General features: G+C 44.1%; 2 protein-coding genes and 1 long non-coding RNA gene across 10 annotated transcripts in view; 1 reads left to right on the top strand and 2 right to left on the bottom strand.

The window, feature by feature from the left end:
• Positions 1–27,394: 27,394 nt before the first annotated feature.
• On the bottom strand, positions 27,395–50,485 carry tp53bp2a (tumor protein p53 binding protein, 2a). 8 transcript variants are annotated; one of them, XM_077011546.1, is made up of 22 exons: positions 49,938–50,485; positions 44,215–44,362; positions 42,235–42,351; positions 41,307–41,377; positions 40,805–40,906; positions 40,526–40,700; positions 40,186–40,367; positions 39,918–40,082; positions 38,900–38,938; positions 37,467–37,514; positions 36,671–36,869; positions 36,383–36,454; positions 35,322–35,372; positions 34,791–34,892; positions 34,537–34,673; positions 33,972–34,374; positions 32,692–33,446; positions 31,890–32,027; positions 31,629–31,762; positions 31,222–31,388; positions 29,279–29,478; positions 27,395–28,947 (listed from the first exon to the last, which is right to left on the bottom strand). In XM_077011546.1, the coding sequence occupies exons 1-22, from the start codon at positions 49,962–49,964 to the stop codon at positions 28,906–28,908; spliced, it is 3,474 nt and encodes a 1,157-aa protein (XP_076867661.1). In that variant the 5' UTR covers positions 49,965–50,485; the 3' UTR covers positions 27,395–28,905. The 8 variants fall into 8 exon arrangements, with proteins under 8 accessions (XP_076867661.1, XP_076867668.1, XP_076867676.1 ...); XM_077011553.1 differs by having other exon boundaries at positions 38,900–38,932; XM_077011561.1 differs by lacking the exon at positions 49,938–50,485 and adding an exon at positions 49,190–49,523.
• Positions 50,486–51,591: 1,106 nt separating this feature from the next.
• On the top strand, positions 51,592–68,995 carry xpo5 (exportin 5). The gene is made up of 33 exons (XM_077011533.1): positions 51,592–51,818; positions 52,150–52,271; positions 52,368–52,440; positions 52,532–52,669; positions 52,838–53,020; positions 53,396–53,422; positions 53,541–53,726; positions 55,803–55,879; positions 55,970–56,002; positions 56,135–56,231; positions 56,319–56,402; positions 56,511–56,636; positions 56,724–56,814; positions 56,903–57,031; positions 58,263–58,378; positions 58,615–58,770; positions 58,959–59,000; positions 59,119–59,208; positions 59,668–59,867; positions 60,300–60,399; positions 60,481–60,662; positions 60,972–61,072; positions 61,183–61,279; positions 61,364–61,500; positions 61,663–61,760; positions 61,884–61,930; positions 62,142–62,245; positions 62,323–62,382; positions 62,636–62,733; positions 62,887–62,994; positions 63,122–63,259; positions 66,288–66,452; positions 68,348–68,995. The coding sequence occupies exons 1-33, from the start codon at positions 51,717–51,719 to the stop codon at positions 68,495–68,497; spliced, it is 3,657 nt and encodes a 1,218-aa protein (XP_076867648.1). The 5' UTR covers positions 51,592–51,716; the 3' UTR covers positions 68,498–68,995.
• A 2,213-nt stretch (positions 68,996–71,208) lies between these two features.
• The window catches only part of LOC143527244 (uncharacterized), a 1,055-nt gene continuing 651 nt past the window's right edge, over positions 71,209–71,612 (bottom strand). The window contains exons 2-3 of the long non-coding RNA XR_013134063.1: positions 71,490–71,603; positions 71,209–71,376 (exon numbers count right to left, since the gene is read on the bottom strand). This is a non-coding gene — a long non-coding RNA (uncharacterized LOC143527244). The remainder of the gene's footprint in view (positions 71,377–71,489; positions 71,604–71,612) is intronic.

Below are 71,612 nucleotides of genomic sequence, written 5' to 3'. Positions count from 1 at the left end.
CCCCTTTGTTGCTGAAATATTAATCACTGAGAGCTGACACACACAGCGGGATAGAAGGAGAGAGAGAAGAGAGAGAGAAGAGATACAGTGGAAGAAGCAGAGGCTTTGAAATGAGTGAAAGAGATTTAGGCCATAACTTTTTTTTTGTAGATGGTATTTCATCACTGGCAGAACAACTGAGAGAGGTAGACAACTTATGACGAGGTGTGAATACCCCCTCTGTATATCTGTCTGTCTTTGGGGTTTTGTGGCTGATGAGTCAGTAGCCGTGTGCCTAATGCCCATCGACAAGAACAAAGCACATGGGTGGGAGGTGGGGGGGTCAGAGAGCCAAGATTGGAAGATTGGGAGGAGACCAGCTTTCCCAGTTCATTAGAAGTGAGACTTTAGGAAACACAGAGTCCCTCCAAAGGCAGGGAGAGACAGGTGACAAAACTGAAGCTCTGGGAGACGTTGCCCGTCACTTTGTCAACATGCTAGAAGTGAAGAACAAAAAGATGCTGATCTGATAAAGCGGATGAGCCAACGGCCACATTTTTTGTTGGGTTTTTCATTTTATTGCACAGAACTGAGAATGTGCTTCCAGATGTGTCTGGCCCCATCTCCGTTCTCCTCTGAGTGGGAGAGGAGATCAGCTAAGCCGTCACGCTGGTGAGAATGCGTGTGGGTACAGCAGAGCACACGTCCGCACTATGACTGCAGGAGGTCAAGGGTCAAATGGCCTCTTTTCAATTCATCAATGGAGATGTGTGCATGCACATTCCAAACACATGGATTCTTGTCATTTCTGTCATCTTCTGAAAGTCATCCAATGTCTGAGTTTATTGCAAATAAAAACAGAGTGCAGAATATATCAGACCTCACCAAAACTGAGGTGGGTGGGAATGAGGATGAACAGGAATTCTCATGGGAGGAAATACCCCTGTGTGGAATGTCCCACTGGCAAATAGTGGAAGTGGCTGATATGGAGAATTCCTAACAATGGCTGGAAAAGGCTGGATTGAAAAACAGCACACAAGCACTAATCATGGCATCCCAGGAACAGGCTCTGAATACAATCTCAATAGAGGCTGGGATCCACCACACCAAGCAGGACCCCAGATGCAGGCTGTGCAAAGATGCCCCTGAGACAATCCAGCACATAATAGCGTAATGCAAGATGTTAGCAGACCAGAGGTACACCTGTCCAACTGCTCATTAACGCAAATGTTGAATCAGCCAATCACATGGCAGCAACTTAATGCATTTAGGCACATAAACATGGCCAAGATGATCGGCTGCAGTTCAAACCTAGCATCAGAATGGGGAAAAAGGTGATTTAAGTGACTTTGAACATGGCGTGGCTGTTGGTGCCAGATGGACTGGTCTGAGTATTTCAGAAACTGCTGATCTACTGAGATTTTCACGCACAACCATCTTTAGGGTTTACAGAGAATGTTCAGAAAAAGAGAAAATATCCAGTGAGCGGCAGTTCTTTGGACGCAAATGCCTTGTTGACGCCAGAGGTCAGAGGAGAATGGCCAGACTGATTCGAGCTGATAGATCAACAACAGTAACTCAAATATGTTACAACCGAGGCATGCAGAATAGCATCTCTGAACGCACAACACATCGAACCTTGAGGCGGATGGGCTACAGCAGCAGAAGACCACACTGGGTGCCACTCCTGTCAGCTAAGAACAGAAAACTGAGGCTACAATTCACACAGGCGCACCAAAATTGGACAATAGAAGATTTGAAAAACGTTGCCTGGTCTGGTGAGTCTTGATTTCTGCTGCGACATTCGGATGGTAGGGTCAGAATTTGGTGTCAACAACATGAAAGCGTGGATCCATCCTGCCTTGTATCAACGGTTTAGGCTGCTGGTGGTGGTGGTGCAATGGTGTATGGGATATTTTCCTGGCACATTTGGACCCATTAGTACCAATTGAGCATCATGTATTGTTGCTGACCATGTTCATCCCTTTATGACCACAGTGTACCCATCTTCTGATGGCTTCCAGCAGTATGTCAAAGCGTGAGTCATCTCAGATTGGTTTCTTGAAAACGACACTGTTCTCAATGGCCTCCATGTTCACCAGATCTCAATCCAATAGAGCACCTTTGGGATGTGGTGGAACGGGAGATTTGCATCATGGATGTGCAGCCAACAAATCTGCAGCAACTGTGTGATGCTATCATGTCAATATGCACCAGACTCTCTGAGGAATGTTTACAGTATCTTGTTGAATCTATGCCACAAAGTATTAAGACAGTTCTGAAGGCAAAGGGGAGCCCAACACGGTACTAGCAAGGTGTACCTAATAAAGTTTACCATATATATATATATATATATATATATATATATATATATATATATATATATATATATATATATATATATATATATATATATATGGTTCCTTATATATAAGGAACATTAAGGATGAAGGTCCTTCATCAGCTGTGACAAGAGGAACTGGTTTATAGAAAATATGCAACTTTTTCTAATATAAACTGCATCCTCCTCCTACAAATTCAGAAGCACTCACTTGCACAGCTGATGAAGGACTTCTGTCCTTCCTGATACTTTCGTATATTTTGTTGGTGGTATTCGTTCTGTTTGAACTGTATTCTTAGAAACCAGCCAAGGAATACATCCTTATTTATAAAACAATGAATAAAACAAATTCCGGACAACCTAAAATACTGCTATGCAAATGTTCGTCCACTGTATATTACTCTACTGATCTACACCGCACATAGAACTGAATCCAACATACTCCAAATGACCGTAACTGTAATCCATTAATGGTTAATAATGTAGCAGAAATAAACTACAGACTAACACGTGAGAAAACCCAGTGTTTAAGTCATTTCATTGCACATAATCTATCGCCTACTTAATTTTCCAGGACAAGAGAACAGGTTGAGAAAGCTTTTTAAAATGTTCCTCAAAAATACACAATAGGGTAACTCGCATTCAAAGAGAGGCTCTATGCAGCGCGAGAGACAGAGCCACTTTAGCTGTCGAGTCAGCGCGCGGCGCAGGAAACGCGCTATTTAAGGCTCAGGGCTTATAACGGCGCGTGATCCTGACACCTGTGTAGGTTGGAATCGGCTGGTGTGGCAAACTGCAGTTATCACAGAACCGAAAAAGGTGTAGGGAGCCCAGCTGAGGTAATGTGCTGTGGCTTAGAAGGGGGTAGTGCAGGATACATTATCAAGTCAAATGTGTGATTTATAGGGATGCCAGTGGAAAATGTTTGTCAGTTGGGCAAAATATACATTTGAAGTTCCTGCGGTGTTATATAATTAGCCAAACGCAGGGAAAGCCAGATACATAGAGAGACATTATTCCCATTTACACTGGCTGTCTGTCTTTACTGACTCCTTTATTTTTACTTTATGATTAAGATAATAAACAAGAACATTACATTCGGACTATAGCGAAGCACTTAATGGAAGGAGAGACACAGAGAAAGCTTTAGCGGGCTGTTTCTGTGGCGTTTTTGAACCTCTGGTTTGTCGTCCGCCGCTCGTTGTCTTGATCGGTGTGGCCAGAGAGAATCGTGTTTACCGCCACCCTGAAGCTCGCCTCCCGCCGTCTGTCAGGCGCTCCTTCTACAGAAATGATGCCTCTTAACGCCCACCAACATTTTCCCCAAATGTCTCAACCGAAATGAAAAAATTTAACAGCAACATGTCTAAAGGTTCATTTTAAAGTACGGACAGCTTTTTTATTTAGGTCAGATTTTACACTGTAAGTAGTTTACGTTTTCGATTATTATGTTGGATTGACAAAACGTATTATTATTATTATTATTATTAGTATTATTATTATTATTAGTATTATTATTATTATTCCACCCTACATTTCGAACCACTATATTTTTGACAGCTTTTCATATTTTGCAGGAACCTCTGCTCATATACCCGAATGGTCTGCTTTTCCTTTATAGAAATAAGACATGATCCGAGGATGGAAATGACTCATTCACTGGAATGCACTGATTTTATAATTCCATCAGATTGAACAACTAAACATGCTGTACTGACTGAACTTTTAGGCCCAGTCATTATAGTGCTCTCCATTCTGACGTAACCAGTCTATCCACCCCTTCTATCTTTCTATCCCTCCATCCTCTTATAGGAAATCCTTGATTTGATCAGTTACAGTGATAATATGGGAGACATGACTCAATAGCTGATCCATAACACTAAACTGCATTTCACTTTGACTGGACTCTTCCAACTACATTTTCTATCCTTTCATTCATCCATTCATTTAATTAAGTCCTTTCATCATTATGACTGCTTGAGTTGTGACGGCATATCTATATTTACTGTACTTTGTGAACTACTGGGAACTGCTAGCTGATGATCAGTTAACACAGCTAACCGTTTTCCTTCTGTTGCAGCGGGCTTTGTCGAGCCAACTTAAAATTTGCTCAAGCTTTACTGTCTAGTTTATATGTTTAATGTAGTTGCCTGCATTATGAACACAACTCTGGTAGGCTAGAGAAATGTAATCAGCATCAACAGGACTGCAGTCGTTAAGATGAAACAAGATCTTTCAGGACAAATTACTTTCGTTAACTCAGCACAGTTAATTATGCAATAGTAGCCCACTAAATGTTATAAAATAATTTAAAACCTCCAAACAAATCGCAGAACTGAATCATTCCCTATCCTTGATCACTGAACCATTTTTTCTCTATGTCTTGCTATAGGCTATGTACTACATGTATAAATCACGATTATTGTGAACCTTCGCCCACTTGGTGGTCTCTTTCGAACTTTCCACCGCCCACACACAGCAGTGCCGACTGGGGCTAACATTAATCTGCCAACCGCGAACACCTTTGCATTCGGCTTTATGATGAAAGGAACGATAATGGCACACTGCTTTGTCAAAATGCTCGTCAACGTTAACCGGAATAATCAATGAGACGGTCTTAAATAACCGTTAAATAACTGCTCTTTTGCCAGGCTTTCTAAAACATAGCGGTACCAGCTCTTGAGAGAGGTTTCTCAACCTACAGATGGCATTGGAGATAAAGGATCTACTGTAGGTGTGTATCCATGGCAACTTTTACACTTTAAGTAATTAGAAAACCTCAAGTAGGCCAACGTGCAAAAATCTTAAAGGTATGACACGAAAAAACAAACCGAAGCCCAAGACATATTTTAGCAGTTTGAAATATTTAATGTTCTTGTCTTTGCAGGAATGACTCTTACAATCACTCTTCATTAACACCAAAATTATACGTCTGGTCATATTGTGACACATTTACAATGGTATTGTATTACAATGGTAACATTTACACATTTCTCAACGGTTTGGCCACCTTGCAATTATAGTATTGTTTTGAATTGTGCTAAATTGTTAGCCCCAGTTTCGTCTGTAGGCCTATATACATTATATGCCCTTATATGGCAAGTCTGATATAGTTGAGCCCGAGGCAGGGGGACTTAAACACTAAATCCGCTCATTAAGGAATGAATAATTATAGTCGTAACCAGAAACAAGAGTCAATAGGATGATGCACAGACTGGCATGGTTAGCCTATAGGCCAATCTAGGCTCATAAAAGTGTAAGTACACATGCCGAGTTCTATAATATACTACAATACTCTGAACAGTGGAAACAAGGAGCTTGTTTTTTTAAAGGCTTTGAGTTACATAAACACAAGACAGTGGTCGTGGGAAGGAACGGTGACAAGAGTGTTTCAGGAAACGTGTCGTGCAAGGACTCTCAGCAGTGGACAACCAAAGTACTCTCGGCAGAGGATAACCAAAGTACTCTCGGCAGTGGACAACCAAAGGCTATGGCATCCATTGGACCACAATGGTTTCACCTCCCTGCCCTATCAATGAAGACACATGCTGTGCCTCTTGTCAGAACAAACATTGCCTTAAATAATCCACGTCCTCTTTGTGCAGCAACCACCACACGTCGCCAACATCCCAGTGTGCAGCCCAGAGCTTTCTGTAATTAAGACGACCCCAAAAACCACACCAGCGATTTCATCGACGTTAGGGTTCCAAACAGCTAAGCGACCTAATTGGGCAATTAACTGGTAATGGATTGCGTGTTTTAAAGATACCTGCCGAAATGTAGCATGTGGTAAAAAGAAGTTTTGTGGGTAGGGACTGTTCCCAATCGATGTCCCTCACCCAAACCTCTCCGTTGACAGTCCCTTGTACCACATGCACGGATATTGGGACTGACTACCACATGCTGCATCTTAAAATGTTATGGCAAGGGATGATATTGAACCCAAGTGCCAGAGGAGAAGGAAACAGTGGAGTAAGGACGGTGTGGAGGGCTGCTTCTCATAGCATAAGACAAATTGGCTCCTGTGGGGGTGGATGTGTGAGTAGTAGCCACACACAGGGCAATTCAGAGCACAGCGTGTGGACTGGGCAGCTCCTGGTACAGCATTCATAAAGAAAGATTAGTGGCTTGTTTTGGGAGGATGGCTGCACGCACGCACACACACACACACACACACACATGCACACACAAACAAACACACACACACACGCGCCCGCTCGTGCGCACACACACAAACATGCACAGACTGATTGCTTTCCCTATTAATATTAATCTTCATGCTGACCAGATTATACTTATAATCCCCATCTTGACTCACAGTCTAGGAGAGAGGACAAAATGAGTTGCTGGAGGAATTAAGTCGTTGTTGGTCTTTTTTTTATTTCACTCTCTTGATATTTTCAGATTGGTGTGTGTTTCAGAGACAGCAAAAATGCGACCAATTTAATGAGGCTCACAATAATTGTGAATAATGGTCATCAACTATCAATACATCAGTGCTCTTCAGTTCAGATGGCAGCAGAGACCAAAAGAAATACGTTAAGGTAAAGTAATTGGCCGGCTCCGACCAGGAAAGAATCAGCAGATTACTCTGCAGACAGATCAATAAAGATCTATTAATCAAACATGAGTCCTTCCCCATAGTGGTAAATCACAAGTCTTCTTTTCAGCATCTTTGTCTAGCTTACACTAATCATTGTCCAACGCAGCGATTAGTTCTCTCCCACAAGGTTTTAATTCAGCAAAAGATGAAATAGATCAATAAGGTCATATCATAGATGTTGTTGAAATATATATATGTATATATACATACATGAAAACACATGCACACAAAATGGCTGGCGAACTCCAAACTGTGTTCATGGCTTCATTGCAGTTAATGGCCTTGCTTTGGCCTGGTACCATCGCATGTAGTAAGTCATTTGTCAGCTTTAGTAGTCTTGACAGGGACCCGAGATTGCGCCAGTCCCGGTGACTCAGAGAAGCATGTTGGAGGGAAAAACACGGGCGCATGCAGCACACAGGTGCTGGGGCTCTGGATGCCGGGGAACCATAAGGGATGTTCAGGTCTTAAATAGCATGAATCCCTTTAAGAAAATGTGGACAGTGCGAAACGAAACTGGACTTTAAACGACACCTCCCTCGTCGACACAACGGTGAGGTGAGCAGAATCCGTTTCCTTGGCTGAGTGTGGGAGAGAGGAACGCCAACGATTTCTCCGAAGACCACGAGGTGGAGAGCTGAGGGGAGCAGCCACGTGAATCCGTGGAAAAGATTGCGAGTGATGAGATCCGTATATCTCGTGATTGAAGCCCAGAGGAGGAATTTGCTGGCAGCGATCTCAGAGCAACAACTGCTTCATCACACCCCAGGACACGCTTATAAATCCCAGTATGCTCTCAGTGCACTTGGCCTGGTGAAATAATCATTTTCTTGGCAAAATGTGGCCTACCGTCTTGAGTTAGCCCTGTGGGGGCTTTTGTGAATACTTTAGTATTCGTTGTAATGAAACTTTCAGTATTGTTCTAGACATTAAATGTCGTGTAATCTACAAATGTATTCATTTTCCTTTAGTTTGCTTTGATTTCCACATTGTGAAAAAGACACATCATCTCAAAGGAAACAAAAATGAATTTAACATTAATTGGACTGTTGTATCATTTAATATTATCGAACAATTAATAAAAGCAATCTGAATAAGAGTCTGTCACAGCAACAAATGCAGCATGCATGTGAATTAGCAGAGTGAAATTATAGGGCTGTCACCTGGGAGGGACACACCCACTCCACACACACACCTTCACCCTCACAGCCACACCCTCGTTTAGATTCTCCCTATTACTAATTATCTGTTCCACCTGTTGCTCACTCATTATGACACCCTCTCACACAGTATTTAAAGCCAACGGGTACGCGCCATCTTTGTTGCGCATTCGACCAGCAGAGCTTGACTGTGCTGTGGTTCCCAGCATCTTGGACGCATCTCTGCATCAAACTTCTGCGCATTACTGCTGTTTGTTGACCTTTTTGAGCATTGAGCTTCTTGATGCCTCAAGAGCCTTTTTCTTTGTATAGTGTGGCTACTATGGCATGGTACTGAAACGTGGGGCGTTATGGATTCTACTTAAAATTGTACCCTACACCCTCGGTAGTGCCCTTGTCTCAGAAGTGGTGGTTCGGGGGTCAGTGCCCCTGTCACAACATCCTTGGGCCCCGCTAAATGAGACGTGGCGTGAGACACATCATTTTTGTGAATGACGATAAAGCAGCAGCAGCAGCAGTACTGCCAATTTCGCTTGAGTTCAGATGGTCTAGAACCTCCACTGTGTCTCAGTAGTGCCCTTGATTTCAAAGTGAGGTCAGTGAAGATTGCAGTAAAAGCTGGACGTTATCTTTGTTGCTCTGCTTCGTTCTGGAGAGTTCAGTATTTTGGATGGGTAGTGAAGGACCGTGGAATGACCCTGCCGGTTCACCCGCGGCCGCCCGTGTGTCATCTTTTTTCCAAAGTGATTATGACGGCAGGAAATCTCAAGGGCTGACAACCAATATACGCCACACTAATCATACTGGGTTGTCAGTCAAACATAAATGGTACACAAACAAGGAGTGAGGGTATGAGATGCTACCTCACCTATGCGCATGCTCAAAATGAAACTTTACAGCACCTCTTTCCATATAATACATGAGTAAGATATGTAAGTGCAGTACATGCTTATAGATACATAGAAGAATTATAAAGATGAGTGCATCTGCTCCGATGTACAAATAACTCTTCTCTAGACAAACCAAGCTGTTCATATCTGAGTGAATTAACATAAAGGTAATAAAAAATAAGAGCTCTGTGGAAGCAGCTACCGTTATAAAAATAAGGCTGTGTTAACTGCTCTCTGCTGGCTCGCCACACTATTTGCATGAAGTCTGCTAAATGCCGTAAATGTAAATGTAAGTATGTTTTTTTCCTAAAGATTTGTACATAAAACCCAGTGAGTCAAAACATAAGAATATTAAAGGACTGACGCACATGCCCCTTTCGTCTCTCCTGACTCTCAGGTCACATGGTCTTTTCATGATTTTGTTTGTTTGCACTTAGCGAAGGGATCTTGAGGATTTAGCGAGATTAAGTAACCCACTCTTACACGCAGCTAAGGCCGACTTTAGCCTACTGCATACATGGTAATTGTATCCTCACGGGAGCCCTGTCACTTTATATAATGAGAGAGGCTTTTGCAAGTGCCATTTCCAAGGTAATGTTGCCCCCGCATCAAAGGAGGTCTTTCACTCTATGAATTGGTCCCTCAAAGTAAGAGCTAAATTGTAAGAACATAAAGAGACCCATGGATATGCATTGCCAAAATCATATGCGTTTCCATAGCACTATTGCTGATCTAATCCCCTTATGATCAACATAAAACATTACATTGCTCCTAACACAAATTTGTTCAGCTACCCAGCGTCCCTCTCCCTGTGCTGTCCTTATTTAATGAAAATAACTCATAGACACCGCAGTTGGTATGTGCGATCTGCAGGCCTCCTGAAAGTCTGTAATGCTAGACTACAAAAATAAACTTTTGGTGGCAATCACCTGACTCACACTGATCTAATCATTCCATTAAAACTTTGGAAAACTTCACATGTCTTTGTGAGTTGTTTATAATTGAGTCAGCAGTAGAAGGGTCTGATTTTCACATTCAAATTAAAATGATCTCATTATGAGATCACAATCACCTGAATCATCATACGTCATTTCATTAGAATGATAGTTTGTTCATCATCTAGATTACGCCGACATTTTCTTTTGTACGGGCAGTGGGAAAATAGACTGCTGAGATCTGTCTTTTGTGACGGGCAGGGAGTGCAAAATAAAATGGAGGCAATCACACCAAGTCTCAGGGAAAAAAGATGGGTTAATGAGAAAAGTGTACAAACCCGAAAACCTGTGACGCAATCCAAATAAAGGATATAATGACCAGCGGTCAACTGGTACAAAGACAAGACAAACAAAACGACCCTCAGGTGAGACGGATCACAGGCTCCACCCACCTGAGGGGCGAACACAACTCAACAACAACAGGACAACTGCCGCTGTAGATGGAGGCGACCAGTAGGGGGCCACCGTACCGTGACAGCTTTACCACGATTGGCATCGGCATTGCAGATGTTCCATAATCTTTTTGTATTCTTAATTCACGGAAACAAAGTCACAATATGGAACATCATTCTGCTGAGCTTTCAGACCATTTCTTTCTTTCATTCCTCTTTTCTTTTTCTTTTTTTCCAGCCTTGCCTACAAACCACTTCCCCATGCACCTGGCCACACGCAGACACTTTTAGAACCACAGTCGTTGTGGTTCAAGCGTAACTCCATGTGCCTTGCCAGCTGATGTTCACCAGGACCTCCTCTGACTCTTCATGGAGCCAGAAGCTCTCACACAATCCTTGCGGCAGTAGCGTCAGCCAGCAGCTAACTATACGATTTCTGAGCCTGTATTTCATATTTATTGTTGTATGCACTTGCATCCTTTTGTGTTGCACCACAGTCCTGGAGGGATTGTACTTCATTTTACTGTATACTTGAGTAAAAATGGTACAATGATTAAAAAAAAAAAAAAAAAACGTTGTCTTGATACACACCACTAAGTGAGAGAGGGGGAGGTGTGTCCATTTAGAAAGAAATTTAGTAGAATATACTGCCCGACGCCCTTTACTGAATTTCATTGTGAACACTGTCAATTCATTACTGTCAGTAAAACTATACCTGATCCAATCACCAAGGTAGAAACTCCAGCAGTCCCTGACTGACAGCAGTACAGCGCCACAAAAAGCCCTGTTGCCTGTCCGTCAAAGTAAAAGCCTGTCACTCACATTAAAGAGACACTGCTCAAGTTCTACCTGAGAGTTGGCACTGACATTTATGGGAATTAAACCTGAATACATAAAAGTCCTCTGGAAGCCTTCAGAGTGAACAAGTAGCAAACTCATTATCCTTTTGGTTGAATATTTAATAATATGAACATTACTGTGTGGCATGTGTGATTTTTTTTCTTCTTCTTTTATGTTGGTTGGAGTTTTTATTTAGTCATTGACATTAAAATGTTTGTCTGTTTGTGTTCTGACTCCATAGTTTCAAATGGCCATGTACATCCTTCTCACTAGCTGCTGTTCTACTGCTGAGCTGTGGGCTTTTTACATTCAACATCAGGCTGTTGGCAGTAATGCTCCACTTTTGTACTAACACAACGTCCCATTCAAACCATCAATCATCAGCATTTTAATGAGCCGAGTCATTGCGGGTTGGAGTGGGTGCTGATTGGTTACTTTGTTAAGGCATCAACTTTCTGAAAAGCCAAACTGACACGTTCAGATAGGCTAGATTAATATAATACATTTCTATCATTTTGTTCCCCTAGCACACGCAATGCTGGTAATAAGAAACCTGCTTCTTAAAACCTTGGCAGAACGCCAGATTCTGGTCTGCTCGTGCATGGCGTTGGAGAACCCAACATCATCTGATCCTCCTTTGTTTTCTTCTTCAGACCACAACCACAAGAGTGTGGGGCTGTGTTCATGTATTTATTGATTGAAAAAAGCAATAATGTGCTCTTTAATTTGTTACTCAAATGGAGTAGGAAATCCTCCCTTCAACTAATCTATACACGTAGCACCAAAAATAAACCCTATTCCTCATGATCAGAAGGGTCCCTCGATCCCCTTAAACACTCTTATCTTGCGAGCAGCTTCAGTGACCTCCATCAACTCCCCAGGCAACTCACCACGAGGTTCGTGTTGCTCATTACAGCCTATTATAGTCCAAACGTCAGGTCACTGTCGTCATATTAATACCACTTTTTGACAGTGGGCTACAAGTTGCGTTTTCCGGAGGGGGGGGGGGGGGGGTTGGCGGAAGCTAGCGTTGTGCCGAAGATGAGGTAACAAACACAGGATGCTCTGATGATCCCGGCGAGGTCAATAAATAAGCAGGAGGGGAACTGGTAACATAATAATTAGGCACATCAGTGAGGCACGCCAACAGAGGAGGGAGGGAGGGAAAGCTATTTTGGCATCTTTTTGGGAAAATATAGAGAGAAATGCATGTAGGATGATGCCTGACACCAGTTAGAGCATTATATATGGATACATTACACAGTATAATTCTAACCAAGTCGATTTATCATTCATTTAAAAGGAAGCTCCATAGCGGTGGTAGGGATTATTGTACTGTGATTGATATGTCTGCCTAATCAAAAGCATTGATGAGTCATTGGAGTTTGTCCAATACTGTTTCGGAATATTATGTAAACATGTTCCTGACCTGTATACATAAGTGAGCATATCAAATGTTCTGAATGTCCAAAAGCCGGTTGAAGCGTGTTCTGCACCTGGGCTCTCCCACTCCTGCCCAGGTTTATTTTTGGGTCGTGCAGATTCACATTTACCTGTCACTCTCGTGGATTGGCGGCGGTGCTGCACAGTCCTTTCGACAGGCACCGCCTCCCACGCGCGCACAAACGCCGGCATTCGCCAGTTAATCCGCACGCAGAGGGAGCCCCGAGGCGCTTCATCCGCCCCTCTCCTCGCCCGCGCTCCTCCCGTCCCCTTCAGCTGGTGAGCAGGAACATGTTCCTGTTCCTGTCCGCCACGGCAGAGGCCACGAGGCTCGGCGAGCTCAGCCGCCAGCGCAGGGAAACAGAAAAGCACAACAGGGGTCATGCAGACGTGACCCGGGGCCCGGCATACCGCTGCGGGATTATGGAGAGGCTCTTGGAGGAGCTATTGAACCAGTACGTCCCGCAGTTTGTGTTTGTGCGTATGTGTGTGTGTGTGTGTGTGTGTGTGGGGGGGGGGTTCTGAAGGTCATGTTTAAGAGAACAAGTGGGATGGTAGGTACGGTTCTGCAAAGCTGCTTTGCAAAGTTCAAAAGAATAAAAGAATCCCTGGGGGGAAAGAGGGAGAAAAAAGAAGAGGGAAAGCAATTGAGAGGGAGAGGGGGAGAGAGAGAGAGAGAGAGAGAGAGAGAGAGAGAGAGAGAGAGAGAGAGAGAGAGAGAGAGAGAAAGAGGCTACTACCACACTCAAATGTACAGAAGATCACTTCAGTCCTCATTAGACTGTATTTAGCAGCCCACAGTGTGTCCTTAGATGACACTAACAGAGTGCTGGAGAGAAGCTGACAGGGCTGCTCTCAGACAACAAACCAGGAGAGGACCAGGAACAGCCCAAACAACCAGGGAAGGCAGGTGGAGATATAAATGGACGGTTTTATGGCTCATGAAAAGGCTTCATCCTGGGGACGTCTCCAAGCTCTTGGTTCAACCACTGTAATTTAATTCAACTTGCAAAATAATTAGACAGCCCCTTAACCTCCTAAATTACCTCAGGTAGTCCATCAGAACAGTACAGTATGTGTTCTGATGGATACTACAGAAGGAATCATCTATCTCATATAAAAAAGTTCAGGGTTCCCTTTAAAAATAAACTATGATTTTATGAAAGATCCTAAATAAAGGGCAAAAAGTAATTAATGGTGAACCCCCATAATGCCCAGAAGCTGAAGTAACTTTTTCGGAATGGCAATTGGAGGTACCACCATAGTGGCAAATATTGTTCTCTTTCCCTGATGCCACTGTACGGACTGACCCAGAGAAGCTGAATGAATATGCAGGTCATTTTTCAGAGCTATGACAGTCCACGAGCACTCAGTGCTCAGTAACTTAATACGTTACTACACATACCATTAATACCACGTAAAACATCTACCAATTATGAAAGATTAAATAAAATACAATATAATTTTTTAAGTATCTATATGGCAGCTCTTTTACAGCAGGCATTCCTAATATTGTCCTCTGTCTGCAGCGGCAAAAGTTTTTGTTGTCCTGTTGTTGTTGTGTTGTGTTTGTCCCTCAGGTGGGTGGGGCCTATTGAGAGCCCTGACACCTGAGGGTCGTTTGTCTGTCTAAATATATCTTATCTTTGTACCAGTTCACTGCTGGTTATTATATCCTTCATTTGACTTGTGTCACGGGTTTTCCGTTGGTGCACATTATTCATTAAATCCTTTTTTCCTGAGACTGACATGATCACTTTTTATTTTTGCACTCCTTGCCCATCACACCAGCTGAGCTGCAAGTGGCTCAAGGAATTATGGGTAAGTTTATTATCGGTTTCCTTTGTCTCTCCTTTCCCTGCCCTGCATCAAGTGGTTTGACCCTCTGTCACTCACTTGGCTAAAAAGAGTTCTGATGTCGGTGAAATCAATCCAAACCAGGAAATGAGAAAGTGAGAAGGGAGGAAACTACTAGGCAACTTCTGACCTTCTGAAAATATGGGAGCTTAAAGTATCTAAACTGTGCTGTAGAAGTGTAAGCTAGATAGTAAACTAGCAATTAGATACATTTGTAACAAGAACAGACTGATAAAATATCACAGAATGAAGTTAATGTTAATGTTAATGAATACATTGATGAAAATATGGGTTCAGTGCCTATGTGTTGAATTGTATGGCACAAGTAACCATCTGGTTCTTGATTCTATTCATTTATGCATACTTGATTGAGGTTAATCATTTATGCATACTTATGCAACCTGTAGGTAATGACGTCTATTTACACAAACCAATCAGGTCTAGAGACAAACTGGCCAGCAAGAAGGTAAAGGCCACTCAGGGATCCATGTCAATAAAACGGTGTAGAAATGTAGAGGCACCAGGAGTGGTTGCACTTGAGGAGACTACAACAACAACAGAGCCCGGCAAAATTAGACATACAGGTACCGTGACAATGGTCTAAGGAGGAACACAAATGTAATCAATGCATACAGGGTCACCCACCATGGGGCTGTTTTGCACTTAGCTGGGCCCAGTGCAGAAAATGGGGGAAGAGGGAACATTTTTTGCCGTAAAATGGTGTTGGCGAGCGAACTCCAGCACCGCGGTGTGACCAGACAGACACTCCACTTCTTGGGAGGAGTCAAGACCACCAGTGTAGCTGATTCAAATAAGCCATGTAATGTGAAATCAAAAATGAATGGCACATTTGTAAAATTTAAGATAGCAAAGGTCAGCCTGATTTCCTCAGAGACATGTCACAGACTGAAATAGCTAGTAAGTACCTCGGCAGCCATGAAAAGCAATGGGGATAAACTATACAAGACGATTTATAGCTGCAGCATAGCTCAGAGGCCAGCAGGTCCAACATGCATGTAATAACTGGACCACAAGCTCATTACCTGCTATGCAAGCTGAAGCTACACGGCTGCTGCAGAGATTACAAGCAGTGCAAAGTAAGATTGCATCCAGGATGGACTTGGGCCTTTTGAAGATCAAACCCACAAAGGCATCGCGGAGAGATGATGCCACAGGGTACATTGTTCCTGCAGCTTGATGAGTGCCACACCTCCATGCTCCCAAAGGTTAAAGCTGAACCAGAGAGAAGAGTGGGATTGTGGAGGAAATAAAGAGGGCTGTGCCAAATGGTGCACACCCGTGGAGCCACTACCTACAAAGAATAGACAGGTCAGGATTTGAGTCACACTAAAGCAAATTGAATGAAGTTGTAAGAAAAGAGAGATTTGTGCTGCTTAGCATCGGTGATATCTTTCCCAAGCTGGCAAATGCTCAAGTGTTCTGACTGCTGGATATGGCCAGTGGTTCTGGCAGAATCTACTAGAGAACGAGACAGCCAAGCTAACCACCTTCATAAAACTCTTTGGACAATATATCTTCTACAGGCTTCCTTTCGGTATTACAAGTGCTCGCCAAAGGGAAAACTCTTTGCCAGTCAGAGCTATATATATATATATTTTTTTTTTTCTACCATTTCTGTTGTAACCAAGCTCAGCAAAGAGAGTTAATAGGAGTTTTTCCAAGCAATTATTTGTTGATAAGTTTAATTGGAAGTGACAGTAAATATATCGCCTTGATTGTCAGTGGCTGGGCTTCTGTGGCTCCTGCGGACTACTGAAAGCGATCGCACGGAGCAGAGCAGGTCATTAGGGTATGTGCAGTAGGCCTGGTGAGTGGCAGGTATAATCTTAGCATTTATGTGTTGCAGACTTTATATTTGTCTTTCCCACATCTCATCGTATGTACGAACATTCTGGTAGGTTCATGTTTTCGAACATGCCTTCGATAAAACGATGAGTCTGCCAGGCACTGTTGAGTGGCTCGCTGTGCTAGCTGTTTGCTAGCAATGCAGCTGCTTGCGTATGCCCGGGATGGTATGAAGGAAGAGGAAGAATCTTTTCTTCTTTCCTCCCTTTGTGACTGTGGCGTTGTGCTTGCGAGCTGGTTTTTTTTTTTCGAGGAGTTCCCCTACACTCGGCTAAGTGTGTCAGAGGCCCACAGCGGTTCTCCCCTCTGAAGCCAGAAGCACTGAGGTGTATGTTTGGCAGCACAGTTGGCATTCCTAGCAGATGAAAATACCGGGGAACTCAGGGGTGACGGGCGGTCACGCCCTGGGAGAACACAAAGCTGGGAGTCCGACTTCTCATGCTGTTCACCCTGCTTCGTGTTAGTGTGTTTGACAGCTATGAGGCAAATGCTTCAGATCTTCAACCCAACAATTCCTTTATGAATGTATGGCACCAAGTTGTTGAAACAATGTAAATGTAGGAGGCCCCATTAAAATGGACAATAGGACCAAAGGTAAATCCAATCCAAACAACAGCAAGAAGAACTGTTTGGAACTTCATAGTAGAGAATCAAATGTGCAAAATGATATCCTTCGGGATGACAATCTCTTTTAAGTTTAAGTGAAGGTACACTTTAATCACAGCATCTGCCACTGTTATTAGTCAAGAATATAAATATCATTAATCATCAGAGCTTTTCCACCTGACTGTGCTCAAAAAATTACCTTCAAATTTGTTGTCATTTCTTGAGTTAGGAAGAACTGCTAAAAAGAGGCACATGTATTGACTCTCCGTAGGCAGTTCATTAAACTCACATGAACACACACACACACACACACACACACACACACACAGGTGATTAAGGTGAAATGAATTTATTTTGTATCCAATTCAAGCTGTTTATACTCTAATAATATGAAGCAGCGTTGGATGCGAGGCACTGATATTCAGTCCCATTACTCTTGATTCCTGGATGAATTTTTCATCACATAAAAACATAAGCATCTTCTGCAGGATATTTACTCAACCTAAATAGAATTTTTGTATATTTTAAAGTAATAGAGATATAGGAATTTTTTTCTAGTTATCTGGGTGTTTTGTTCTTCGAACCCTGCCCCTAGCTTGGCGCAAACTCCGCCTTCAGGTTAATTTCTTTTCCGTTCGTCCATTGGTCCACTTTATAAATCCAGCAGGACTGAAATATTAGATAGTTTCCCTGCATAAATTCCACCTCGGACAGCACTGGGCAAGAAAGGCATTTAGTGTCCTTGGGGGAGGGAGGGTGGGGGGCACTACTGCATGTTTAACTCTTCCCTCAGGATTCAGGATTGACAGTGAGAAAAGTAACCCACAGACAGCGAGCATGTGAGAGATTTCACTGTCGTGGGGGAGCCCAGAGCAGGTCTACTAAACAATGACAGAGCTGAGGGAGGCATCGAGCTTTGTTTTCAATCTGTTCATCATTTTTATGGAAGCTAACCTTCAGACCCCATGTATCGATCTGTGCAGGCATGAGTCTGCAGGCACGATAAAGACAAAATCAGGAAAGAGATGAGGTGTGAGCAATGTGTGCGCGACAGAGAAGTCTTTTTTGCCTACGGAAAAGACAAAAAATGCTCATACCAGATCTGTCAACCAAGGGGAAAAAACAGTAAGTCACCTAGCTGTTGCTGTCTCTAAAGGCCAGGTGCTTGCTAGCTCTCGCTGGGCAAAACCTTTGGCACTGTGGTGATGTAGTGGTATCAGATGTTCAGTCCCATTAAACTTACAGTGACGGTGACAAAGTGACAGTGAAGCCCTTGGCACTTGGGTCTTTACAGCCAAGCTGGACCATCTGGTCAGACCAGCTGCATTAAAGACTCATATTGGGCCCAACATTAAAAATAGGCCACCTGGAAAATCCACTAAAAATGTTGATGCATTTGACCAATCAGAGGGGCTCTGTGAGTTCAGAGTGCAGTTTAATCAGGTGGTGAAAAACACTGACATTTTGTTGCAACAAAGCTACTGAGGACAAGCAGATTGTGAGAGAGACACCATCTGAAGAATGAATATAACATATATAACATACAATCGACAGCTGATAACATTAGAATGAGAATTAGCAGTGTTTTATTAACTTCTCTTTTGATTAAATGTTATTTTCTTGACCCATTAATTATATTTCTGTTCAGTGGAAGTCCACTGTCTTTATTCTAAACAGTCATGCTTTTAGGAATCCTGAGGATGGATCTCAGGAGTTACTTTGTGATCTCAGAAAACAAATGGCTAAGGGAGCTCTGGTGTACCTTCCCTTATTTATTAATATTTTTTCTTAAGGGTGCATATAATCATTTGTGTTTAGTTGACTTGAATGTATACAGTCCTTGTACCAGCCATCATGAACTCTGCAATGTGATAATTGGGTTCATACCATTCCACTGTGCTATCAAGCTGGGGACGTTTGATATAGTTTGTAGAACCAGCACCCACATTGCCAATGAGCTAAGAGACACCGTAACGATGGCTAGAATTGGCTATTGGCTAGAATCGCCACCAATTAATGTAATCACAATACAGCACGCCGGCCATTTTCACACTTGAAAAGCACCAAAGCACCAAAGATATGGTGCTGCACACAAGTCTCATATCCTCTAAATCTGTAATCACAGCTCAGACAGATGGCAATGGAGTTATCTTTTTTTCATCATCGTTCATATGGGTGCTTTTAAAGTGAGAAGCGCTTCAAATCTAAAGGCCTGTCACAGTATGAAGTCCAGAACAAGCAAATGTAACTCTGTAAGTGGTGATCCAGCCATGTCACTAAAAAAACATTAGTTCCGCTTGTGATGCAGCTGTATCATCACTTCCAGCTAATGAGACAAGCTTCCTGAGCACCTCACAACCAGATCCCTCCCCTTCCTGAGCACCTCACAACCAGATCCCTCCCCTTCCTGAGCACCTCACAACCAGATCTCTCCCCTTCCTGAGCACCTCACAACCAGATCTCTCCCCTTCCTGAACACCTCACAACCAGATCTCTCCCCTTCCTGAACACCTCACAACCAGATCTCTCCCCTTCGTAATCCATTTGGAAATGTGATCTCCTCCATGGATCAGGAGGAGGAGATCCTGGGCTTTGTCCAGCCTTCTTGCCAGGGCCATGTTTGAGATCACAACACTTTAAGGTTGCTGACGTCGGAGCAGCAGAGCATGTCATTTTTTCTGAAATGTCATTTTTCGAGCTGGGAGGAAGAAGTGAGAGTTGGCTGTAACCAAGTTGGGGTCAGGGGTCACCACGCATGGGAGGTGACATGAAAAAAAAAGACATGAAAAGGTGACATGAAAGAGAAAGGCACTAGGCATTCGTTCGCCATGCCACTGGCTTTTTAGGCCCAAAACTAGCAATTTTTGTGTTGGCATTCTCAATTGGAGTAATATTCTGAAACTTTTCCATAATAAGGCTACCAGACTCCAATCTTGGTGGCAGCCTGTAGATGCAGACAGCTCCATCAGTGCTCTGTAAGCAACTCATGCTACGCCTCCAGGGTTTCGGTGTGGAGAAATAGAAAATAAACGCACTTCACACCTCAGACTCCAGACCTTGCGCTACATATAATCATGAGACGCAAACAGCTGAACCTGACCATCTCACAACCTGCAGACATATTTGAGGTCTCTTGACCATTGGATGTACTGTACTGCTGACCACTCACAGATGGCTTCTGGGTAGAAAAAAAAAACCTGTGTGTGTGGGTGAAAATACTGTGTGTTCACCCTAGTACCTGAGCATTCTATTTTATACTTATATAATGTATTTGCAGTTACATAGACACAATGGCACATTTGGAAGTGAAAAAGTGCTCACACTTGAGATCTCAGTTAGTGCTTCTATATGATTGGCTGTATTAAGTTACGTTACCACGATAATGTACTACAGGCAGAAAAAAGCAGACAAACTGCATTGTTACATTAATACAGTAGTAATTCAAGCAAGTATAATTCAACATGGCTGCTATTCTACTGGCAACGCAACTCTCTCTTATTTCAGTACAGTAATGTTGCCTTTAATGTAGAAGCAGAACATACTTGGGTCTTTTTTGTGCAACACACAGTGAGTGCATTTATTTGCCTTAAAGGCAGGAAGCTCTTTGAATCCTTTCTTGTGTAACCTTTACAGGCTTGACTTTGTTTTTCTATAAATACCTCTGAGACTTAAAAATGACTCTGCCAAGGAAAAGAATGAAATATACATGGCATATAAAACATTCTGGAAACTTCTTTGGAAATACTGGCATGCATAACTTTTTGATTTCAACCTGTTCATTTAAGGTGTTATGCATAGAAAATCAATTATATTCATGGCTATTCTTATATTCATCACACATAGTGCTGTCCATATTATCAAAGTCCAGGCCTGGATAAATCAGAAATCCGGTTCATCTTATAGCTGAAAATACTCATTAAACATGAACAGAGATGGTAAACAACACTAATAAGGCTGAATTGTCAGATGCTAGCATGTAGCTTTTCCCCAGGTTGTACACCCCCAGATCTCTAAAGTGCAGGAACCACTGGGTTCAATTCCTGCTCTGGGGGATGCACATCTGCTGATGCCTATCAGCTCTGACAGTAGGAAAGTCATGGGAAGGAGAAGGCGGCAAGCCGGCTAGCGAAGAGAAGCACGAGGGCTTCTGAAAGCAGGGGAAGAGCCACTGAGTTCTTCAGCTCAGTGGCACAGCAGTCCAGGTTCTGGCAAACTTCTAAGAAGCCTCCACAAATGACTTGACCTGGTGTCACCTCATGCAGTAGCTGATATAATCCCAAGGTGCACCAGTGAATATACTTACTCAGCACTGGGAAGTTGGCCAGCTGGCCTGGACAAACCCCCACCAGAATCTTTAGAAAGCTCTCCGCCCAGGGCATCAAAAAAGCCGTCGGAGGAAGCTTGGTGTAACCATCCTGCTTACACTTACAGACAGGCAGCTCATCTCTGACCTTCACACAGTAACACAAAAGTCAGCTTCTTTCCACAAACTCATTTTTTATTGTCTACATTTAGAAAACCTTTAGAAAACCCACCCGCAGGGAGCGAGACAAGAGAAATAAGTTCTAATTTGAAAGTGCGATGCTATGAGATTTCACCTTCTTAAAAGCCAAATGCAATTTGAGGTATAAGGTCTTTACTTTTCAAGGAGGTGAAGGTGATGGTGGTAATACCAGCAGATCTGGACTCGGCTCGTCTTGTCTTGGCATGGCTGGCAGAAGGCAGGCATGAATCAGACTGCAGATCCACACGGCCTTTGGCTGATTGGACAGGGGCCGATTAACTGATTCTATCAGCTTACCGTGCGGATGGGACGTGGACTGGGAGCACTCACTGTCTGAAAACTCAGCCAGCAAACTCTTTATGAGTAGCAGCTGTGTTTGCAACAACTTTGTCCTTTTATCAGCTGTCACTACACCTACAAAGCATTAAAACAGAGACTGTTAGATTGCTGCATGCAGCAAACAATGCAAAATCCCTGAACGTCCCCCCCACAGTCCACATTAAAGAAGATGAAATAAACAAGGAGAGAACAATCTTATTCATGATGAGGTTTTTGTTGAAAGTGCAGTGTATACATGGAGTTGGAACGAATTGTCTGTCTCTGTCTACCTGATCAAAATGGAAGGTTATTATTGCTAATGTGACTTTTTGACATGTAAGCTGTGTTTTTCACACCGTGCTTCTTTTTTGCAGTGTTCTATGCTAGGAATAACTGAGGAAGCTATTATTTTGGCATTACTATGCAATGTATGAAATGGTCACATGGCCTAACAATTGCAGAACTGAGACATTTGTTGTGTTAGTGCTTGTGTGACTGTGTTCTAAATGTTAACGTGGAAGCAATTGGTTCAAGTCAGTGTCCAATACAAGAATACTTACATCCCTTAGAACAGACAAAAACAGCAAAACAAGGTCTAAAAACTGGCCCATGCAGGAAAAACATCAGACTGATTTTCTTGACCCACCTCTCCTCAATCCAAGCCTGAAGCGTCATGTGTCACGAGTCCCCTGTGCATTCAGCACACAAGATGAAAAACAGGGATGGTTGGTTGGTGTCAGCTTGACCAAATGAGAGGGAAATTGAAACACTGTGGAAGGAGACAAGAACAGCAATGGCATGAAGCTATGAAAAACAGTATCATTTTGATTCTGTACTTTGATATATTCTAGGTTAATGTACCTGTAGGTTCCTAGCCTACACCTGACCATGTTTTTGTTCTGTTCAAATCCACAATACACGTCAGCCCTCTGGGTTTTAATCTAGTCCTCAGGAACATTCATCAGGTCCATATTTCCATGTTTTCTCAACTTCCAACACACCTCAGCCTCAGGTACTCAGGGGCAGTAGAATGTGTAATGCCTGGAGGAGGTGTTAGAAGAGAGATCCCAAAGAACATGATTAAAAATCCCTTTTCCTCAGGCAGGGATTCAAAAGCACCTCACCTTTTGATTACCTGGATCGTGTGTATGGAGCTGGCAAACACCTGTGCAGAGATCCATAAGGTCCTGACTGACAACCCCTCATGCAAGCAGGGTTTTTGTTGTTGTTGTTTTTAAGACACATTTCCCTCCAGAGAGAGCCCTTTTTACGATCCAATTCATATCAGAGAACATTTTGATGGAAAGGAAAATGTTGAGTCCTCTTTTCCACGCTCTGAACTATGAATAAATAAACACACGAAGTTTAGTCAGTGCTTATTTGATTTTCTGGACCCTTTGATTGTATCCTGTCTTCATGTACCTACAAAACCTTTCTACGTATGAAATAAAACCACACTGCCTACCAGTGGAAAAAATCAGTACTGCAGTTCTTTTCTCATCAACTAAAACGCTTCCAAAAAGCAGCACACCAAAACCTGTGCTAGGGGCAATGAATTCAGTTAATAATGTCTTATGAAAAGCCGTTTAATTTATTCGCCAGAAAGCCATTGCTGAATTGTGGGTTATTGAGAGAAACATTAATTGCAAATTAAGAAAGAGCAACAGTTAGTGAAATATCAAAGATTTATTTAAGCTTCATACTGTTACAGATATTGCTGATATTCTGGAAAGAACAATGCATTTATAATACAGTAAATCAGTCATTTTATAAGAAAGATTTTGGTTGCTGTCCTGCGTTAGGCGATAACAGCTGAAAAGATAATGTAATGTATACTTTATGATCATAATTTCCTTAAATTGCTCTCATACTCATCCTATGGACAGATGACTCTCATTCAACAGACCATTAGCTGCAAACAACACAATATAAGAAGATTGTTTGGCTGCACAGTGAGGGTAACAAATGTCTTTTATAAAGCACTTGTTAAATAAATAATGTGTCTTGGGTCCATTTTTTGTGGTTTTGTTTTACATCCCACAAGCTCTTTGTGTCTTTCAGAATGGCTGTCTATGGAGACACCATTCTTTACCCACCCCTTCTAAATCTCACCACTGGGGCAACCGTGCTCCAAAACCCCATATTCAACTATCTTATCAACAGATCACTGTTGAAGTCTTCCGGCAAAGATTTATTGCATCTTCTGAAATTTTGTCCTTGAGACAAAGGTGTTCCTACCTCCTAAACAATGTGTCTACCCATCATTATACGCACTAGTGTAACAAACATATAGTTAAAGGTTACAATAAAAAGTTTTAAAAGTTAAAGGTTAAGTATGTTTCTGTGCTGTCTTAAGTAATCAATGTGGCAGCATTCTAATGCAAGAGCACCCTGGTCCTCCTAAATTATTGCAGGCAAAAAAATAATAATGTGAAACTTATCTGACTGAATAATTTTTTAAAATAAATAAATAAACTTTGAAAACTCAGTTTGATAATTCAGTGAGGAGACAGCTAACGTGTCTCCTACACAAAACACTGATTTAATTTAATGCTGTTATTTATTTAACTCTTTTACATTTGCACATTTATTTCAAACGGTTTCGTGTGCTGCGTTGGACAGTTGTCTTCCAGGTGTGAAGAACAGATGGGTATTGTGTCGTTCACACAAACCACAAAAGAAGCTGCAAAGCAGAGAACAGGATGAGATCCCATACCATCTAAAACCCCACGGTGGCGTGACACGCCGAATACAAATACGTCACTCGTGTACCTCACGTAAAACATGTTCTTACTTCTTCTCACAGAGACGCGGGTCGATCATTCAGACGGTCTGCGAGGTTGCCCCTCATGCAGCTAAATGATAAACTGCCCGCTGAACCCACACTCGTGCCCTTGTGTGGTTACGTGGTCACGCGTGGCTCCTTGGTGTTCACTTGCTCCGGAGCTAACTTTGACTTTTCCGTTTGTTTTTACATTGCTGTTCATTTCTAGAGTTGCTGATTCTTTTACCAAGTACTGGCTTCTTTTTTGTAGCTCTTTTGGACGAGTGACCGTCCTGGCTTGTGGTTCGTCCTTGTCTAATAAACTAAATTTATCCCCGACATGTATAATGTAATGAGATGAGAAGTCGCGTGTCCCTGAAACAAGTACGCTCTCACGTCTGTCATTGGTACTGAAGGTCATTACAGGCCCTACAAATAACAAATGACAAGCACTGAAATAGCATTTCATCATTTTTAAATGTCACCAGTGACCCCAAGCACCATAACTTCAGTACTGAAATACAGAGGTATGTACATTAACATTTGTAATTTTTTAAATTATATCTTTTTTGATATGGTGAAACACATTGCACCACATATACACTGAAGGCATCAGTAGAACGTCATCCATTACAAGAGTATAGCAACAGTGTACAGAATAGATCCAGTGGAAACCTGCGGGTTGGGGACAGACTGGTGGAGAGAAGGATCTAAACTCATCCACTGCAGTCAGCCAGCCTTAGGAAGCTGGAAAGCAACATATCTATATTGAATGTCATTAAAGAAATATTTGGCAAAATCCTTAAAGAAAAAGTAATTGCATTTTAAGTGAGGATAGCAGATGAATTCTCTTTGAAGTCTGAGCAATTTTAGGGTCAGACATTTGTAAATGTATTTGCTGTGCCCCCCACCCACAATGGTGCTGGAGTTGTGGAACAGTACCATCTACAGGCAAAACGCTGCCAGCAATTTCCTGTATAGCAGGTTTGGTCTAGCAATCCAAACACATATTTACAAACATCATTAGTCCTAATAACATTGCCTATTTTAGTTCACATGTTCACCGCCTACTTGTGTGACTGTAGAGCAGGGATGTCAAAGTCAAATACACCGAGGGCCAAAAAAACAAATTTGCTACAAGCCGAGGGCCGGACTGGTTCAATGTTTATTAAAGGATATTAAAATGATTGCACATAGCCTATTGAACCAAGACCTAACACAGTGTATATTATTTAATGCTTAAATGAATAAAGCAATATTTTCTTATTTTCAAGTGAAAATATTTTTCAACAAGCAAACATGAATAAAGTAAAGGTTTGAAAAGTGCTGGAATTTAAGTTAAAGTACTTGAAAATGCTTGAAATTGTAACTACTTCGTTTCACAACAAATAACTATCTGACTGAACAGTTCTCTTGTATCTTGTAATTCCAGGACGAAACATGAGAGAACGTGAAGACGTTAATATTGGGCGTTTTGAAAATAAACAACCATTAAATAATGTGAATAAAAAGCGAATTATTTCGAATCATTTCGAATATATGTATAAATATTTAACTTAATTAAGTTTAACGTGCTGGGAAATATTGAAATGAACCTTGAAAGTGACGTACAAGTGCTTTAATTCCACCTTATAAAGATGTATGAACCCTGCAAACATGACTGTTCATTGCGCTGAGGCGCGGCGCGCGCAAAGTACAAAATTCGAGAGATTCACGACCTCGCGAATCGACAGCGCGCGAGACGCTCGCGCACGAGCTGAGCCACTGCGATTACGTTATTTTCGCCGCGCTGACCGCTTGTGCGCGCTGCAGTGACTTCGCGGGCTACCGTTGCATTGTGGGGAATGTAGTGTTTGTGCGTGCAAAACACCAGCGGGTGGCTGTGGCCTGCGGGCCGGTTCTAATAGTAATTAAATATCGTCCAGGGGGCCATAGATAATCAATTCGCGGGCCGGATCTGGCCCGCGGGCCTTGGCTTTGACATATGTGCTGTAGAGGATGGTGTGCATGACATCAGGGATGTTTGGCAAACTCAAAGCAACCTCTAGGGTACTGGGGCTGATCTACTTTACTGTCCAACAGTTTAAAATGTTCAAATGTTCTAAACGAACATCAAACTAGTGAAATGAAACGTCAATGTACCTTTTCTGCTGAGAAACAGTAAGAACTACGCCTGCATTATTAGCCTGCGTTACGCCACTCAACACATTCCAATAATCTCTAGTTTACAAAAGTGAATGACAACACAAGGCAAAATAAATCATTTTTATGGTAGAGTGATTTGAGTTGGCTCTGTTTGTAGCTGAGCCAGGAATAATATTTTATCATCATTTGTTCTTCACACTTGTCTAATCTCATACTTCCAGCAAAGCACTGTCAAACCCGAGAGCATGGTAAAATAGTCACCTCAAGCACAGTCATGAAATACATCACAGGTTGTAAATACTTGTAGTACATCATATGAATGCTTGCAATAATAAACAAGAGTACCTTGACCAGTATTGTGAGATGGTATGGTGACAACGCTGTGTGTGTGTTCGTTCTGGTGGGCCCTATATGGGAAAAGGTTGGAGTTGGGGGTTTTTTTTTTTTGGTCAGTCTGTTCCTGCCTGGATAGGACATAAAGCAGATAACTTCAAGCTTATCTGTCTATCTATCTAAATGATTATGGTTTGCAATCAGGTTGGCTTGTTATTTTATTGTGTTTTCTTGCCCGACCTCACATTATTTACCCACAAGGTCATGCATTCATCTCACGACCATTTAAAATACTGCAGATTTCCTTGAAATCTTTAAGTATAAAAAAGTACTCATCGACCAAGAGAACACAAAGATGTAGCGTGTAGTGTTTTATGATGGAGTGAGGTTACAGATCACAACAGTAAAATAACATAATAAATACATTTTCTTTGACAGTGGCAGATGCTAAAAATGTGTTAAACAAAACCGTGGAACAAGATATACTAAAAATATTAATTAGAAAAATGTGTGGAAAAATTCAGACATACTGTATCACTTCTATGATGTCACCATCAATTGCTTGATAAAATGGTGACCCCAAACACTTGCCTATACTACAGAGCAAAGCTCTTTAAAGGTATTGAAAAATGAGCAGGTCTTTGCTGAACTGGCCTGGTAGAACGGCAAATACAAGGAAGATCATTTTATTTGGTCACCTGAGAGCAGAGAGGGAAACAGATTCACTTCATCTGACACTCCAGCAATTCAGATGCTCTAAAGATCACATTCCTCAAGGCAGTCTTAGTGTTAAAACAGTGAGTCGCAGAGACTCTGTGGCAAACGAATACTGACCAAAGGTAACAGCAGTTGTTTTAGATCACTAATGACCAAAATAAGAGTCTACAGTGTGAGGATTTCTCTGAATTCACCTTCGAGCATATATCTTGATAGAGCACAATCACTGACTTGATGTTATACTTATTACCAAATTGAGGTGTGGTGTCTTACATATAAAACAGTGTGGCTAAGTTCTAAAATGTGATTTGAAGTATTCCAATGCATCAGATTGGCATAATGTTAGGGATTTAAAGGTAGAGAAAAAAAACTTGTGGCATGTACACTGCTCTAACAAGTTTTGTATTCTCAAAGATTCTACTTTCATTAGCTAAACAGTTAATTTTTTACGGCTCATGGTTTACATTAAGACATTACAGTAAAGTAAAAAAAAAAAAGTCCAAAGAACAGACCGCCTGTCCATACTACAATGTATTTAACAGGCTCAATCGTTCCACGTTGATTTGACAGCCAAGAGGATACATAGATAAAGGAAACCTCTGTATATAAAATCCGTATAACAAATCCCCCCCAAGAAATGTAGAGAAAGAGTAGCTGGAGATAATCTCGTCCTCCGCAAATATCAGACTCACTCACACACACAAAAAAAACTCTTCCCGTCAGAGTACTACTCAGTTGTATTCTAGAGGCAAATCTCACTAGATGACTAAGGTAGTTAGTGTAACGCTGAGAGAGTAGGAAACAGACAGGGGAGGGATGTTTTAGGCAGGGGAAGAAGTAAAATAAAAAAAATAAAAAAAACAAAAAATAGGCTTAGAAAAAAAGTGCTTCAGACAAGCTAGAAGAGTCAGCGTTCCTAAACCCATCTGAAGCGTGGAGTGTGGCTTGCAAGTTGTTTCCTTTTTGTTCTTCTGGGGGAAGAAAAAAAAATCCTTCATGTTTTGGTCTCTTCATGTGACTGGGAGTCCTCTGGGACTAGTCCTTAGTGTGGTTGTGGAGGACGGGAGGTGTGTCCGCCCGTCTCTGAGCAGCACAGAAACGTCCTACTGCGTGATGTCCCATGGCATGGCGCGCCCTTGGGCTCAGGCACGCTTAAGCCAGGCTCCGTTGCCTGGGTTTTATTCTTGGATACAGCTGTTTAGAGAAACATGGATAAGCAGACAGATGTACTGAGTAAAAGAAATATTGATATGATTACATAGTACTAATATTTAGTTATTCCACTAGATTTACCTTCAGATATGAGCTTGAATCAATATTCACAGACAGAACAGCATATTGTAATTTGGAACAGAAAACAAGTTGTAAGGTTTTATTTTTATTTATTTTAGCTCAGTAGGGGTTAGATGACACCATAATAAGTCAGTTATATAGTTGACAAGACGCTTCGTTTGCAAATAAAAATGATTCACTATTAAGGAGCCATGGTAAGCTCCACCCCTCATGTGTGGCCCCTCCCACTCACCCCGAGCAGGTTCCTAGGGACGTAGCCCTCTCGGTCTCCCATGCGCGCCCACCACCATTCGACCTCGTCCTCGTCCTCCCTGCGCAGCACGGTCATGCAGTCGCCCTCGCCGAACTGGAGCTCGTCGCCTTCCTCGCTGCCGTAGTCCCACAGAGCGTACACCACGCCTCGGTTCATGATGCCCATCTTCTCCTGGACTCCTGGAGGGGCAGACACGAAGATACAGGTCAACGCGAGGTCAGAGGGACACGTCGCGCACCCCAGGATACGGGCCAAGCACGGTGCATTTTACGGCGCGTGAATGGGCGTGGGAATTACTGCATCAGATCAATATGTGAAATTAGATAATAGAAGCTTAGCATGTTTTAAAACAAATAAACAAGGGCATTACCAGCTCAAATGCTTTATATTGTTAAAGAGATATGAGAGGAGTGAAAATACTAAAATGAAAACACATGGCATTAGTCAAAACGTGCACTAGTCAATGTTATTACAAATTCAAATAAACTGAAACATATAATATAATCAAAAAGATCTATTTAAGCACATGTAATCAGCGATGTCAGTAAAGCATTACTTAATAATGAGTAATATTTCCAGTCCAGAAATCAGATTAAAGTTACTTATCAAAGTAACTGTGCATTAATATTTTTATTTTCCTTAGTAAAACTATAGATTTTTTGTTTCTTCTTGGCTCAGTTCTACTTTTGCGTCTGACCGTAGCGCTTGACTCCGCATGCTGCGCAACGTCGCGAACGTCACTCTTTTCAGTGTTCTCCGTAACGATATGTGGTAGTGTAAAGAAATACCCCTCAAAAACAGGGGAAGGGGCATTTACTTGACCAATTTTAATGTTGCATTGTGTTCCAGGTTTGAAAAGTGCTGGAATTTTGGCTAATGTACTTAAAAATGCTTGAAATTGTAATTGTATTTAATTTCACAACAAATAGCTATCTGACTGAATAGTTCGCTTGTATTACGTTTGCAAATACATTTACAAATAATACCACGTAGCAACACAAACGTAATGTCAAGAGTTACATTATTTAAATGTCAGGAGATACATTGTTACTGTTAAAAATGCACTTCCAATAATGTGAGTATTGGAAAAACTAATTTTGCTGCTGAATGTAACTACTAAAGTAACTCGTAATCTAATGCAGTTACTTTTAAAATCAAGTAAGATGTAACGTAACCAAGTTACTTTTTAAAGGAGTAATCAGTAATCGGATTACTTTTTCAAGGTAACTAAGCCATCACTGCATTTAGTAGTGTAAGGTAATTGTGTAATGCCTGAGAAAATCCGTATGAAAACCGCCCAGGACAGAAACAAAACATGCTGTCCTGGCAAATACAATTCACAGCAACACTAATAATAATAAATTATTAATTCTTTGGGTGAACCTAAAAAATAGGCTAGCTACGCAGCTAACGGTGCTAGCTAACTGGTTAACTTTTAGCTAACACAGATGGTGACAAACTCATGGGAGCAAAAAACACTATACAACCAGCAGCAAATGGTTCTGAACCCAATTCTAAAATGTTTATAGGTTTACAGCTATGGAACAATTATAGGATGATAATTTTCATAGTGGGCCACCATACATAACTGTAAAAATGCTGTTTTTGTATTAGACAATAAGTCACTAAAAACTAAAAAGAACTGTAATGCTGTCATCAGACAAGTAAATAAGTCAGTTCTTAGCTGCTGAATAAATCCACTCTGTGATGATGCTTAGCACTGATCTACCATGGTTCACTTCTGCAACATCTGGTTAAATAATGAAGTATTATCAATAAACAGCATACCTCATTTAAGATACAGTGTAAAGTTTAAAATAAAAAAAAATAAAAAAAAAAGATTGCTCCAGCAATGTTATATTTTCCGTAAATGCTCCATCCACGTGACCAGAGCGGGTGAGCATCGTGGCGGGCGTACACACCGTAGAGGAACTGGGAGCACTGGGTGTAGCCCTCCTCCATCTCCTCGCACTTGTCCGCAGCCGTCTGCATGTCGCTGTAGGTGGTAGCAAAGACAGCGGCGCCGGACTCCACCAGGAACTTGCACACCTGCACGTTGTTGCATGAGGCAGCGCAGTGCAGGGGGGTCCTGCCACACACACACACACACACGCACGCACACACACACGCACGCACTTTGATGCCACAGTTACGTTTACCACTGTTTCGCCATTTTGTTACATTTCACTGCCGTGGGGTGAGTTCATACTATAGTTGGCGGCTACAAAATTAAATGCAATGATGTTTTCTGGAGACAAATGTCCAAACAGGAATGAAGATGTGGTTAAATTACGGATGAACGGGCCTGGCTAAAATTAAAGTGACTCACCAGCCGTCGCTGTCGGCAGCGTTGACGTTGACTCCGAACTGCACAAGGAACTTGACGATCTCGGTGTGGCCGGCGCACACGGCGTTGTGCAGCGCCGTGATGCCTTCGTCGTTTGCCTGACTCGGGTCCTCAACCTGCATGGGGGAGGGAGGGAAGAAAGAGCCTCATTTCCTCTTTGGAAAACACATACAGAAAAAAAACTCACACAAAAAAATTGGGATTTTCAAGAGGGAGACATAGCAAAGGAATGAATCAAGTCACCTCATAGATGATCCTTTGCACAAGGTCAAACTCTCCTTCCAGGGAGGAGTCCAACAGCAGGGCTAAGGGGTTGAATTTCACCCGCATGTTGTGATCGATGCGGTCAGACCCAGCCTTCCGCAGGTTCGTCCGTTTGCCCTGGGGGGGTGAATAGTAGATGCTTAGTTTAGGCAGGGAGAGCAGTCTTCCTCGTGGGGACATGGCAATCTGGCCCAGCCTCATCGAGAATGTCGGGGTGGGACCTTCCTCTGCCTTGAACCAAGAAACCCCTATTGCTCCTACATCTCGAAGGATTTGCAAAGACTGAACTAGTGCTGTAATGCACTGGCTTTGCATAATGGGATTGGGTAAGATGATTATAGTTTTTCCTTCCCCAACAAAGAAATAGTGGAAACTGGCTCGTTAAAGGGTAAATTCGGGTAAAAGTGTTTTATTTATCGCAGCTGCGTAGGCCTTATTTAGCAAAGCCGCTTTAAGAAAGTCAATAGAGCCTTCATGGAGGAATAGTGAACTCTGCATGCATGTAGAAGCAAAGGGGAAAACACTAAATGTTCAGTTCAGTGAGGGAATGCTTACACAAAGGTTCCGTTGGTGTGTCCAATTACAGGGCAATAAATAGAACCACCTCCATTTCTAATGCAAGAGATCGACAATGGGCTTATTTATGGTGGAAGCACCTAGATTATGCCCAAGTTCACATGCGTTCACCAGAGACATGCAAGTGTAGCTTAACTGAGCAAAATGGAAGCCTTTGTTTCCTGACTTGTGTGCTGTGTGGAAGCCAAGACTCATGGGGACTTACAGGGGGTAGTGGAACCTGACCCGTGATTTCGGGAGGTTTCATGCTGAAGGTGTCTTCTCCCAGAGCCTCCTGCTCAGCTCCGCTGGGATACGGAGGAGGAGGGTACGGGGGGAACTCCTCCGCGTAGCCATCTGAGGGCAGCGGCAGCCCGAGCACCTGGTCCTCCATCACGGGGGGAGGCGGCGGGGGCAGGAGGGCGTCCTCGGGCCGTGGGGCCGGGTGTGGGGGCGGCGGTGGCGGGACAAAGTCCTCGCCGTCAATCCTCAGCACTGTCACAGGTGCTGGCGGGTCAGACCGCGGCCGCTCCGGCTCCTCCTCCGGCACGGGTCCTTCGGGGACGACGGGGTCGGGAAGAGTGGCGACCTCCTCCTCTGCAGGGCCGGGGGAGGTCACGGTGGTCTCCATGGCAGCCAGCGTGGTCTTCTGGTAGAGGAGCTTCTGGATGTTGGGGCCGGCGGGCCCTTCGGGCTCCGTGATGGAGCTGCGCTTCTTAAGAGGCCGCGGAGCGTTGTACAGCTTCTTCCGGAGCGCCTCCAGGTCCACGTCGCTCTGGTTGCGGTACGGGTTGGAGATGAAAGGCAGCAGCTTGGTGGGGCTCAGGGGCCTGGGCACGCGCTCGGGCTCCTGGTTCTCGGGGGCGGGGCCACCGTTCCCAACGGAGGCGGTCTCCGCATCGGCACCGCCGGGACGTTCCAGGTACGGGTTCTCTACGTGCTGCGGCTGTGGGCCAGGTGGAATCAACGGCTTCGAGTACACTGAACACACAGCAGAGGAGACAGAAGAGTGATGATCGGGGCTAACACAGGAAACATGCTTCAGGGAGTGATGGAGAAAAGCTGAACCAACCACAAAGCAGCACAAATATACAGAGTAAAAAATGGATGTGGATTCATTTGAGGTAACAAAGTGTGAAGTAAAAGATGTGGAAGGCCTTTCAGGGCTTTACATTGGAAATAAACTGAAATATTTAAGATTCCTGGATTCGGTTGAATCCCCAACTTAAAAAGAATTCCCGGTGCTGATTCACCACTGGCACTACAGTAGACTGGCACCTTAGCAGGTTACCATGCAACATGCACATGTAACCAGGAATTCATCGACTGTAACCAAAGGATTCAGAAATATGACAGAAACCTACATGTAGCACAGCCATTTACTGCAGTTATCAATCCTAAACATCTGACTTTTGTTATACTTGGCCCCTGACAGGATCCCTCACTTGCAGCAAATTGGCAAAAAAAAACCTGCTAAAACCCCACGCTCTGAAAAATCACACTCACTGCTGACGAAGTTGTTGCGGTTCTGGGAGCGGCTCAGGGCCCCCTGCACCCCCGGTTGGAGGCCCTTGCCCGGCTGCTTCGTATACATGGAGTAGATGGAGCTGGCCGCCAGCGTCTGAGGTTTGGGCAAGGCCTGCCCGCCCGGATCCTTTGCCCCCGGGAGCTCTGGGGTGAAGGGCCGCACGGTGGCAGCCGGCGGGGCCTCCTGCTTGGAGGGCAGGGGCAAGGTGCTGCTCTGCGAGGGGGTAAGGGCAGCACGGCCATGGGGGCCTTGCTGCTGATTGGACGGCTTGCTCTTGAGGGACAGCTTGCTGTTCTCCATCTGAACACCGGAGGGCAGATTGACCTGCCTGGGTTTGCTCGGCACCGGAGGCGGAACCTTGACCATGGTTTTAACGCCATTCTGCACACAGGAAAAATAAGGGATGAGAGAACACAAAGACAGAAAAAAAAACAGTGCAAGGCAGCCATACATTACAGACTCACTACTTCCTAGGCTCAATGTTAGCACATTCAACTGGGCAGGCTACATCATATCTCCAAGTCCGTAGGGGCAACGGGTTACCTGGGCGTCCCTGACGAGGTCGTCGCTGCTTTGATTCTTGCGCAAGGTTGCAGCCGGTGGTTCGGCGGCCTCGAACATGGAGACCGGGCGTGCCCTACGGTCCTGAAGCTGAGCCCGTATCAGCACCTCCGCGTCATCTGCGAGGATGCCGGAAGGATGGCCATTGTTATTCGCGGCATGGCTAGTCTCCGCCCTACCCTGGGCGTGTTCCAGCAGAGTCATTAGGCTATTAAAATGAGGTGGGGCGGGATCACCTTGCTCGGCCGCGCCTTGGCTCGCCACGCGGGGGAGGGTGGAGGCAGCATGGGTGGAGATGGGCTCTGAACCGGGGCCACCCCACTTCGTTGGCTGCAGCCCTGAAGGACAAAACAGCAGCGGATGAAGGTAAAGCAGACAAGGCTGAGAGAGGATTGGAGAGAGGGCTGCACTCCAAAATAAAAGTGCCAAAATAATTACAAAATAAAAGTCAGAGTTCACAGAAGCTTGCATTGCATAGAGAAAGCATTTGGTTTCCAGCAGAGAAATTTCTGGATGCAAAAAGAGAAATTAAATAAATTGAAGGACAGCAAATCTTCCAGGGTTTGGAACATTTGCTATACTCGGATAGCAACAGAAAATGGGCTACAGCAATACAGCCAATGTGCTGCTTCAAAATGCAAACACTATTAAAAGAGAGACAGCACTCAGTTTCAGCATGCCAAAACTCCAGCCAAACGCAGTTCAGTTTGTTGTTTCTCTCTCTCTCTCAGACGCACACACGCCAACGCAGCACAACAGCAGTGTACCTTTTCTTTTGTCCCGAAGCTCTTTCAGTGGCTTAAGCAAGAACATTGCTTCTAAGAAAAATGCAAAGCACAGACAAAAACTGAACACAAGAAGCACTGGGACAGTGTGTGTGTGTGTGTGTGTGTGTGTGTGTGTGTGTGTGTGTGTGTGTGTGTGTGTGTGTGTGTGTGTGTGTGTGTGTGTGTGTGTGTGTGTGTGTGCTGAATATCCCACTAAACCAAAGAAAATAAGAGGGATCTGCTCCGTCTTGCCTGTCCTCTCAGACATCCTCTCCTTCTTTAGCGGTGAGCGCAACAGCGTGGCAGAGTAGTGAAAACCTGTTACGTTTAACTCCTGCCTGACCCCAAACAGAGCACATGGAGGATAACAGGGCAACAGAGTAACGGAAAGGGAGGGGGGCATGGAAGGAGGGCAAGGAAGGGGGGGCTTTTGGAGGTCAACAAACAAACATTCTGGTGCTGTTTTTTTTTATCAACCATTGCTTCGAAGGAGACCTCAGCACCTTCATTTTTAATGAGTTTTTGGAGGGCTGTTTCCGTAGACGATCAACTCTGACATTTCCCTACGAGACGCAAAGGCAAGAGCAGTTGGTCACAGTAGGGCAGTAGGGCAAATTGGCCTTTTTAGACAAGCAGTCTCATTGTAGGCCAACGTCAAATGCCATTGGTCTCTCAATGATTCTGGATTCATGAAGTACCAATAACAGGTCAGAGTCGTGGCATCAAGGCCTCTAGAGGTGGGAGGCACAGGCTGGAGATAACAGCAAGGTGACTTATGCCAGGACATGAATACATTTTTGCACATTTTTGTTAATTTCACTAGCCATCATCCTTAATGACAAGTACCAATCTGAATGCGGGCAAATAATTTCTTCATCTGGCTGTAAATCCTTAAAATACTGACGAGGATTAGGTGGCTATATCCAGTCTGTAAGATTTTTTTGTTTCCAAGACAGAGACAAAAAAAGAGACAGAGGGAAGGAGAAGGAGAGAGAGGAGAAAGAGAGGGAAGTCAAATATGGCCCACAGCATCACAGCACACCAAAGTCCAGCGTAGCTACCGTCAAAGCTGAGCGCTACATCAACACTGTGCTCCACCCTTTCTAATGACGATCCCGAACGCTCCTCTCCTGCTGTGGATGCAGATTTGCCAAACTTAAGCTTCACACACCAGGCATGACAAACCAAATCCCCAAACACACTTCTGCCCCTGCTTGTGCTTGAACTTGCTACGAAACTAAAAACTATTATCAGGGGAGCGCTTCCGCCCAAACCCAAGAACCGAGCAGGTATCCGACGTCATGTTGGATTTCACACGCACACTTATGGCCGTCGTTTGGTTGGCTCACCTGCGGCAAGTTTCCCCTGGGCGAGGGCCACGCCCCTTTCTTGAGCAGGCAGCGTGGACGTGCCGTCGGGGTAGGTGGGCTTGACCGGCAGCTCCTGCCTCACCGAGCCACGGGGCATGGTGGACGACTGGATGTACGGCCCCACCGCCGCAACCCGGGACGGAACCACCGACGGAGGCGCCTGGCCGTCGGGAGGCACCTGCGGGGTAACGGGGGTTAAATACAGAAAAATAACGGACCGAAAGGAGAAATAAAAAGACAGAAAACCACTGCATAAATGTAATGGGATAATAGTTTTATACACTTCCAAGAGCTCATAAGTGTTTAGCACTACTGGCAATTTTATTGTTTACAACTCCAGTCTTACAAACATTTATGATACTGCCTTTGGCACCAAGTCAGGAAGGGGAAAAACAGCACATGCATGTTTAATGAATGAACCAATGATAATAAAAAAAATACAATTCATTGTGGCAAGCAGGACATACTGTATCTTCTGAGACAAACCTACATTCTTGCGCTTCTGAGGAAGCCCATGTACACGTAAACCCTCTCGATTCAAAAGCAACACATCAGCAAAATTACTAGCGAACAGCTCTGAATCTCCAATACTGCCAAGACGGGTTTTCAACCATGGGCAGATGAAGCGTAAATTGCAATATAAACCGACTGAAATCGGCTCAACTCGCACAGATTTCATGTCAGAAAGAAAGAATACCTTTCTTCCCTCTCCACTGACACATTTCATCAACTCGGTGGATGAAACTAGTAACAACATCCATGACGATGGTTTTACCTTGACGGGGGCGTCTTTGGAAGGCTTCTCCTTAACCGGAAAGTCATTCTTGAGAGAAACGAGAACAAGGAAACTTCAGCGACTTCAAAAAGACGAACACTCTTGCCTTTCTCTTAAAAAAAAGATGGTCGCGTTGACCGAGACGAGAGGGCAGGATGAAGTTTGTGTTAGTCTGGCGTGAGTCAGGGGCAAAAAGGAAGTGAACGGATTAAAAGAAGGTCGTGTAGAGACACCGCCAGTTCCCTTGGCGGTGAGGTGGGGCAACGAAGGGGACACCGTAATCTTTGTGTTAGTGTGAAAAAAGCCGAGTCATTAAGATTCTGCGCAGGGCGCCCCAGAAAGAAACGGGCCATGGGATGCACAGAGAGCACCTCTGCTCTCTTTCAGGCCACCTCCAACGCTATAGGTTTAAGACTGTAGAAGGAGGCGAGGCTTTGTAAGAGGCGGAGATTAAGAGGCAGGGTCCGTATCTTACTTGGCCATCAGACCGAAAGGTGTAGTGACCGTCAACAAAAACCAGGATTAACATCGCATTTAAAGAGGACGCACATAGCAGTGTCTTTAGCAAAGCAGCTTCGTTGAGCTGGGATGCTGACCTAGTTGCTTTAATAGGTGCAAAGGCAAAGTCTTCAATGACTTGGCGAAATTTGATTGGAGTTGCAAGGTTTGCTCGTTTTCATTTAGTACAGAGGGTTCCTTTTCTCATAAACAGACACATCGTCCAGGCAGACCGATAGAAGTGCAAATGTGAAGTCACCAAGATGGAAAGGATGTGGATAATTGTTAACCAACCACCAATAAACCAAAGCAGAATCAAATTGAAATAATTATTTTAAAAGACTCCATTAATTCATTAGCTCCTTAATCCAAGGTGTAATTTAGCCTTCAGGCAAAAATGTTAATGCAATCTCCAGTGGGGAAATCAACTGGCTAATGAATGAATTGAGCAATTTCACTGATGCAATATTTAATTAACTGCCGTGGAGAGAAACGAATCTTCCCAATTTTTGAAAGTGATGTCAAAAGTCAGTTGAGGGTCATGATGGACCAAACAGGCTAAGAAGAGAGACAGCAACCCACAAAACAAAAGATTAATACAGGTTAAGTAATACAGATTACAAGCACGGCAGCATTCAGAGATTACAGGTTTGTAGCATAACATGGAGTGAGAAGAGTGTGTTGATGTAACCTAGTCAGGCAAGCTTGCCTGAGCAACATCTCTATTTCCAACCAAATATATTCTTGAGAAATTACTGTGTGCACACACAAAAACCTACATCAGAGACTAAACTAGTTAGTTAATTTTATGTGGGTTACCACTACAATCACAATCAGTTAGAGGGGAAAATCTCGTTTAATTTGCGAGATGCCCAGAAAACCACAGAAATAATTACAAAAGTAAACAAAACAAACAAAAATAAAACACATCTTACTTTAATCTGTGCAGGGTCTAAGAAGCTCGAGATCTGTGGCTTAGAAGAAAGACAATTGTCTTTAACTGCATCCTCTACAGGACACGTTATGAAAGCTTGAGGGTAGAGTCAACTCTCTCTCACCACTGTCATGACATTATTCCTTATAAGCATTCAAACAAAGACTGCCATCGAAAAAACTATGAGGTCCAACTACAAGTCAGGTTATGGCACGTTGGATTTGATGCCAATACCAAATAATTTTTAAACCTTTTAGTATCAGAGTTGTCTATAATGCAAAGAACCTGTCGATTTTCTTCTTAACAAGATTTAATGGTTTTTAAATTGCATTATTAACCGTTATGGACCCAATACTGAAGTCTAAAAAAGTTGCAATAACATAATACAAGTTTATTTTGTTACTACAAATATATGAAATTATGTTTGATAGATATGTCAGGCTTAAATTAGCAGTAGTGCTGCTGAGAAAAATGTTACATTATCCAGTTGTTCTGCCCTACAGTAAATACACATTTGTGTTTTTTATTTTGTTTTACAGACCGAGAGTAGGGGTCAAAGAAACCAAAACTCTTCTAAACAAAAGTAATGTTGGTGGGGGGATTTCTGTTACGAAAATCTGAGTCGGCACCAAAATCATCCGGCAGTTGTAATCCAGGTTTTTCAAAGCAACAGTGCCCAAAAATTCACCAGCACTGAAGAATATGAGCTAGCGGCGGTGCTAACCGAAGGCTAACATCAAGGCTAAGTCAGCTGCCCTACGAGCTTGTGAGCACACAACGAGGAAAAGAGAGCGCATCTGTCGACGCTGAAGACACCAGCTCGCTTTCCCCCTGGCTCATACTTCCCTACCTGTAGTTTTTGTGTCAGGGATTAACTCACTGTGCTAACGGCTAAAGCTTCAATAGGGCTTAAGACACGGAAACATTTTCGGAAGCGCGTGTGTGTCACGGATACGTGTGTACTCTGACCTCGGTTGCGTTCGGGGTCAAGGGGTCAGGGGGTTGTGGGAGGTGCTCACCGGTAGGTTCTCCTTTTGCTGCAGGGCCGCCTTCTTCTTCCAGAGGCGGTCACGGAGCTCGCCCACACGCTTGTCCATGGCGGCCACCTCCTGGTTGCGCTTGTTCAGGTTCTCGCGCTGCTGTTGCAGCTTGACGTTCTGCTCCTGGTTCATGGTGTTCCTCAGCTGCTCGAGTGAGGAAGAGGAGTCTCCAATTAGCACTTCAGGAACCCCGGACAGGCACGCTTTCCCCAAATGACAACAACGCGCACAGTCCCGGGCTGCTCACCTGAAGTTCTCTGTAGAGGCGATCCAGTTCAGCAACAGAGCTCTGGTTGTCGTGGAGAGCATCCATTTTGCCGTTCTTCAGCATCTCCAGCTGCCTGCTGAGCTCCTCCACTTTAGACACGGCCACCACCAGCTCACGCTGCTTCTGCTGGAACAGGTTGTTCATCTGCTCGATCTCCTCCACTGTCACACACACACACCACACACACGTTCCATTACACAATACTTTTAATACATGTAACCTCTTCCCATGTCTGACCAGCAGACAGGACTGAGCCAGGGAAACACAAAGCTTCCACGCGGGGGAGGAGCGACCGTATGTCCGGGCCGGGCCCACTCACCCAGTTTGCCGTTGCTGATGCGCTTCTGCTCCACCTGGCCCTTCAGGGCGCGCACCTTCTTCAGCCGGGCCTCCTGCTTCTGCACGTTATCGCGGAGACGCTGCAGCTTCTCCTGCTCGGCCGCCTGCTGTTGCTGCCTCTGGTCCTGCTGCTTCAGGTGGCGCAGACGTTGCTCCTGCACGGGAGGGGGGGGGGGGGGGGGGGGGGGGGGGGCACAGTGTTAGGAGACCGCCCCTGTCCCGCCCCTTGGTTCTTCCCTTTCCCATGTCCCCTCTCTACCTTGGAGGCCAGGAGCTGTTGCTGGGCCTCGATCTGCTGCTGTTGCCGGGCGGCCATCTCCTGCAGCTCAGCCAGAGTCATGTCCATCCGTGGGGCGGCCACCTGCAACACAGCACGCCTCCGCGTCAGCCCGACACACGACCCCCACACAACCCCCACCTGCTACATAGCATGCCTCCATGTCAGCCCGAAACGGGCGGAGCGCACGACTCGCATGTGTGCAGTGGCAGAGTAACACGCGTCTCTCACAAAGCTCGTGTTTCACCAAAAGCTTTTCGCACGAGAATTCCGAGGCAAGCTTTCCAAAGTTTCCGTAAACAAGCCCGCCTTTCCCGTGAACTCACAGCACATTCCTTTAAAGCCCTCTCGTTCCACAGTAACACTTCTTCCCAAAACATTTCTTCAAAAAAAGAAATGCAAAAACACCAATGCAAACAAATAAAGTCTCAGAGGGAAGATCACTGGAAATGTGATGAGAAGCACGTAATGTTCTGCTACTCACCCCGTTCTCCATCCTCCTATCAGCCGGTCCCTTAACACCGTTCCTCTTCTGATCTACGCCCCTGGTATTCCCTGCAAAATGGAAAATCAGCCTGTCAATTCGTAACCCTCTGCATCTCCAAAGCGCACACCAACGTCAGTTTGGTACTCCTCTGCACCACAAACCGCCAAACTCTCTGCACCGATAGAAAGACCAGCTGGACCTTGTAGACGATGGCAGGCTGATCTATGAGGCTGTGATGAAGGAGAGGGAGGGAATAAGTATCTCCACTTTCAAAAGGGCGGATTTATGTAAAGGTCAAGGTCGTGAGCAGGTTAGAAAAACCTTGATTGCTCAAAATTAGCAAATGGGCCTTGCTTCTGTGCACCAGAACAGAGAACACAGTGTGGGACCATGGCCCACAGGTTTACCATGGTGCTCTGAGCAAGAAGCCACCAAAACTTTTCATCAAGGGAAATGAAGCCACAAGCCAATAAAGACCATGAACCCTCTGGCTAACAGCCACGTCTGGCATCGATACATTGCACACAGGATGCTTTTAAACATCGTTTTGATTGCAGGTTAACAAGGATTAGGGCAAATCTTGAGGAAAGTACAGCTAGTGCCAAAGCCTCTTGAAGAACCCCCAAGCAAGAATAAAATACATATAATATTACATTAGATCTGGAAGACAACACAAGCATTTCCTGTGTGCACTTAAATAAGACCTTATTCACTTAGACTACACATGAATACTTTAATTAAATCAAACAGTCACACAGGCCAGCTGAGACTGGGACCAGTAAAGTAGATTCCCAGGGTATTTGGGCATTGATCCGTCCTCCCTGGCGAGGGAGGTTATTAAAGGCCCTGTGCCAGGCTTCTGCCCGGGACCCCCGTGCGTGGCGGGTCGTCTTGCCCTGTGATCAAAGCGGCAGCACAGACTCACCTGCCTCTCGGCCCCCGGGCGCGCGGTCGTGTCGCAGGAAGAAGCGCACCTCGCCCCTGCGTGCCCCCCAACGCTGCAGCAACTCCAGCATCCTCTCTCCCTCTCCCATCGCCCGCTCTGCATGGACACACACACAATCCAGGTTTACACACACACACACACACACACACACACACACACACACACACACACACACACACACACACACACACACACACACACACACACACACACACACACACACACACACACACACATTACATTATATATAGAGAGAGAGAGAGGAGGTCCTCTGGTTATGTCAGTCCCGACTCGAGTTACAATGTTTCGTGGTTACGACACATCTCCCATTTAATATATAAAGCCTTGTTTCGACTTAAGTGGTTCGACTTAAGTGGTTTTGCGTCATAAATGTCATAACGCAAACTTCGTGTTTGGTGTACACGGTTACGTGGCTCAGGTCCGAGGAGGACCCCAGTCGCATTGTATGCCATTTTAGCTTGCTGCTACGTCGTTAGGATAGGATAAGTGCTTACAGTACGTTATTTACATACAGTATGTACGTATGTTCCGACTTACACCGAAAATCTATATACATAATACCCATGCAGGTGAAACTGGTGTCCGTTTTATGGGGAAAAGTAATACTGGCAACTATAACCATTCTGCTGTTCAGTCATTACAGTAGAAATATCTGCTAAACCATTAGCCAGGATCAGAGAAGACGTACTGATCAACTAAGCTTTTGGCAGACATCCGCCATTTTACCACAGTGAAATAAGCTGATCAACTCTCCTGAAGTATGACGTATACATCTTTAGAGGGAGCATGAAGAATAGTTTTACATAATATTTACATGGCAACCTTTTCCTTTACAATGGCTCTGAGCAGTTTCAGCCCAGGACGTCCCAGTGGTGGTGTTGTGACACTGGAAACGAGGAGTATCTGCATGACAGGCCACCTTGTTCCAGTTTGTTTGGATAGAATTTCCATGGTATATATTTAAGCCGATATGCAGCTTAATGAATAACGCTGAAGTATGTTGTGTGGTTTAGACACACCATAAACCCAGCAAAAAGCAGTTTCGCTTTAATTCCCTTTAACAATGTGTGAACCGGTTCACCTGCAGATTTGGTATCAACAAATTATCAGGTGTAGTGTTATAACTCCAGAGCACTATAACTCTTATGTCACCAAACTGTATTACAAGTGTATCCTCACTATGAGGAAACACTTCATTTTGAAAGAAAACAACTGATCATTCATTTGAATGCAGCCAAACTGCTTCAGCCTGACTGTCTGCCGGTTGTCACGTTCACGCTTCAGAGTTGACTTACACTTTTTGTTGTGTGCTCATCCGCGCAACAGGTCGCCATTGACTCGCGGAATATCCGGCGCAAACATTATAAAAGGGGTTATTGTTCAAAAACCAGGTCTCGGCTGTGAATGCGAGGTCACGTGTGAAAAGACTCCACGTCGGTGATGTCACAGGGCTGCACTGAATAAGCCAGCATTTCGAGGCCTTTCAGAGCAGCTCACAGCCACTTGGTTTGCTCAAAGCCGTGTCACCATGGGAACGGGCAACTGCAAAATCTCAGGTACTCGAGAGCCGAGGGTGCTTGTAGTCTGAGGCTGGGCTGAGACGCAACCCAGCACACCAAAAACAGTACTCGTGTCTCAAAATAAAGACAAAATCACATTGGCACACAAAACCTCTGAATGGCTTGGACTAAACCTGCAGGCGACTAGTGTCTTGGCAACATGCATTATAGCGGAGACACATCAGAAGTTTCTATAGCAATTAGACCAACAGTAAACAAACATCTTCCCTTCTACATAAGGACAGCAAAACAAGTCATCAAAAGCCATCAGTACCAGCAAAGTTATATCTCGAATCATATCTATGATTTTTGTTTCCCCGTTTTGTTTTTTATTTTATTTTAGGGTCTACACTGGCAGTCTGGGCCGCAGATGTCTTACCAGAGCCTCTCCAGACCTCAGCCAGGTGGCAGTCCACTTCTCCGGGCTCCTTACACAGGTCCACCACGTCACGGCAGATCGTCTCTGGGGTGATGGGCACCTCCGTAAAATGCTGGTCATTGTTACTGAGGTACACGGTCAGAAACATCTGCAAGACACACACGAAGGAGCCGGGACGTCAGAGAGTGCATGACAAGCTTTTCGGACGAAGGACTAAGAAAAAAAAAGTTCCCAAACCTGACGGTTCAGAACGTAAACATAGAAGAGACTGATGCATAAACGTCATATCTTCAGGTATGAATGGAACATATACAACATAGCTTTGTTCAGTAGCCCAGTAGAGGTTACGAAAGCCTCCTTAGATGACCCGACAGGCTCACGCAAAACCCTCGTGAACCGGCCCTCCCCTTCCCACTCACCGCCCACCGCTTTTTGGCAGCGGTAGCGGCAGCTCGCCGCTGGACCTCGGCGAAAGGGAGCACGTCCCGCTGAGCGCAGAGCTCTGAGGATCATGACTCAGAAGGACCTACCACTCCCCACTCCCCTTTCACCGAATGACTCAACCTATTGAACTTTCCGCTATAACGGGAGACCAGGTGGTCACTTTAAGCCTCTATCCATGCCCAAAACAACTCTAAGTACTTTCACATCCCTAGATAGCAGTACTGCGTCACTTCCACTGTGGATACAAAGTATGGTGTACACATAATAAGATTCAGACACTGTCGAAGATGTGAATGGATATGATTGGGTGTTGTAAGACATTAATACACTATTTAAAAGGTTAGGGTCGCAGGGCTGAGCAAACGCAGATGTAAACGCGTGAAGCCATTGGGCCAGCCAGACCAGGCACTGGAGCCACCGCAGAGACAGAGGGGGGGGAGGGGCCGGGGGAGGTGGGGGGAGTAATTACGGCCAGGCGGCTGCGTTCGCTCAGCAGTAAAGTTAACGAGCCTCAAACTGCTCATTCAGGACTCTGAATGCCTGCAGAGGAGTTGGCAGTTTTGCAGCAGACGTGTGACCTTCGTCCCGCCCCGGGCGCGTGAAAGGAGGCCCAAGCGTCCTGCGGGTACGGGAAGTGACAGGACAGCGGCTCAGGAATCGACTGAAAGATTGAATATGCACCAAACCCAAACTAGAAAATGTTTTTGGAACATTCCCCCCCGCCCCATTATTTCTACTACCTAAATTTCCTAAAATCTTTCAAAAAATAAAATAAAATTACTAGATATTTTTTCAGGTAAACAAAGACACGATCAAAAGCATCTACACACAAACCAAACTGACGGGTGTGTACAAGTGGTGCAAGGAGGCACTGACGTGACAACGGCCCCACAAGCTCAGGGGGCGGCCAACACGCCACTGGTTGTTAAATATTCATGAAGCACAACGAGCTGCAAACAGGAATGGACAATGGCTGCAGTTCGGCAAGCTCCTCTTCTCCCCAATTAGGAGGCTGCTCAGCGTACGGAAAAACCACCACCAAGCCCTAGAGCCCTCTGAGCCAAGAAAGAGGAGAGCATTACACCGTGCTGCTCCGTGACCTCTTGGGAACAGGGAAAGCCCTTTGAGGCGTGGGGATGAAAGGCAGCGTCCGCAGGTGTGCTTGTGAGGTTTCAGCTGGTCCGGGCCACACACGGGGGAGGCCGAACCTTTCGGACGCAGGTGACGATGTGCGTTATGATGCGGGGGGAAGGGTGGGACGTCCTAACTGGGGGAAGCATCACGGAGGACCGTTTTGCAAACCCGGGGAACATCAGTTTTAGATTTTCACTTATACGCAGAGCATTTATCGCATTGTCTTCAAGCGCTGAAACAAAGTGACTCTCGGAGAAGACCAAAAGGTTTTAATGTAATATCAAATCCTAGCAGGAACTCCACACTCTTATTGTTTCTCTTAGTAGCATCAACAATGTTGTTGTCCTGCAACTAAGTAATTGTTGCTAGTTGTAATAGGCGGACGAGCATTTTGATTGGTATTTGAATAAATCAATGGCAATGTAACCATCCAATCATGTGTTTCAACTGTGAAACCTGTGACAGGGCGGCAGCCCTGGCCCAGAGCTACCAGCTGCACAGAGGCCAGTCACTGTGGGTGATCTCCAGGGAATGAGTTCATCTGGCACTGTATGGTGCGGCTGGCATGCGGGGTTGGGAGACACAAACACAAAAATGGCCAGTTGCAGGAAGAGGGAATGTTTGAGTCACTCCCTCAGATTAAACAGACAACAGAGATATTAGCTGAGCCTAGAGCTAAGGCCTCAGGCTACAAGGCCTAGACCACAAACAAAGCCGCCTTCAGAGGCACTCGCAGAAACTGAATTTACATGGTATTATTCCAGGAATCATAATCCTTTCAAAGAATCGTCTGTATAACCGATTAAATGCGCAATGTAACAGGACACTTTGACGCTTTGATTTTGTGGAGAATTACGAGATCCTCTTTAAAAAGTGCAGCTGCAACCCACCAACATGTTTTCTGTCAGGCGCACCTAAGAGTTGTATCAAGGACTGCAGGCTGCCTCCACTGCTGTAGTTGACACAAAAGCCAGTGACTTAATTATTCTGACCTTATCCTTTGCAACAAACAGCAAATATAAAATAATCATGTAGTCAATTATACCATCATATAGCCAATAAGCAGGAGAACATCACTGCGTCAACATTCCTCTCACAAGCCTCACTTCATTACTCTTGGAGCAACTCTGTTTTTGATCGAAGAGCAAATCATCTGATAAGGCTGATGCAGCAAGAAAGATGGGGGGGGGGGGGGGGTATAGGGGAGGAGGCTTATCAGGGCATGATACTGACATCACAGCGTTACACAACATGACAACAGAGGCTTGTATAGTAGGGGCAGCGGTGTCATGTTACCCAAGGAGACATCCCAAAGACGTACATGTGAGAATAATAAGCTCACTTCTGAAAAGCACTCATAGTGCACAAGGGCGGACAGTACAAGTCCAGGGAGCATAAGGGAGCCTGCCACCGTCCTCAAAAGCACGGAAGGCACAGATTTATGGGCAGTTAGAGAAACCGGCCAGGGCGGCAGACAGACAGCAGAGGTCAATGGGGGTCGGGGGGGCCTATTGCATTAGGCGAAAGCAGCAGGTGCCCGGCCCTCGGCAAAAACGCGCTGTCACTGCCCCAGAGCGCAAAGTCAAAGAGGTCCCTGATTGGCTTTATAAGAGAAGTGTATCTGAAGTTCTAGGAAGTTGAGCCAATTGTGTGTGTGTGTATAAATTAATATACAAGGATCCCGTTTATTTCAATCCATTAAAAAAAAAAACAAAACAGATCCAATCTAAGCCAGCACTCGGGACACATCAGCACACAGGGTCACACCCTGTGCAAAACACTGTGGCCCTCTCTGAAATGTGGGTTACTCTTTTCCTGCAACAATGGCACACAATGTGCCTGGAGCAGCGTTGTTACAGAACTGAGACAATGTTTTCCACACTCCATAAGGCAGGAAACATTTCTGGAACAACGTGCATTAATTAACCTACTTTTCAATCTTCAGTTCAAAATGTGAATGGGGAAAGGCTGTAAAAAAATTGTCTTGATGCAAGAAATGTGATCTGCTTTTTCACACTGCAAACAATGGCCTTTCTTGTTTATTGGCTACAGGCTTGGTTTTCTGCCTATCTAGTTACGCACATTTCAATGCATGTTTAAATACTGGACTGTCAACATGTTTCTGTGTCTGCTGGGCGTAGTATAAATTTTTTTTAATACATTAGAAATGTTCTTTAATTGATATACACTTGTCGATCTGAAGTACCCAGGATTGGCATTTTCAATTGCCTGGTGCCAGTGAACATGACATTTCAAATCCTGACAGCTAAAACCACAAAATATGTGTTGCCCAACTGTTTTCACTCATGTAATTTGACAATATGCCTTAAAAAACATCAAAATGTATAAAATATTAAGGAAAACTATTTTTTTATGAATTCAAGTTCTCTCTCATACTGGCATCATAGAAGCCACAACAGAAATAAAATCTTTAGACATTCACCTCTTACTATTTCCAGTGATATAACTGGAATTTGACAGAAGTAGAATTTGACAGAATTCCATTTGGACCAATTTTCTCTCTCTGGGTCCCTCCTAACCCAGATGACCAGACACAACCGCCATCATTGCAAAAACAAACAAAAAAAAAATAAATAAAAACACACACAACCACTGCGTAATTATCATATTACATCACAGCCTTTAGCAAGGGTAATCAATAAAACAAAAGGCTTGTGCTATGGGGAGTGAAGAATTACAAACCACCCTCTGTCAACCAGCTCCACTACAAGAGGTCTCAGAAAATGAGAGCATCTCTTATCAGGGTTCAGCAGAAGTCCATGCACAATACTCTCCCACACATGCCATGAAAGGTTCTTGGTTCTATTGTATTTGAGCAAGAACGACTCCTTTTCAGCAGGCTAGCCTCAACGCAATTGTGGTGCACTTAGACCATCCCTGGAGGCCCATGGTGAAATTCTGTCAACCAGTAAAAAAAAAAAGGTTATATACAGGTTCACACAAGCCTGCATGACCGTGTGTATAACTAGGTTCATGTAGCCTGTGTGAACATGTATGTAGCTAATGCAGTGCAGTGGTCCAGCAAATGTACATCCAGGAGAGAATACATGGTGAGAATTCAAATGAGGCAGGATACACAGAAACTGTACAGAGATCTGCAGTGTCAAGACTCGAAGCTGCTGGTGCACGTCAAGGTCAACAGAAGCACACGTGGCAGGTCATTCTCAGCCCGACATAAATAGCATTACAGTGTCAAAACGGCAGACATGAACGAGCGAGTTGGTCTGTCTTGAGTGCTGGAACCACAAGTAAGTTTTTAAAACCCCGAAAAGAGCAGATGGCAGTGACTGGCAACGAACTATTACAGATCTATAAATCAGTGAAGATGAAATGCATCTGATGATCAATCAAAGCGCTCAAAGCGAGATTAAATTACCTCCGGCGTCGCCCACCTTCATGCCAAACGCTGAGGTGTTCAAGCAGCCTCTCTACACTGCAGCACGGGGGATGCATCTCTCAGCTCCAAGTTGGGCATCGCTCCAAACTCTTCCACACCTGCCCGCTCAGTTGCCCCAACACTGTGCGTTTGCCTCCGTTCTCCACCACTAAACAAGCTCAGCGTTTCTCTCAATCTCCTTTTTAAAGCGATCCTAATCGAGCTGTGGAGCTGCACTTACGACACAGCATGTTTGATTGAGGGTAGATTGTAAAAACGAGTTCGCATTTAAACAGAAACACATAGGGGAGAGCAATAAAGTGGATTTGATCGTAACGACCATCTCCTCTCAGGCGTTAGACAACTTCGCAAAGCAGCCGTTAAGTTTCGCTCAGGCAGCAGTGTCCTGACTTACCCTGACAGTATCCTGATAACTGCGTAAACGGGACAGATCAGAAAACCGGACATAGTTCACAGAGCCTCGACCACAACGCTCTTGTATTTGATCTTTCTATCTTCTCTCCTCCTTTTCTGTTCTGATCATTTGTAGTGTTAGTGTTCAGATACCAAACACTACACCAACCACCTGGACGTGCCGCCGACTCGTAACGCAGTCGTGCAGCTAAGCTAGGATCGCCTAAGCAACGATTTAATCGCCTTACCTTGTTTCTAAAGACACAAAAGTGAAACAAAAAAAAAAACGATCACAGCACAAAACCGCGTTAATGAGACACAAGGTGACACTTACCGGCATCATCTTGTTCTCGTAGCGCATTTAACCAGTTTCTCCTCAACCGGAGTGTGTTGAGCGACTCCGTTTACACCGCCGGCTAGCTGAGCTAGCCAAGCACTACAGTACTTTAAATGTTCCGTAGATAAATTAGTTATCTAGCGAAGACCTTTTCCTTCGTTCTCCGACTGCTATGGTGGGGGAAAGGCGGTAAATCCAGCGTCACACTAGCCGTGTGTCCACATAGTCCCCCGTCCTGCGACCTGTTGCGGCTCTCGGGCCTGTGTGCTGCTCACCGTAGCGACCGCGTTGCCAGGCTGGCGGAGCCCAAACTTTGTTCTCTTATATGTACAAACTTTTACAAACACCCGACGCTTTCGTTGACAAGAAAACACCTATCGACTGGACGAATGACAAGCATCTCGGTTTACATCCAGCTTTCAAAATGTTTGTATTTCAGCAGGTCAACGCTTTCGGGATAGTTTGGCGATTGTGCGTCAGCTCCTAACACCACGTCCTGCCCTTCTTCTCACGCTCCGGCCTGACGTGAGACTGACGTGAGACTCACGACTCACCCCGCTGGAATTTCAGCTCCGCCCTGCCACCCTCCACATCGTTGCGAGGGCACAAATCATCCGACCAATTTGTTTTGTTTTTATTTAAGTTTTTGCTTATTCCCGAGTGCACAGGCGGGACTCTGGGATCTAGGTAACCTCCTCGCATAGCTAGGTTACCTGCTTCTGCTGTTGGCTCTATTTGTGTTATGACAATCGTGAGTACGATCCACTTGAGAAAACGATCCACTTGAGTTCAGAGAAGTCTATAGATAAAATAAGATAATCCTTTATTAATCCCTCAGCGGGGAAATTTGCAATAGATAGACAGACAGTCAGTCGGTCAGTTAGTAACACTTGTTTTAGGTCACACTTCTCAAGCCATATTCCTGAAGGGACACTGCTTAGTGTTTTCTCCACTCTTCACACCCAATTCAGCTTAATATTTGGCTTAATAATTAACTAGTAAGCTGAATCAGATGTTAAAGCAGGGTAAATGTTGACTGGAAAATAGCAGGCATGATAAAATGACCCTGCCATTACATAATAGGCGTTATCAATTTTTCGACTACGTCCTGTAGATGGTGTCCAATGGCCTTTGTTTTTTTGTCAGTTCCTAGAGTTTGAAAAGGTTTATAGGGAATCTGAACATTAGGGCCAAAAGCTGGGCTGCTTTATATATATTGATAAGATAACAACTTTTGATATGAAGATCGTCAAATTAAAGTTGAAGTAAAAAAAAGTGTTGTTTATTTATTTGTTTGTTGCCTATGAGACTATTGTTATGTCTCTTTAAATTTCCATGGCTCTGTGTAATCGAGCATGCACAGTAGACTACATGTGTTTAGAGTGAATCAGTGGTGTATAAGAATATGAAAAAAATGACTTAATTTACAGAACGAAATGTAATTATTTAAAAAGTGATATGTTAAATAAATATCTAACGTAAAATGCAGAATATGTTTTATTCGCATCACAATGCATTAAATCTTAGCATAATAAAATCAAGTAAAGCTAAACGTGATCTTTATTTTCCTTCATCATGTGGACATAATGAATAATAAAAATTAAAAGTGTGGACAGAAAACTACATTCCCCATGATTCCACGGTGCAGTGGTCCAGGCGTTCACGCTGTCCCACACACCGTGTGTTAGAGATTCTCTAAGCGTGTGTAGTCGCGGTTCCGCCGGTGCTCGTACTGTGGTCTTACTAACGCGTTTCATCGGTGCAGGTTTGCAGAGCATGGCCGACCAAGTCGCTTCGATGTGCGAGCAGCTAATTAAAGCTGTAAACGTGATGATGGATGCAGAAACTAATCAACGATATCGTCTTGAGGCCCTAAAGGTACCGGAGATAGCCGGCTAGCCGCTTAGCTAACTCTTCAGCAGGCCAGTTAGCGTCCAGTTCTGCACCTGCTGGCTAACCCAGCTCGGTAAATGGCGATGTTTCCGCCCCAGCGGTGATTAATGGCGAGATGGCGAAGCTGTGGTCACCCTGTGTGTCCTCCGCAGCTCCATGTCTCGTTTGGTGGCAGCTCGCCGTTACGTTTCGGGTCCCGTGTGGCTTTGACACGATAACTGGGTTGATAACTGGGTTGGTAACGGGGGGAGTGGTTATTAACCGCGTGGAAACGTTTCATAACACATAACTAAATAATAATTCATCTCCTTTTCAGTTTTGTGAGGAATTCAAAGAAAAATGTCCGTTTAGCGTACCATGTGGCCTTCAGTTAGCGGACAAATCACAGGCAGCCGTGATTAGACATTTCGGTCTACAAATATTGGAGCATGTTATAAAGTGAGTTATGCGTCAAATTCAAACATCTAGTGTTTGTTCACACTCGACTTATTTTACAATTCAGGTAATTTTATTGTTGTTTGTCACTTTGAGCAGATTTCAGTGGAACAGCATGTCACAGCAAGACAAAGTCCATTTGAAAAACTGCACAATGGAGCTGTTAAAAACCGTGAGTTTTGATGGTTTTGGATGTGTAAGTTATGTGGAATTTAAAATGCGTGACGTGTTGACATCTCATCATCATCATTAACCACCTTTAGGGCACTTACCCCATCTTGGAGGAAGAAAGTCATATCAAAGACGCGCTTTCGCGTATTGTAGTAGAAATGATCAAGAGAGAGTGGCCTCAGCACTGGCCAGATATGCTTAAAGAGATGGACACCCTAACTTCTTTTGGGGTACGTTTGTTTTTCTTTTTGGTCTTATTAGTATTATTATATAATTCTAATTAGTGTGTTGTCATACTGACTCAAGTCAATATTTAGAACTCTGCTGTTAACTATGTAAAAAATAAAATCAAAATGTGATGCATTAATCCAGAATCCCAACTTCCTCTCTCCTGACAGGACACCCAGACAGAGTTGGTAATGCTCATACTCTTGCGTCTTGCGGAGGACGTGATCACGTTCCAGACCCTGCCCTCACAGCGGCGGCGAGACATCCAGCAGACGCTCACGCAAAACATGGACGGCATCTTCACCTTTCTGCTCACCATCCTGCAGCGACACGTTGATGAGTACCGGAGACTGGTAGGCATGCCGAACCCCCAGGAAGCTCACTTTTCTTAACGTGTAGGGCTGCAGTTGCTCGCAGTACTTTCTATGATATCTATATTGTGCTTTCACATTGTACCCCTTAGCCAGTGACTTTTGAAATCTGACATTGTGCCTGGTCGATGGATGGATGATTTAGCATCTAGTAGTAGCATGTATACTAGGGGATAATTCCTGCTGAGGTCAAAGTGCGCATCCAGTTTGTGGACGTGTTTCACATGTGGACTTACTTCATTAATGTCCGTAGGGTTAATGAAACATCCCCTATAAGAGCACATAGGGGATGCTAGTAGAAAGTGCATTGCAAAGCTGTGTTCATGCTTTGACCCTTTGCTTTATTTTCTCCCCCAGAAAAGGGTTCCAGGGAACGAGTTAAAGGTGAGCACTACACTGCTGTCCACCACTTTGATACGCATCATGGCAAACAGACACGCACGGTGGCCGCAGCAATTATACCGGCGACTGCATTCGCATACTGCTACTTTTCCTTTCCCAGGCCAGAGCCCACTGTCGGGTCGGCGTGGCCACTCTGAACACCCTGGCTGGATACGTGGACTGGGTTGCGCTAGTCCACATCACCAACGAGAACTGCCACCTGCTGGAGATCCTGTGCCTGCTCCTTGGAGAGCCGGAGCTGCAGCTGGAGGCGGCCGAGTGTCTGCTCATCGCAATCAGCAGAAAAGTGAGTGACCGCTCGATGACAGACATCTTTTTGTCTCAATGACCTTTCAGTTTACTGGTATTGCAGGAGGCAGCAATGCATACCATCCCTATAGCAAATAAGAACATTATTTTCTTATTGTAGAAGTACCTTTATTAATCCCCTTGGGGAAAGTTGACTGCATTAACCCACATATGAGGCACAAGACAAAGCATCGTGGCTGCTTGCTAGATATACAGAAACCGACCTTGTATTATTTCCCACCATTAATTGACGTGGAGGGGACTTTTTGAATGCATCTAGAGACATCAATATTTGCACAGTTTATATCTGTAGAAGTCAAACTGACCCTCCACTGATGATGAAATACACAGGTTTTAGAATCTCATGGTCTACCCAGTCTATGGAACACCGTCTTAACATTCATGCCTTTTGTTGTAAAGGCACCATGGCCAGGTGGCTTTAATAGACAATTTTTTAAATGGTACATTCTGGAGCTCACCCCAGTCCTGTTAGACGTGCACACAGAGGCCTCGGACAGGGGTGAATGGGTCCCAAGCCCTCATGCAAGTGCTGAGTTACTGTTTTGTCTGACTTTGGAGACTTTGGGCACATTGCTATGATGGATGAGGGTTTCCATGGTGAGACTGCAGATCAATACATAAATTCATGTTTTATGCTGATATTTCCTTGTTTTTCTCAGACCAAGTGGGTTTTAAGTAAGTTTGGTACTTTGGACATTTTATTTCTTCAGTCAGCTAAAGGATTCAATGAGGGTTAGTTTTGACCCATTTTTCTATAAAGACTCCTGTGTTGGTGGGAGGTACTCTTGGTCTGTGGCTGGGGAGGGAGGTCAATGTTCTGGTGAACAGTGGTATCCCAGAATTCATTTCATAGATGGTAGAGAAGGGTCACTGAACATGGTGTCTCAAGTTTTCAAAACCAGTAGTGCATCAAAACCAGTGGTTTGCATCTTTGTTCAAACAATGGCAGTTTCATGAAGCTTCACTGAGCCACTGAAATGCCACTCAAGTGTCATATGTCCTGTCCGTTCCCCAGTCAGACTGCAGACTGCAGAGCAACGAATTGAATATGGAACCTAGTACGTGTCCGTAAACGGTGCGTAAACAGTCAGCATTGTGAGATGTTTGGTCTAAATAAAACATTCAGGGAGAATTTTATTTGAAAGTCAGGTGTTGTTGCCAAACTGCCATAAAGAGAATAAACATCCTTGCCAAACCTTCAGACATGAGAGTTTTTGACTGGATGTGGTATTTGCATAATTTGATGGGCAACTTGAATTAGTATAATATGGAAAATATGAAGAGAGCAGGAGAGCAAGATCAGACGTGTAGGAGCATTTCCATCTTGATACGGCCTTTGTTTTGGAAAGCACAGTAGGAAAACGCATATGCACATTAGCTCACCCATGCCAGACATTTAAATCAATATCTAAATCCTATGTACAGTAGATTTGGTTCAACACTGTTGTCTCTGTATTGCACATCTGTTGAAATCTGCAGTTGCATTATTTGGCATCAAAGATGTTTGCTTCTTTTCACATATCCAACTGAATCTGTGGATGTTATGTCTGCAATCTTAAGTGTATATGGTAGAGTCTTAGTGGCTTTAGCGTATTAATCATTGCTCATACATAATTTTCAGTTTCAGCTCGTACAAACGTGTTTGAAAGATTTAAGCTTGACACTGGCGGAGGTGGAAAGAGACGAAGAATGTCTGAACTTTGAAACCATTTCAAAGGATTTAAGAGCATGCATCATTCAGTTCACCATTCTGCATCATCTAATTATTCGCGGTTTAAAGGACCATCGCAGCAGTCACAGGTTATGAGAGATGGACATTTAAACCATTTTGAAGTGTAAGTGGGGTGACGGTCCTTTAAAATGTGAGGCCTGTTTTTATACGTGTTTGAATTGGTATATTGTGCTTATTAGTACAAGTGTGTACATATCAAATGCAATTCAGAAAGGTTTGGGACTAATGGTCCGCCAAGTGCAAATAAAAGAGAGAGAGTTGCTATTAATGGCTTCTTTTGAGGAGCGGCGGTTTAACGTCAAACGTGCTGTACCTGTGCAGGGGAAGCTGGAGGACCGTATGCCTCTCATGCTGCTGTTCAATGACGTGGCCATGCACTACATCCTGTCCGCTGCTCAGTGAGTACCGCCCCTCCGCCTGCTCCTGACCCCGCCCCTGTCCTGCGTGCAGTACGCAGTATTCAAAGATTCCATCTCGTTTCAACATAGGTCTGCTGACGGAACCGGTGTTACAGAGGACCAGTAAGTTTCTTCACTCGTCTTTGATGGGCAACCGGAGAAACCACAGTACATCCACACACCACTGGATCTTGCGTTCAGGCGCCGTTCAATGGTGTACGTGAGTTAACGTGTCTTGTTCCACTTTCAATGTAGGCCAGAAAGGACTGGGCTCAGGGAGATGAGATACACCTTCTTGAAGAGGCTTTGTCAGGTGCTCTGTGCCCTGGGTAGTCAGCTCTGCGCGCTAGTAGTGAGTTTCTTCTGACTTTTAACATTATAATTGGACCTTGTTCTTATGATCGAATAAACCAGAGCTGATGACCATGTGTTGCTCTAGGGCTCCACAGCAGAAGTGGAGGTTCCTGGGAACTTGAGTAAATACATGGAAGCGTTCCTCGCGTTCACCACTCATCCCAGCCTGGTAAAATGGTGTGATAACTCAGCAAACTGCTGATCTGCTAAATGAAAGTCTGTTCCATGATGGATTTTGCCCCCAGTAATGTTGGATTTCTTGATGTTCCACAAACAGTTTCTGAGATCTTCCACCATGACCACCTGGGGAAATATGTTGCGACATGAAGTTTTATCAAAAGCTCCCATCATTGTACAAATGGCTACTAAGTATCTGAAGGCAACCACAACTAACTTGGTCAAGGTAGATGTAAATAAAAAATGAGTTGGAACTCTCAAAATATTTCAATCTTCTGTTGTCTTGGCTAACATCATTCCTTTGCCTTTTTAGACAGGATTCCCATCCAAGAATGACAGTCCGGCTTGTGAATACGCCAGAATAGACTTTGACAGTGATGAGGACTTCAACACCTTCTTTAACTGTAAGCAGTTTTTGCATTAGGAAATTGGTCTTTAAGGAAACTGGAAGCTAAACTGGACCTGTTTCATTTGGCATGATGTCTTCTGCAGCTTTTAGGGCCCAGCAAGGAGAAGTGATTCGTCATGCGTGTAAGATTGCCCCACTTGAAGCCTTCCAGATCGCTGGAGAGTGGTTGCAATATCAAATTAACACACCCATCAACACAGGAAATTCAATGTGTGAGTTCACATTTTGAACAATAATTTCTGCAGTTCTTGCATGCCAAACTTTAGTAATGTATAAATGAAGTGGAATCCGGTGTAACATGTGAATTGATTTTTTAATGAAGGCTTTAACAATTAGGAGCAGATTCTGATTTTTTTTTAACACTTCTCAGAACCTTGGAGACTTATACATCTTTGTATAACAGGCCTTGCTGCAAACAGTACATGGTGCTTTGGTCTTTGTGGTTTCAGTTTGTCATAGTGGGAAACCAATCAAAGTGACAGTGAGACTTGAGCACCATAGAGATCCACTGAGGCAGAAGAGCGTTGAGCATGATGAAGCAAACTGTCCTGGAACGTCTACAAATTAATTATGGCATATCGTGTGAGGGGATAGTACTGACGAACATTTACATTTAGGGCCTTTAGCAGACGCGCTTATCCAGAGTGATTTGATCTGTTCACAGAATTCATCCTAGCTGATAGTACAGATAGGCCAGAATTCAAGATACCACTGAGGCAGACTACTACTGAACTACAGGAGTCAATGTCACTACCTAGTATTTCAGTTAAACATGAATCATTTAAGAACTCAACAAACAGGTGAGTCTTCAGTCGATGTTTCAAGGCAGAGACTTTGCAGTCTGAGCAGCTAGTAGAAGATGGTCCCACCATGTTGGAGCCAGAACAGAATAGTCTTGAATTTTGTCTTCTGTGATACTTTAAGTATGGAGTTTCAAGTCGAGCCATTTTTGAGATTCAGAGTGCTCATGGTATGGACTGAGCTTTGACCATGGCTAGGCCATTTTTGGCTTTGTAGTCGAGCATCAAGGTTTTATATCTGATGCGTGCCGCTATTGGAATCCAGTGAAGAGAACGCAGCAGATGAGTCACGTGTGAGAACTTGGGGAGCTTGGAGAGCAGTCGTGCTGCAGCTTTCTGACTCTGTTGTAGAGGTCTGATGACCCATAGAGGAAATCACACAAGTATGGAGTTGCAGTAGTCTTGAGATGACTCAAGACTGCACAAGCCCCTGGGTAGCTTCCTGTGAAAGGAAGGGTAGTATTCTCTGTGTGTTACAGAGGAGAAATCTGCAGGATCTGGTCAGCTTTGAAACCTATGAGAAGGACAACTTATGTTGAGGTTGAATTATGAAAGATGCTTTACTGCACTACAAATGTTTTTAGTAGATGGAAAAAATTGGCAAAACACTTTTGGTTTCTTAAATTGCTCTGGTCACTTTCAGCCAAGTCTGGAGAAGGATTCTGTTCTGTGCTTTCGCCGTCTGCTGTGCAATGGGATGCAGTGACCTTCTTCACGGAGAGTGTGATGGGACAGCTCTTCAAAGTCCTGGAAAAGGAGGTAAAACCCATCGTACTGCTGAACACCGAGCATGCCCGCCAAGAAGACTCGAGTTTTCAACTCGATGTCGTTGAAGCTGATTGAACAGGATTCTATATGGAGTTGCATTGGAGTTGCATTTGACTGATGGTGGAGGAAAGTGAACACGGAAGCCAAGTCAGAGGAATGAGCTCAACTTTGTTAATGGCATTCAGTGACATCTTTCTGCTCTTTTCATTTTTAACTGTAATGAGCAGAAGCTGCCCGTGGACCAAGGAGTGGAGCTGCTCCAGGCTGTGGTGAACTATGAGACACGCAATCCCCTAATACTCTCATGTGTGCTCAGCAACCTGTCCACCCTCTTCCCCTTCATCTTGCATCGGCCACAGTTTATACCTAAAGTATTCTCTAAGGTGAGGATGGTACGCTTCAATCTCCAGCCAGGGCCTGGTTTTCCAGAACAGTCGTAGAACATAGGTCTTGATGGGATAATCTTTAAGATATTCAAGGAAGCTAGGACAGAGCTGGTTTTACTGGATTTCTTGATTCAGAGTTCAGATCTGTAATTTACATTCTTGTAATTGATACTTTTTTTTTATAGATATTTCCCTCCATTACATTTGAACTTGTTGAAGAAAGCAAGGTAAGAGACCTTTTAAAGTTCATGCATGTTCAAACAAATGCAGCTGCTTCTGACTCAACCATTAGATGCACCCACTGCAAATAGTGATCACTGAGCATTTTATGCCAAATATTTTTAGGCTCCTCGAACCCGAGCTGTGAAGAACGTGCGAAGACATGCCTGCTCTTCCATCATCAGGATGTGTCGAGATTATCCAGATTTCATACTGGTATGCTTTAATCTTCCAGCTCTGTGCAATTTGACATAATGGTGTTCACATTTGAAGTTTTCATAAAATGTAGGTTCATCTTACTATAACTGGGACATTCTCGATCTAATCCACGGAGGAACCAAGGTGGGTTTTCAGAGAGTTGCATAGGTGTAGGGACGGCTGTAATGCTGCAGATTTCAATGGTAATACATGAGTATGGGGACAACGGGAATAGGGGTGGTGTTATGGGTGGATGGGTTGGGTGTGGCGTGCAGGATGAGTGGGATGGCGATGGTGTTTGGGATGGATGCGCTGCAGACAGAATTTCATCCCTATGCAGCTCTCTGGCTCTGTGTTTTCAGCTAGCTTTGCGTGTACATTCGGAAAGGTAAGCAAAACGAGATGGGCACGAGCTTGCAGACACAAACGCGTGCCGTAAACCTTCCTGAACCTGGACGTGCGCCGTCTCTCCTGCAGCCCTGCTTCGACATGCTCTACACGCAAGTGAAGAAGCTCTTTGCCAGCGAGATGCTGCTGACCCAGATGGAGAAGTGTGCCCTGATGGAGGCCCTGGTGCTGCTCAGCAACCAGTTCAAGGACTACGGCAAACAGAAGGCCTTCCTTGAGGAGCTCATGGCGCCCGTGACGGAGCGCTGGCTGTCGGAGGAGATGCGCAGGTAGTGGATCATGCAGACGTATGCAAGGAAATTACACGCAAGAAGAGTAGCGTTTAGCGCTATCGTGAAACGCGGGCTTTAAAGTACGAGTTATTCTACACCTCCGTCGGTCCGGTACACTCCTATGGGACACCGTTGATAAAATGGATATTTTGCCCCATTACAATGAGGCATTTATTGAAGTACCAGAAACAATGGCACGCCTCCTGATGTTGCTAGCACTGTTTCTACTGTTTATAGCCTTGTACAAAGACACTCGACCCAAATGACTTTTCATACCTTGCACTGGTAGAAACAAGATTTTATGCAGCATGATACCTATATATGTATTGCTTGTTGTCTGTGTAATATATTTTTGGTGTTTCTAGATCTAATTCCATTAACAGATTTTGTTTTTGTTTTCTTTTCCTGTTTGATTTTATGCAACTGCAGTGTGTTGTGGGACCCAGCTAGTTTCTTGGCATTTGTTGGTGCTGATCAGGTCGTCAATGACCCAGAATCTGAGGACCAAATGGGAATCAACAGATCAAGGGTGAATATAGTCCACTCCAGTCCAGACCGATACTCGTAACTAAAAAGTGATAGCGACTGACATCTCCGTCTCTGCCGACAGATCAGCCTTTGTGTGTACACCATCCTGGGGGTCGTGAAGCGAGCGCGCTGGCCCCCCCGTCTAGAGGAGGCCGAGGCCGGGGGCTTCGTGGTGGGCTACACTCCCGCCGGTGCACCCATCTACAGGAACCCGTGCGCAGAGCCGCTGCTCGCCCTGCTGCCAAACCTACTCGCCCTCATCAGGTGGGTCGAGTGCTTTGGGACCGATTGGCCCGACAATTAAAATTAAGTCTTGGTTGGTTGCGAGCATTTTAAGGTGTCTGGTTGAAGATGAGCTTGGAGTGATGTGTTTCTGATGTGTCTCTGGGTTATGTTTGTGTGGAACAAGAAGACTAGGTTTCTTCAAATTGTTACCAAGAGTACCAAGGGCGTGAATCGAGATTCGCCCAACCAAATCCCATTAAACCCAGGGTTTTTTCTGTCCATAATAGGCCATCATCACGTTAACTGAGGGAACAGTCTTCAAATTGTTGTACATTGAATGCGTTTCAGAACCCACAACAACCTGTATCTACCCGAGAATCAAGCTCGACTCAGTGAGACCTTCAGGCAAACGTATGATGTAATGGACGTGGAAAAGAACCTTATCTTAGGTAAAGGGTGAACAAGTCTTTATGCTGTTAAAAACTGCTTTCACGCCATAGCCCTGCAGTATCTTAATGACATGATGATGAGCTGAATGTACATAACGCTCCCCCCATAGCGATCCCCCAGCCAGTCCTGGACATGTACGATTCTCCAGTGTACAAAAGCTCATTGGAACGCATGCAGGGATTCTTCTGCACACTGTACGACAACTGGTAAGGCCTCTTCCAAATGTGTAGAGCTTCCACATGGTCAACCTGACCTGATTTCTCAAACGTCCCTCTCGCTTTCCTTCCTAGTTACCATGTTCTAGGATACGCCAGCCTGGCCTTGCAGCAGGACTTCTATACTATAGAAGGGCTGGCTGAACAGCTGCTAGGCTCCGCCCTCATACACCTAGAGCATGTTCCAGACCATAGGCTCCGCCCCTTGTTCCATATCCTTTCTCAAATGCCAACCTCTAAACGTCTAAACAGTAAATCGGGTAGATGGTCATAATTCCGAGATGCATGATGTAGACAATGGCGTCGCACTGTTGCATGTCTCTGGAGGGGAGAATCTCTTCATTGTTCTTTGCCTTAATGTCACGGGCGCTCACGGGTGTTCATGAAACCGCTGGTCACGTCCTGTCCTCCAGAATACTATGACAGTCTGCTCAGTCCCCTGCTGGGCCTTCTGTTCTCCCACCTGCACCAGGTAAACATTCTGGATGGGAACCGGATGGGCTTATTTTCAATGTACTAGTTTGGAGAAAATGTCAAATGTGGTCAGCATGTTCAGCTCCTTTGAAATGCACTGTTCCTTTCTGCTCTTCTACAGAGACTGAACCTTCGGTGGCAGGTCATCAACCAAAGAACGAGTGTGTGGTGAGAGACTGCTACTCCTCATGTCAATTAAATGTTTGTGATTCATTTTTGAAGACATTTTTCAGGTGCAAGTGCTTTTAGAATTTCAGAAAAGTGAGAATACCCCTCACATGTTGCCTATGATGTACAATGAATTATGGTTGTGTCCTGCCCTATCGGCTATGTGGCTTGGTGTTTTCCCTGTACTGATGTGTGTGTGTGTCTCGGGCAGTGGTCCGGACGAGGACGAGTGCTCCGGGGAGAACCAGTTCACTCAGGAGATGCTGGAAGAGCGCTTAGTTCGGCTGGTCACTCGGGAGGTCATGGATCTGCTTGGTGAGTGTCTGCACTCTCTCCCTCTTTCTGTCTGTCTCTGTGTCCCCTCATGCCTCACTTTTTGCCCCCCTTCCCAGCCATGTCGTGCATATCGAGGAAGCTGCCGGAAGCAGCCGGAAACAAAGAGGATGCGGAGGGTGAGTAGAAGCTGTGCTAGTACTTCAGATAATGTAACTACGTGATTTAGCCTCCAGGGACACCGTCTCTGTCCACAATAGCATCAGAGATCTTTGCTACATGAAATTATAGAGAACAGCTGATACTTTTCAGTTTATTTAAACTACACAATTAAAGTAAAATGGGTAAAATCTCAAAGCTCTACGTGGATGTGTTTTCGTTAGACGGGACATTGAATGTGAAGCAGATCGTCATTGTGCCTTCTCTCTTTAGGAGATGAGGAGAGAATGGTGACCGATTCTGCCCAGCTGAATTTGTCTCAAACTCCAGAAGAACTCACAGAACTAGGGAAATGTCTTCTCCAGCATGAAGTAAAATATCATACATGCCAGAGTGCTCTCTCTACCTTATCTACTCTGTACTTCTTTATTATACATATCTAATACATAAAATGCCCATTTTTGCCATGCCTTTTGATGCGTGCATGTTTGCGTGTGTACGTTTTACCCCGTAACACCCCACAGGACATTTACATGACACTCCTGGCCATCTCCTTTAACTCCCTGTCCTGGAAAGATACCGCCAACTGTCAGCGGGCCGCCACCCTCGTCTGCTGGGCTTTGCTCAGACAGGTACCTGAAACTCCTTCCCACCATCACAGAGCGCGTTGTGCTTGTGCTGCACACCGGAACACGGGTCCTGACCGGCGGCCACATCCCGCATGTCGTCCTGCTCACTCTGCCATGGTGTCTGCCACAGGTGGTGGGTGGGAACTTGCTGCCGGAGGCCGTGACCTGGCTGTTCACCTGCGTGCTGAGTGGCCTGCAGATCCACGGCCAGCACGACGGCTGCAACGCCGTCCTCACCCAGCTCGCCCTGCTCATCTACGATGCCCTGGTGGGTGCCGGTCGCGGTTGGGTGGGGGTGGGGGTGGGGTGGGGTGGGGGTGCCGTTAAATACCCACATGCTGTCATCTGGAAGAGGGTTCTTTTTGTTTTTGTTTACAAAATAGCAAGGATATTACACTGTGAAACTTTCACGGTATGATAACCCGGTCTAAAAATGTCACAGTTAGGCCTGTCGCGATAATTACATTATCGACTTATCGTACGATAATTTTTTTTACCGTGATCATTTTTGCTGATGTCGATAATTGGCCATTGGGTTTCCGCGCACATTTGTTTACATGAGAATAAACCGCAACTACGTTAGATTTCAGAAAGGCATGCAGTGCTGCTCTATCGCACCCCCCTCCCCCCTTAAGGGAAGACGAATCTGTGATCAGAGAGCGACATCTACAGGTTAGGAAATTAGTGCAGTACACGGAGAGCACATGCGTCAATTAGTGATGGGAATTTCGGCTCTTTTTAGGGAGCTGGATCTTTTGGCTCAGCTCCTCATAAAGAGTCAGCTCTTTCGGCTCCCAAATGGCTCCTTTTTTGGGGGAGTGGCGAACGTAATTTGTTGGTGGGTGGGGGGGTTCTCTGTCGCCGAGTCGCCAGCATCGCGTTGCGTGGGGGCGTGTCCAACATCGCCGGCATGCAGCATGTGACAGATATGCAAATCACGTTTTTTAAATCAGGATGCAGTATTTATTTATTTTAATCTATTGATGACAGGACACACGATTATAAAGGAGTGCGTGTAAAAAACATAGTGTATGTATAAAACACATATAGTATATAAACCTAAAATGTTTATGTAATTTTTAAACTTTTTACCCCAGACTCGAAGATCAAACAGGAATTTAAAAAATCATAAACAATAACAGGGACACATCGTAAAGTGTGGGACAGCCACTATCAATCTCTCCTCCATTTTGCAATCGGAAGAAATAATTCCAAAGTCAGAGGTGCGGTTTCGTAGGAGGGTGCAAACATACTTTCTGATTGGTAGTCGCCGCCGCGCGTCACTGCTCATTTGCATAAATTTAAGCCGAGCTCAACTTGTTCGCGTCGCTCGGTTCGCTCACTCTCATTGAAAATGAATGACTTCCAGTCGCCATGTCGCTCTCGTCGCTTTCGGTGTGAACCAGTGACTGTATATATACGGTCTCTGGTGTGTGTGAGCGCACAGTTAGAGGGTAACCGGCTCGGTCTTGGAGGGGAACCAGCTCTCGTCGTTCACTTAAAAGAGCCGGCTCTTTGAACCGGTTTGTTCGCGACCGACACATCACTAGCGTCAATAACATTGCCTCCACACACACACGTGGAGATGTGTTCGCGAACGTATTCGAGGCTAATAGGACTCGAAATGATTCGAAATAATTCGCTTTTTTATCACATTATTTAATGGTTGTTTATTATAGTGACCGTAGTGCGACTCCGCCTACCTCCGCGAACGGTGGAAGCGTTTATACTTGCTTTTCTTTGCAGTGTTGTTCGAAACGATATGTGGTAGTATAAGAAACACCCCTCAAAAACAGGGGAAGGAACATTTACCTGACGAACTTTAATGTTGCTTTTGTGTTTCAGGTTTGAAAAGTGCTGGAATTTGTTCATTTCACAACAAATATCTGTCTGACTGAACAGTTCTCTTGTATCACGTTAACAAATATGAGCCTCTTGTAATTCCAGGACGAAACATGAGAGAAAGTGAAGACGTTAAGATTGGGCGTTTTGAAAATAAACATCCATTAAATAATGTGATAAAAAGTGAATTATTTCGAGTATATATATATAAAGATTTAACTTAATTAAGTTTAACGTGCTGGGTATTATTGAAATGGACCTTTTAAAGTGACGTACAAGTGCTTGAATTCCACCTTTTAAACGTGCATGAATCCTGCAAACATGACTTTGTTCATTGCGCTGAGGCGCGGCGCGCGAGAAGTTACAAAATTTGAGAGGTGCACAGGGTTGCCAGGTCCTACAAAAATTTCCCACACAAAGTCAGTGTAAAACCCGCCCCTCAGAACTAGCCCAAAGTTGTTGGGGGGGGGGTTTGCAACTCTGGAGGTGCACGACCTCGCGAATCGACAGCGCGTGACGCCCTCGCGCACGAGCGGAGCCACTGCGATTACGTCATTTTCGCCGCACGGACCTTCGCGCCGCTTGCGACGCGTCAAGTATAAATATAATATTATCGTTTATCGCGATAATTTCTGGGACAATATATTGTTCTGAAAATTTTGTTATCGTGACAGGCCTAGTCACAGTTGTACATTGTCACAATAGTGATTGACACTTGAAAAGCATACATCAGTTTATTCCAAAATTCCTGTATATCCTATACAACACTGCCACTGAATGGCCAAACATTCTGTTTTTGTTCAGTTATGCCATTTAATGGTATGGACTGGGTCTAGCTAATTACACCAAATAGTCTATGGTTCAGCTGGACATTCAGTAGAGTTGAAACACTAGAGTCCTCATAGTTGTGTGTATGGTAAAGGTGGCGTTTAAAGCAGGTGGTGGAAGCAAGACATAATCTGGTTTGTTTTTTATCGTAACTGTAAAATGTGCTTACCACATTGCCTTTATAAGCCAATGAGGAAAATGAGGGGAAAAGAGGGAAAAAAATGACATGATGCTGCTGTATGCAGCTAACATCACTGAACATGATGAGGCTCAAAACAAACAGGTGGGGCAGTCATGGTCTTGTGACCAAAGGGTTGTGGGTTCGATTCCCAACTGTGACATTAGCAAGCCTGTGTTCAGGTTCAGAAATTGTTTTGCTAAGTTTATTTTGGCAAAACATTTTTGAGTTTGCAGGTTTGGATGCAAAATGCAGTAACTAGTCCTCAATATTCCTCCCAACTTGCATACTCTTGGGGTGCGAATTCTTTTCACTTGAGCTTTGTGACCTTATCATAAAGCCATAGTCTATTTCTAAGAATACCTATTGAACTAAGAAGAACTTGTGTGGCTGTAACATCTGGAACATCCCCCTCCGTAAGTGATCCTGAACAACCTTCTCTCTACAGCGACCTCGCTACATCGAGCTACGCACCATCATGAACCAGATCCCCAAAATCCACCCGGAGCAGCTGGAGCAGTTTGACCAGAAGACCGTTAACCCCACTCTGCAGAAGGCCGGGGAGAAGAAGAGAAAAGACCAGTTTAAGAAGCTAATAGCTGGCACTGTGGGGGTAAGGCCAATGCTGTCCACAAGGGGGCTGCTTCCGCAATTTCTTATCAGGTTTACAAAATAATTGAAGCATTTTACTCAGTTTAAGTGCAGTTTTTTTTGTATATATATATATATATATATACAAAAAATATATATATATATTTTTTTCTGTATTTTTTTTGTATTTTATATATAAGGTGGGAATCATTTACTATCACGATTCGATTCCGATTTTGGGGGCCACGATTCGATTCAAAATCGATTTTTGATTCGAAACGATTTTCGATTCAAAAAACTGCTTCAGTCTATAAAATCTGCATGATCTACTACAGTCTGCTTTGCATGACAGAATGACAAATACAGAAAATGAAGTGTCTTTCACATTTAATTAACAAAAAAAAAAGTGCTTTGGTAAAATAAAATGGTTTTTGTTGTTACCAAAATTCATGAGCTTCATTTTGCAAGCTGTCGTCTCCTGCGTCGCTTCATGACTCATCTCAAGTTTTCCCAAACCTTCCTATCCGTTTTGCCTTTATTTTTGGGAACGGTTTTATTTTGCAGCGGCGTTTTTTGCTGGCGTCCTTGGTTTCGTTTTTGCGTTGCATTTATCCGCACTGTTTTTTAGTTACTGTTGGTATTTTGTTTCTTTCTCCCGTCGCTCTATGGTTGAGTGTTATTTTTCACGTGTTGTATTTTCCGCGTCGTTTTTTTTTGTTTGTTTCTATTTACTCCGTGCCCTCACGGTTTTGGTGTCTATTCTTCTGCGCATTGAGTCTCCCGTGTTGTTTTGTTTGTTCGTTCTGGGTCGCTGTGCGCGTTTCCCTCTCGCTAATACATTTGACAACTATCAAACGTCTTGCTCTGGCGAGCTGGCACTTGGGTCCACCCTTCTCTATATTAGCTCACACTGTGTGTACGTTCCCGTGCTCACCGCGTTACACACGCCTTGCACACGAGCTTCATTGTGTCAAGTTCGGTCTTCCCTGGCATTCGGTAAAAACCTAAATGAACCCATATTTTTGCCTTAAACGAAGACGGGACAGGTTGAATATCTCTTTCCTCCATCTGTTTTGAAACTTTTCCGCGCATGAGTGTGTCCCAGAACCTGCTGCATAAAGTCTCGCGTAATTTTGTAATTACATAACGCGAGACTACACCACGACTTGGAATCGATTTTGGGACATTTAAAATCGATTCTGAATCGTAGTAAATGAGAATCGATTTTTGATATATGAATCGATTTTTTGGCACACCTCTAATATATATATGTGCAATGTGCCATATATTGTCAATTGTGATTTTTACACCCCAATCGAAATTTGTCCTCCTTTAACCCATCTGTGCAGTCAGAACACACACACACACACACACACATTAGTGATTACTAGGGGGCTGTAATCACTATTCACTCTGTGCCCAGAGCGGTGGGCAGCCCTAGCGCGGGACCCGGAGAGCAGTTGGGGTTAGGTGCCTTGCTCAAAGGCACCTCAGTCATGGCCTCAGGTCTGGGAATCGAACCCACACCCTCCGGTCACAAGACCAGTTCCCTACCACCAGGCCATGACTGCCCCTATATTATATATTAATTATTAAATGTTTTAGTACTTTTATTTATAGATATTTTTATTATTTAATGCCACAAATGTTGGGAAATGCCTGCTACATCCACAATAACCGTCTACAGTTAGGAACCACACAGCAGATTGTGTGAGCATAATGGATAGGTTTCCCCTTAAATTGTCCCCATGTCATTTTGCTACCTGGTTGTGTGCTGTTGGCAGAATTACCATCGACTACAGCACTGAATTGCTACTCCCTTCCTCAGATGCTTCGAAAAATTCTTTCCTAGAACGATAACAAATGTGTTACTCATGTTTTCTACATGACCTTTAACATTTTTCTTTCTCTTCACAGAAACCTCTTGGGCAGCAATTTAAGAAGGAGGTTCACATCCGGAACCTTCCATCCCTTTTTAAGAAAGTGAAACCTTCAAAAGACATAGTGTCCGACAGCACTACGGCTGGACTGGTGGAACTGTTCTCCCCTGAGCACCATGACCACTAGGGTGACGTGCTCATCCTCCTCTTGGCATAACAGACAGTGTTCTCTGTTACAAAACAGCATCTCTTTCACTAATGAAAAAAACAACAAAAAAATTGTGAAATTTTTTTTAGTTATTTACTCTGGGTGCCAGAAGATACAAGTTGTCATAAGGTTAAAATGTTGTGCCATTTGTTTAGCTACACAATAAAAGAAAGACTTGCAGTACTGGACACAAACTAAGAAAGTGAAGTCCATCAGAAAAAGTCCTGTCAGACGTTTGACAAAGCGACGCCCTGGACTGAAGGATGGATTTGAAGACTTGAGAAGTCCCAGTTCTACATTCCATCCCCACCATTAACGTAATGGATGATATATAGATATATTTTTTGAAACAAAAGAAAACTCCAGTCGAAACATTAACTGCAATTAATTGTGTACATGAGGCAGTATTTAAAAAAAATGTCTTGTGCTGTTTATATTTTGCTGTTTTTAATAAATGTAGACTTGATGGTCATCTAAGCAGGTGGCGGCGGTTTTCCGTACACAGAGGTTTTGGAGCAGCAGTGAACCAGCTAAATAGCCCACATTACAATTTCCAGGTTGCACATCCCCACTGCAGTTCATGAGTTTACCGATAAGGCAATTGTCATCCATTTGTTTTGCAGTTGAGCAAAATATATTATGTTCAAGTTGTATTGCCATGAAGCAGCTTTAAGGAACCTGGATGTACAGGGTACCCAGGTACGAGGCCCTGCAGAACCAGCCAATGGCAACTGGTGAGGGAAAAGCCCTCCACATACGAGAAGAAGGAGCCTCTGGAAGGAGCTAAAGCTCAGAAGAGGAACCCATCCTCTTGTTGACACTGCTTTACAACACAATGAAGTGTGCTTATTTTGCTTTAAACTTACAAGAATAGTAACTTAAGAAATGGCTAGTGTGTATAAAGAACTTCTTGGCATCTGCTGTGTCCTTCAGTGAGTCTGTGTTTGTATCTTTCGGGTTTCTTATTCTTAGTAGCTCCTCAGTACTTCCCGGGGTGAGGACATTGCAGATTTATAAAGGATGTCATCCCAAGCAGAACAGGTAGAGATTGTCCAAACAAAGTCCACGTATCATGGCAAAACATTTCAACCAATGCCAGACAAGGATCCCGTTTTCTACGCTGCGGTTGCCAGAATCCTCGCTAAATTCTGAAAAACCAGTTCTGTTGCTAATAAACCAAAAGCTGGATCTCCCAAAAACTGCTAGAGATGTAGCAAATGCAGTTGCGACTTCATTCAGTGAGAGCCCACACCGTAGCACTCTGTCGTCTGTCCCTGGCATGCGGGGTTAGCCATGTCTCAATCCAGCAAATGTCTACTCATAAATGCCACCCTTAAAAATGGACATGCTGCAACTCCTGACCAAGGATGTACCAGACCGTTGGAAAGAATTTGCAAAATGGATGATGAAGCAACATCGGTGAGGTAAATGATGAAGTCAGCAAACAAAGTCTGAGATACTTAGGTGTAAAGTTGTGGTACGGTATGTATGAGGTACCTGATTTGGGATGTAACCTTTAACGTGAGAAAGTTACACTGACAAGAAGCACTGCATACTAGTTTGATTTGTCACACATCAAACATTCCATTTGGAAAAACTGAACCTGAATCAAAGATGGTGGCATTCAAGATGGCCAACATGGCCTAACAGTTTTCCCCCTTCCACAATTGCAAGTGTCTAAAATTAGATTTCCTTCATTTTATATGGGCGTTTCCTTAACGTTGATGCACCCTGTGTGTGCGCGTGTGAATATATGGGGTCATTCCTGGGATACGGTGCCATTTGGACCTCAAAACATTTTGAATATTAAACATTGCTTTGATTCGCTTTTATGTTTTATTATGAAATGGACATGTTAAACTATTAAAAAGTCATTTTTGTCAAGCTCAGGCATATAATCTGTAGCATTTATTGAAACATTTTAATGAAATCTGTGACCCAGGATGTATACCCTGTTATGGACATATGCATAACTTTTTGAAAGACTTGTTTAAAATATTGTGCAAAATAGACTTTAAATGAGAGCCAACATCCCTTTTCAACTTTTGAGTCTTTCATTTATTCTTTATTTTTAAAAACAGATATTTTATGAAGTGTGTCTAAATTCTCACCAGCATGTGATTTCACTTTTTGTTTTAGATAAAAATGAATCCTATATTTTGATTATTTATTTTCGGAGAAGAGGCCGAATTGGCGAGTCAGGAGCAAGACGAAGAAAAATTTGCATTTTCAAGGTGGTGATATTAACGTTATTTAAGAGAATACTTGAAGTTCCTGAATGTCTACCAGACAGGGTATTTGATTTATTTAATTAAGAATAGAGGTTTTATTGTTAAGTTTACTTCTGTTGTGAACAAACCAGTTGTCTCAGGTTGAATTTAATTTGATAGATATAAATGCACTTAATATAGTGTAATTGTTTTGGGATTTTAACCTGCACTGGTCTGTGGATGTGCAATAAATATCAAAAGTTAAACACCTACTCAAAAAATCCTTATTCATTGGCATATAACTAACTAATGCAAATAGTTACTTTTATTAGAGTAATTCAGTTACTTTTTTGAACAAGTAGTGACACACACGCCAAGTGGGGCTGCATGGTTCTGTGTGCAGATGAAGCCTGACGAGCAGTGAGCAACAATTGGCACCACCTGGTGGTTCAGGAATAATCTGCTCCCCCAAGACTCGACTGAATCAGTACTTTTCATTTATCCGTTTTTATTGTGCACACTTTCAAAAGCAGCATCAACGTGGCATCCATCACTGCAAATCATCCTCAGTTATACACAGCTCTTCACCTGAAGGTTTATGAAGTTTCTCCCAGCCATGCGAGTCACAATAAACTCACAATAGAGAACCTGCAAACAAGTCACGTGAACAAGCGGTTATTGCATCTCAGAAGAATCGGTAGCGCCAAGATACACAACCCCACCAAAGTGCGCAAAGACAGTAGCCCATTCAGATCGGTTACCTTGCGAGGGTCTTTTAGAGGACAGGACTGAAGAGCATCACCAGTTGTGCCTTTTGAGCATCGTGTCAGTGCGAGCCTCATCTCAAGAATGTAGCGAAATACGTCCACATCCATCTATCGTAC

The sequence above is a fragment of the Brachyhypopomus gauderio genome, chromosome 1, assembly GCF_052324685.1.
Source record: "Brachyhypopomus gauderio isolate BG-103 chromosome 1, BGAUD_0.2, whole genome shotgun sequence".
Taxonomy (NCBI): Eukaryota; Metazoa; Chordata; class Actinopteri; order Gymnotiformes; family Hypopomidae; genus Brachyhypopomus; species Brachyhypopomus gauderio.
This window is presented reverse-complemented; position numbering and strand designations above follow the sequence as displayed.

Excerpts from the sequence above, each read along its gene's own strand:
- tp53bp2a (XM_077011546.1), bottom strand. The coding sequence starts at position 49,964 with ATGCGCTACGAGAACAAGATGATGCCG. Across the intron at positions 40,083-40,185 it reads GCCTCTACAGAGAACTTCAG|CTGAGGAACACCATGAACCA; the intron begins GTGAGCAGCCCG and ends TCACTCGAGCAG. Across the intron at positions 33,447-33,971 it reads CCGCAACAACTTCGTCAGCA|TGTACTCGAAGCCGTTGATT; the intron begins GTGAGTGTGATT and ends CTGTGTGTTCAG.
- xpo5 (XM_077011533.1), top strand. The coding sequence starts at position 51,717 with ATGGCCGACCAAGTCGCTTCGATGTGCGAGCAGCTAATTAAAGCTGTA. Across the intron at positions 53,423-53,540 it reads TTCCAGGGAACGAGTTAAAG|GCCAGAGCCCACTGTCGGGT; the intron begins GTGAGCACTACA and ends TTCCTTTCCCAG. Across the intron at positions 60,400-60,480 it reads TGGGAATCAACAGATCAAGG|ATCAGCCTTTGTGTGTACAC; the intron begins GTGAATATAGTC and ends CTCTGCCGACAG.